At 38.4% G+C, this 72089-nt stretch overlaps 4 pseudogenes; 2 read left to right on the top strand and 2 right to left on the bottom strand.

Annotated features, from left to right (window-relative positions):
• Positions 1-17413: 17413 nt before the first annotated feature.
• Positions 17414-46507, bottom strand: LOC101680490 (annotated as a pseudogene).
• Positions 46508-51783: 5276 nt separating this feature from the next.
• LOC123390447 lies at positions 51784-51941 on the top strand (annotated as a pseudogene).
• A 3635-nt stretch (positions 51942-55576) lies between these two features.
• On the top strand, positions 55577-56785 carry LOC101680183 (annotated as a pseudogene).
• Positions 56786-67017: 10232 nt separating this feature from the next.
• On the bottom strand, positions 67018-67170 carry LOC123390455 (annotated as a pseudogene).
• Between the last annotated feature and the right edge of the window lie 4919 nt (positions 67171-72089).

The raw sequence follows: 72089 nt of genomic DNA, 5'->3' as shown, positions 1-72089 counted from the left end.
ATAAAGTAGAAGAGGTCATAAATTATTACATCATTATTGAAACCAATTAACCTAAAAGAAAAGAAAGATCACTGTGCTTCCTGCATGAGGCAGGAAAGAGAGAATAAAAGAGAAGGACACGTCCTGGGCTTTATAATCCTGGCTGGCACTCAGAATCCCCTGAGAACATTATCAATAAATGGATTTCACAGTCACAGGACTCAAGCCTGGTCTTCTGAGGAAGCAGAAATTTGGAATAACATACAGAATTGATTGAATTAGCAGGTCATCATTATTAAGCAGCAGAGATACAAAAACCGTACTCGCACTTTTGGTCACGTATTTATAGGAACGGGAAAAAGAAAAGAAGAGAATAAAGGGAGAGAAGTTCATCACAAATAATTCCTGACTAGAATTTATATACTATGAAATGGTAATACTGATAGGGGAAATGGATTCAAAACTACTTCCCCCTCTGTCTTTCCTTAGCCCATCGCAGGCTTCCTGCAGGAAGCTGTCGGCATCTGACCCGTTCAGCACACACAGGCAGGTCACTCTCCGGTGATGCGTTAGGATGCCACCACTTTAGTGCTCATACCAGGTCCTCACACCCATTTTGAAATCTTAATATAGTTGCTCAAGAATAAAACATCTTTTGTCAGAATTCAGATTGAACTTGAAAGAGCTATTTCTTCCTAGGCTAATGAGCTCAACAATCACCTGCGGTAGTTATAAAAGGGATTCTAAACATGAACTCAACTTCTTGCCTCCCCATCCCCAAATGTGAAATTTGGCTGATTTCAAAACAAATTAAGCCAAATAATTTCCTTTTGCAGTTTTGGGATGATTGGTTATACTGCCTTCTTGTCATGTGTCTGTTTCTAAAAACTCCTTTTCCTTTTCTACCAAACTTAGTTTACTTTAATATAAAGGTCTTGCTTCTGTTATTTATTTTCTAGAAGCCACTTCCTTATTTCTTGAAATTAGCCTCTGTATGTATGCCAGACAGGATTATGTGTTTTATCTTCCTAACATCAACAGAGATGACTAGAAACTCTTACATGGCTATGAATTCTACCTCTATCACAGGCCCCAAAAATCAATTGCCCATAAATCAGGACAGGTTTGTGTAATACACAATAAGTTGTGACAGAGGTCCTGGCAGAGATTTTGGTCAAAGCATAAAACTAACATTTATGTTGCCTTGTTTATTCCAAACAGCTTCATCTATACCATCAAAATTTTTGGTTAGTTAGTTTTTACTTTTGTCCTTCTTTTTGCAACCTTTTCTGTTATTTTCCACCACATTTGACCATTTGAACTATAATTACTAGAAGGTCATCAGTAATAACTCATTGCTATAAGTGTCACATTCATCTGTGAATTCAACTGTGTGGCAGTTGGCAATCTCAACTCACTTGAGAGAGTTCCCATAATATCACAAAAAGTTTGCCTTTAAATAACTTTCTTCCATCTACTTTAGATACCAATGGTAAAGAGGCTTCAAATTAATTTTGATAGTTGTAGTCAAGAATGTTAATTAACTTGTTTATATCATACTTGCCTCCCAAACCTGAATGTGAAAATATACAGTATAATTATTCTTTAGAATCTATCCCTGTGTCTCCACATAAATTTTTCACCTGTCCCAGATCTTTCTTTGGAGCTTTGTGATCTGTTAGCAATATTAGACAGCTACCTGTTGGAATTAAAGAAGCAGTGGGACCATTCTATGGGATTCCCGTGGTTTGTCTGAGCACAGCTCTTCTCCTGAAAGCACTAAGACAAACAGATCTATAAGATAAAATGTAGCATTTGCATACACTTCCCATTGCTGTTTGGCACAATCATTTATTGAGTTCTTTTGCAGACTAAGGAATGTAATAGGTCCATGGAGTTATGAATGAGCTAGTCTCCTCAAACCTCAAGGAGCTTATAGTACAAAATGAAAATATGTAGGGTCACGACACAATCTTTTCCCTTGAGTGCCAACTTCAGGCAAGACGTTATTCAGGGAAGGGGTGAAATAAACATGGAACCTGTCTTCCAGGAGAGAGGAGAGAGGAGGTGAAAATAGGAGGGTCCAATAGGAGAGAGGAGGGGAAAAGAAAGCTGAAAATGGCAAGTATCATCAGTGAGGCATAAAGTGCACTGAGGCTTGAAAGGAGGCTAGCAAGACGAGCAGGAATGCTCAGAGCTGAGCGGGTGCTATTTTAATAATAATTATAAGAGGTTCTCTGAGAAATTTCTTTTTATGAGAAGGAGTCATGTAGAAAAACTCTATAAATGGATATTAAAATTATTTTTCTGTGTGTATCAAAATAACAGGATACGGTGTACTGGATGGTGTATGCTAAATAGAAACACATTTGCATAGCATCTGATCTGCAGTTTTTCAAATGCTTTTGTTGGAAGTTGACAGAAGCCTCCCAGGTGTCAGTGTTTTTGCCGAGAGACATTTTCCATTCCCACATCTCCACACACAGTGAGCATTATATTATATGCTAAAAGGACATTGTCAAATTTTAATCTAAAAAGAATCCTGTGATCTGCCAAATAATTTTTAACTCCAGATATAACTTCCATCAGCAAATGTAACATGAAAAATAAATATGCAACTGGCTCTTAGGGCCATGTGTTGAGCATTTGGAAAAATTAAGCTTCTAGAGTGTGCCATATTAGTGTTCTTCTGTGACTAAACCAGGCACATTGTACTCTAAAATATTCAATGTGGTATCTTTCTAAGGGACAGAAGGTAGTAAGTAATTAAATCACAGTATTAAAAAGGGAGAGGTGTTACATGGTAAAACCAAACCCTCTAATGCAATTTGTGTTTCATACCTTGCCTTTGTGGCCTTATGTATGTATAGATTTTATTTTCTCTGTGTTTTTGCTTTATCCAACAAGACTCCCAAATCCCTTAAACGTTAGTACTGCATTGTCTCTGACTTCTCTACTGAAAGAAGGTCTACTTCCCCCATCTTTTTACCTACTAAGTCCTACTTAGTACTAAAGAGAAATGAAACCCAGAGGGACATAGGGTCAACATTAAGTATTTTATGAGCAAAAGGTGGATGCAGGCTATTATCTGAAGAAATGACTTGTGTATTAAAAGCTGCCCATCGCTCTTAATACCGGGAAAGCCTGTCAACAAGGAAGTTCAAAAGCTGTCATCCCGGGAGGTATTCAAAATTGGAAACAGGAAAAACACACAGGTATCTGGAGATAAGAAGGAAGGTTCAGACCTCAGACAGCTCAACGCATTCTGCCAAATACGTCCACCTCACCCAGGGCTGTTTTCCATGAGTCACTGGAATGATCATCTGCTTTCACTCCGTGACGTCACAAAGGTGCCATTCCACCTTGTACCCGCCTCATCCTTTAAGGCTTTACTCAGAATCTGCCTCCACCCTGTTTCCCTACTTTGAATCCCCAATAATCTTTTCCAACTTCCTGTACCGTTTTCAGATCTGTCCTCCACAATTGAAATGAGTGTCTGATCACTGGTACTGTCAGATGAACATGAAACAACAGTTTATAAAAAGAACAACCGTTTTTTAAAAAAGAAGATGAAAACCAGGCCCATTTGGGGCGCCTGGGTGGCTCAGTGGGCTAAAGCCTCTGCCTTTGGCTCAGGTCATGATCTCAGGGTCCTGGGATCGAGCCCCACATCGGGCTTTCTGCTCAGCGGGGAGCCTGCTTCCTCCTCTCTCTCTGCCTGCTGCTCTGCCTACTTGTGACCTCTGTCAAATAAATAAATAAAATCTGAAAGAAAGAAAGAAAATAAAAGAAAAGAAAACCAGGCACAGAAAACCTGGGCAAGGCTGGGGCAGAAAATAAGTCAGTCCAGCGAGTGGGTCAGCCCTCAGAGAAATTCACATACAGGTGATCACAAGGTGGAGCCCAGAACTAACGAAGCATTCTACAAAGGAAACATTTTCTGAGTACCTGCGCCAAAATATAAGGTCAAAGTGGTAGTTCAGAACCACACATTGGAAACAAGTGCCAGGAGGGCAGGAAAGTAGTGAATATGACGGCAGGCGGCAGACCTCGGAACCCAGAGAGATTCTAAGAAGCCAATTTTCAGGTGTGCGGGGAAGCATAAATGACAGTGTATATCTAAAGGAGCTCTCCATTCTCCTCCCCGCCGGCACCGCTCTTTCCAGTCTCTCCCAGGGATCTTGGCCACGTGACCTCATCTTAAAGAGATCTATTTAAAGCAACTCATGTCTGATTTGAGGCCCTAGAAGGGCACATAACCTTGCCTATGATGGGGGAAATAAGCCCCGAAAGGCAGGGATCATAGCAGAGTACTTTGATTTTTCCGCTCCTTATTCCTAAGCCTGATCTAGGAAAAAAAAAAAAAAATGTGAAAAAATAGAGGATTTTTGCACATATTTAAAGTTAGGTTATTTTTAATGTCCTATTAAGGTATTCTTTGGACATACTGCTTATAAAAGAAGAAATATCTCCATTTTTTAAAAATTCTGTGTTCTTATGCCCTTCCTATACTTTGTGGTATTTGATTGCCTTTATTGTGCTTTATAGTTGCTGCCCTACCAGAGCCCCCTGCAGAGTTATCACATAACTGTTTCTGAAGAATTAAATAAGTTATAAAAGTATGTTTCACAGATTCCACGCTGGTCCTCCACCTGCAGCCACTAGCTGGCATTTCTTTCTGCTTTGAAATAGCAATTTCTGATCCCCAGAGGCTTATCAGAGTGAAACACACTTTTCTTGCTAGTGTATCCAGAGGGCTAAATCAGCAATACCTGGGCTTAAAAAAGAAAGAAAGAAAGAAAAAGAAAGTTGCTGAAATCTCTCCAAAGCCCTATAAAAAACTCTTAATGGTCATATAAAAGTAAAATAACATTGAATTTGAACTTTTGATTGCCTTTTAGTGAATCAGATATACAAAATGTTCAACAACAAAAACAAATTAAAAATATGTAAAAACATGTAAAAAATAAAATGAATGAGTGAATTAAAATTGTGAACACATAGGGGCACCTGGGTGGCTCAGTGGTTTGGGCTGCTGCCTTCGGCTCGGGTCATGATCTCAGGGTCCTGGGATCGAGCCCCGCATCGGGCTCTCTGCTCCGCGGGAAGCCTGCTTCCCTCTTTCTCTCTCTCTCTCTGTGCCTGCCTCTCTGCCTACTTGTGATCTCTGTCTGTCAAATAAATAAATAAAATCTAAAAAAAAAAAAAATTGTGAACACATAAATGAATAAAACCTCAAACGTGGTCGATACTGGAGGGAGAGAAGAACACAAACCATGTTAAATCTTTTAGGAGGTGATGTTCCCACTAGAAGAAAGCCTCCTAATGAGCCCCTGAAACCACAAGTTACTGTCCTTCTTCTTTCTCTTAATGTTATGATACCAAAAGTTATGGAGCAAGATACGTGGTCACAAAGCTAGAGAGTGCATTAGTCAGCCTCCCTTGCAGCTACATATGGTCACATGACTGAGTTTTAGCCAATGAGATATGACTCTAAGTAGTATGTGGCAAATCCATTTTTTAGCCTTAAACCTTTGGCGCCCTTTCTCCATTCCTTACAGGTTGGACCATAATCATGTTACTGGTCGCCATGTAAATAAGACAAGGACAACTGACACAACTGACCTTAAGTAAAACACTTCAGCTATTACTATGGGTATATAAAAAAAGAGAGAAACGTTAATCTTCTTTAAGCTATTATTGTATTTGAAGGGTCTTTTGTTTCAGCAGCTTAGCCTTTGCCCTACGCATTACATCCCTCCATCTATATCCAGGCCTCATTCAAAACTGTCTCCTCCTGCCTTTCCTTAGCTTCAACCTGACTGTTTGAAGAGTGACCAAACACTCCTTTCTACAGAAGATGGAAAACTAACTCCAACTATCTTAACAGTAAAGAAACAGATACAGTTCTCCCTGTACCTATGACTAGGAGCTTAAGTTCCTAGGACCGTAAGAAACCATCAGCTCTCAATCACAAATCAGATATTGTTCTAATTAGGACTCTTCTCATTGTAAAACAAACAAACAAACAAAAAACACACAGTAAGAGTCACGTGTGGGCTATCAAACAGGGGAGCTTTAAACAATGGAGCAGATCCATGGAATACCAGCAGGGTCCATGGGAACTGAAGTCAAAGAACTAAAACAACTCATTTTAACTCTCAAGATTCACATAGCTTCCAGTTTCTGCTTCTCTTTGCTGCACAATTCACATACTTCTAGTTTCTGCTTCTTTCTGCACAATTCCTCTGTCCTCTTTCTTCCTTTTCTTTGCAGACCAGCTCTCTGCTACGGTGGGGGGTAGGCAGTGTAGCGTGGTCACCAGACACTTGGGGTGTCCATTACCAGTGCTACATAGAGACGGGTCTCAAAGAAAGGGGTTAGAGCAGAGATGTTCCAAAGTATGTCCATCAAAGATGCTAAATTCTTAAATCTCTTCTCCTTGTCTTTACCAGGACTCTCCTTTGCTACCCGGCGTCCACCACTATGAAAATCCTATTTCTTACAGAGAGACCTTCTTTCTAGATCTCTTGGTTCTTTTCATCCCTGATTCTGAGAAGTCACAAAGCATTCAAGCTTCTTTCCCAAGGCCCTGAGCTAATACACTCACCATTCCCCAAAACTGTCTCAGCCCTTCCCCAAAATTCTACCCCTGTTTCTTCTTATCCTCCTGTGATCTCCCTCATCTTCATCCAACTAATGTTTCGGTTACTGATTTTATCAACATGTGACACCATTGCACCATGGTATGTATCATGGGGAAGCTGAAAGGTCACTACTCACCCTGGGTCTCACTCTGTAAGGCCTCAAAATAAACTTCTAATCATCTCTCTGAATTATTTTATACCTATTGCCTCTGGCATACTTAAGATCTTATTCATCAAAAACCTTAATAGCCTATTAATAGATACCTACAGTATATCACAAATTACACTGATTGATTTTTAGAGAGAGAGAGAGAGCTTGCATGAGTAGAGAGGGGCAGAGGGAGAGGAAGAGAGAGAATCTTAAGTGGGCTCTACACTCAGCATGGAGCCCAATATGGGTCTCGATCACACAACACTGAGATCATGACCTGAGCAAAATCTCGAGTCAGATGCTTAGCCACCTGAACCACAAATTTGTGAGGTACCCCTCACAAATTACTTTTAAATAAAACCCCAATGCTTTTATAAATAGAATTATTACATTATAATTTATGTATTAAAACTAGCATTTTTACACGATAAAATTAAAATTTCATTTTAGTTTTTAAAATACATCTTAAGCAAAGGAAAGAAGGTAGCTCAGAGAGGTGGAGAGAGGGAAGGAAAGAGCTTTGCTCAACCTCTGACGGGCCCTGGCCCTGGCCAGCTCTCAGCTGCCCCCTTGGATTTTTATCCCCCAAACATTCAAACATGTCCCAATGAAGTTTGTGGTTGCAGAGAAGTAAGGAAGAAAGAACAAGGAAGTGGACCACGCTGGGAAGATTGGTCAGAGGGAGAGGAGGGAGACTTCTTTCAAATGGAAAGGTCGGAAGAAGACATGGCATTGGACTTCAGAATCAACTTTGTCTAAAGTGAATAATGTGAACATAAGAGAAAGGGACAAAAGCGGGAAAACATAGGGAAAGTAAGAGAAGAGAAGAAGAAAGTCATTTTACGAGTCTAGGTTCAGTTGAAAAAACATGGCATTCTGTGAACAGACAAGGCCGCTTCTCCATAGCGTTCTACTGTCTCGTATATGCCACGAATTACACCATTCTACTTTTCGAGATTCATTTTTGGGGCACTAAGCAGAATCCTCAATAGGGTCATATATTAGGTCTGTGCCAGTTATCAGAAACTCCCTATGCATTGCCTCACATGACTGAGAAGGGAACTAATAAGTTACAGAAAAAGCAGGCGAGTGTTGATGGGTGATGTGGGAAGATCCACAGTGGAGGTCCTGTGTGCAAGGACAGCCTCAGGGCACCTGGATGGAGCTTGAGGTGGGCCTTACAGACTCTGGACATACACACAGGGGAGACGAGGATAAAATGCCCAATTTTGCCTATATTACTATTTTCCCCAGAGCCATTCTGGAAAGAAAGCAAATGATAAAAAAAGGGAATCAAGGCTGCCCAGTGCATCAACAGAAGACCCACAAAGGCAAGGTCTTTGTGTAATTTGTCTCTGCTTGATCCCAGAGCCTACGACAGTGACTGGCACTCAAATATGTGGAGGATATGTAAACAAACATCTACCCCTTTTCAAGTCCTTTGCTCGGTACTTCACCTACATGAGCTCAAGTAAGTCTCACCCATAAACACAGATGAGGAAATTGAGGTCCTCAGAGAATCAGAGCCTCGCCTGAGGTCATACAGCCCGTGAATGGCAGTGCCAGAATTCAAATCATCGTCTCATTGACTAAGGCCAGTGTTATTAAGTACCGTGAAACACTTCTTCACCAGACAGGAAACCAGACCATGACTACAGCACACAGTAATCTCAGTTTGGCACAACCAACTCTGATGATAGCATCCTTCAGATGGAAACTGGAGGAGCCAGTCTGAGGGAAGGTTGAGGGGGTGTGGAATGTAAAGTGAAGCTGACTGCGTTTTATGGTCTCAAATTTGATCCGCCCAAAGTTTAACTGGAACCAGAATTAGTGCAAAGCACCAGTGAGGGGCATATGGGTGGCTCAGTGGGTTAAAGCCTCTGCCTTCAGCACGGATCAGGATCCCAGGGTCCTGGGATGGAGCCCCACATCGGGTTGTCTGCTTCATGGGGAACCTGCTCTCTCCTCTCTCTGCCTGCCTCTCTGCCTACTTGTGACCTCTGTCTGTCAAATAAATTAATAAAATATTTTTTAAAAAATAAGAAGCACCAGTGAGAAGTTATTTTTATCTCTGCCTCTCTCTTTGCTTTGAAATTTGATAGAAGAAAAACAAAAACTGGTCTTTCTTTAAGCCAGTGGCGTCAGAAACTATCACATCAGTGTTGAAAAGTACCAGGTAATTTCTTAGTTTCAGAAACCTGAGGTTGCCACCAGCAAAATCCCAAGAAGGCTGTGATCACCAGTTACTTAGAAATATTTTGATGATTCTTTGGGAGATTCAAACGAGATTCATTCTATATATAATAATTTCTATTAATCATCACAAGCCCAAAGATGTTTATTTTACCCTGGGACTCTATAAAATAATAAATGGCAGAAGAATGAAAAGACAGGAGGAATAAGGGGGAGGAAATATATATAAAACAGTGCCATTCATTTTGTATTCTTTACTCATGGACTTTGTCAGGTGACATTGTGCATTCAGGCTGAGTCTGCTTCTGAACGTCTGTACCGAGTGCCAGAGAAGTGTGATGCAACATTCACTAAGCTCGCGGCCAGCCTTGTGCTAGCTAGTAAAGAACGGAAATGAGTCATGCGTTTTCACCCACACTCTTGAAACTAAACCTGAAAGGGAAAAAGTCTAATACAAAAATACAGCCCCATCTTGTTTATTGCCCTGTCCACATCTGCAAGGACAGTGCCTGACCTGAAGGTTTATGGCATAGATGTTTAACAAATATTCGTGAAGGGAATAAATAAGTGAATGTTTGGTTTGTTGTTTTTTTTTTTTTTTTTTTTCATTCTTCCCCCAGTCCAGGACAAGAGAGCAAGGCTGATGGCCACAGAACTCTTGGGTTTGCTGAGACTCAGACGGACTTGTATCACAGTCCACGTAGACCTCTAACAGACATTGTTAACTCACCATGTGTAAAACAGAGCTCTCAGTTTCTTCCCGTATAAACCCATGCCCCCACCCACAACCTTCTCTCAGTACATGTGCTTCCACCTAGCCAGCTGCTCAGGGGAAAATCTTAGGAGGGGTATTTGATTTGTCTCTGCTCCTCATTCCCAGTATCCAAACACTTAGCAAGTGAGCACTGCTCCCCAAAAATATATCCTGAATCTCTCCAACTTTATCTTCTACCACACCACCCCTCCTGCCCTTGCTATACTGGTTTGCCTGCTTCTGTTTGAACATTTCCATGGAGAGGACTTTGCAATGGCTCTTTGTCTATACAGAACCCCCTTCCTCTGGATCTTCATGTGGCTGATTCCTTCTCATTCTGGCTTTGGCACGAATGTTTCCTTATCTGGAGTGCCTTCCCAGAGTGATGTTGACGCTCTCCATAATACCCACACACCAGGCATATTCTACCACAGCACTCTGTTTTGTTTCCTCTACGGAATTTAAAACTCTCTGAAGTGACATTATGAATATATATGCTTACTTGATTATTGTATGTTCCCCGACTAGGATGTAATTTGATAAAAGTAGGGAACTTATTAGACCTGTTCATCATCCTATCTCTTAAACTTGAAAAAGATGTTTCTGGAAGCGTTTGAGCCATTTTTGTGCCTATATTTGGTACTTTTGTTGAGTAAGTGGTCATTAGTTTACAGAGAGTCTGCAAGCAGGAGAGAAACCGTGATTGAGACCAAGTCCTTTAACACTGGTTTTAGAGCAGAATCCGATAGCCCTCTCTTCACTTTTTTTTTTTTTTTAAGATTTTATTTATTTATTTGACAGAGAGAAATCACAAGTAGTCGGAGAGGCAGGCAGAGAGAGAGAGAGGGAAGAAGGCTCCCTGCTGAGCAGAGAGCCCGATGCGGGACTCGATCCCAGGACCCTGAGATCATGACCTGAGCCGAAGGCAGCGGCTTAACCCACTGAGCCACCCAAGCGTCCCCCTCTCTTCACTTGTAAACTGCCGGTGTATCACAGAGCTTATTCTGACACATCTATATAAAATTAATTTCCTCAATTCTATGTGTGTAGCTTTCAATTTTTTTCCTAAATGTTATGCACATCCAGCCTGGCCGTTATAGCTAAATGATTCTTTTAATCACGTATTTCCAGCTGCCTCTCTGCCTCACCCCCCTCATTTTTTACTTACATTGATAATTTCCTAAATGTAAGCAGTTTCATTTTAAATGCTGGCAGAAAAAAAAATTCTTCTCTGCAGTGGCAGAGATAGCTGTTGTGACCTAGCCAAGTGCTGCTTTCGTAGCTAAGTTCTCATTAGAAAGCTAACTTTCCAGAGTAGTTCCGAGGTGCCATTTAGAATGATTTCACGTTACTGAGCTGGTGTGCCCTGTCATGACACCCCGAGGCTACTTGCCCTGGAGTGTCACAAAATGACACCTGTCCTAATCATCATCACCTAAATAATCTGAACCCATAAGCCTGATCTTCAAAGTCTAAGAGTACTTTCTGCTTCTACATGAGGAGAGATTTGATTTTTTAAAATCATTTTTAATGATTTTTTTAGCTTATTGCAATTACTGACCCTTCATATTTAAATTAGTTGCATTAGTTGTCATTGCAAACAAAGCTGCATTTATATTTTTAGGTTTATTTCACAGTACTCATCATTTGCCCATCTGTCTATCTACTTGTACTCAAATTACAATACAATTCTAATGGGATATGCATTTTTTTTTTAATGTCTGCGTTAGAGAGAATGGCAACAACACAAACTGAAAAGGCAAATCCTAGAGAAGGAAAATTAATGCATATCTCTAAGAGGCATAGATAACCAAAGAAATAAATAATAAATGTAAAAGGGAATCAGAGCTACTCAAGTAACAATTGTCCATATTTTTGTTTTTTTTTAACAAGAATTTTTTTTTATTGAAACTTGCACTGAATGGTGAGTTTCCACCTTTACATTAAACAAATACAGAAATGATAATTCACACTGAAACAAAACACCAGAAAAAGACATATTTCTGACACTTGTTTAAGTTTGTTTTTTTGGTGACAAAAAACAGAAATCTACCTCTACAATGGCTCAAAGTAGGCCATCTTTAAAAAAAAATAGTCAATGATTTACAAAATACAGCATGTAACTGGTTGATACAAATCTAATATTTGTTAAAATAGTCACATCTTAAGATGCATCTACAGTGTTCTTGTATAAAATACTACATGAAGAAAAGAATATTTTATTAATATCTAAAAAAGTGAGTTTGTTCCTAGACTAAGTTACCATAAAAAGTGTTTCCTAAGACATTAAACAAATGCACCACGATTCTTCCTGAAACTCTTCAACTCAAAACTTTCCACTCAATGAAATAGCTGAGGATCTGCAACTGAGAAAATATATTTGAGTACAAGCAATCTGTGAAACACGATACTTTTTCTTTTCTTTCTTCATCATCCAAAGGTATTACTGCTCTTATCAACAACTTGCCTGCCCAGTATATAACTCAGATGTCAGAAACAGCTCTCCACAGGATCCTATAGTGTCTTCGGTGCTATTTCAGAGCTACACTTACAATTGTCCAGTGCAGGCAAAGAGGGATTTTTTTTTTTTGTAGTAATTTAATCTTCCTATTTGCCAAGGAGGTAACTAGCCCCCATAGATCATAGGATGGGGATTTCTTCCTCATGTTTTTATTTTGATGTTTAAAAGTCCTGTTGCAACATTCTAAAACAAAGTGCTCAAGGAACTGATGAAGGGAAAAGTTCTATCTATGCCTCATGATTTGATGCACAGGTACAGTCTTTAAAAAATTAATAAATAATACTATAAAAGCAACAACGGATGTGACATCATGGAAAACATGACTATTTGTATTATTTCTTCATTTTCCAGTTCTGTTCAAATGTAGGATTTTGCAGTAACTTACTAATATTAAGAGCGAATGGATGTTAAAATTATACAGAATGCTGTATTTATTAGTTCCTAGTTAGAGGAGTTTTAAATAGGCCTATTGCTTAGCAGTAGGAACAGCAAAATACGGGAGACATTATAACAGCCATTAGGAACTTTTACATTTATTTTAGAAAAATAAATATAAAGTCACCTAGGCTAAGCGACAAATGAATGGTATTAGGCACCTACTTTTCAGAGAGCCAGAATAATAAGCTTTAAATTACTTTTCCAATTTAAAATATCATTTAACAAAAAAATATGAAAGGAACTTGGTCAATTACTATTAAAATTAATATCTATAAAAATTAAAAACAGCAGCTCTGCCTTTTGGAATTTATTCTATTGAAATACATATCAGTATACAAAGACATATGTAAAAAAAATGTTGATTGCTGTAAATGTTCATTGGTGAAAAGAATGGAAATGAGTTTCATGTCTTATAATAGGGTTCCCAACACACAAAATAAATCCTAGCCTCCTAATGTAATACTGTATCATAATTTAAAAACTGAGTTAGAATTTTAACTCACTGTCATGAAATCATAGGTAAGATACTAAGTGAACAAGTAATTCACCAAAATGTGTCTGTAACATGCTAATCCAAAGATATATAAATAGTTGTTTATATATAACAAATCATGAACTTTTGCTTATGTTATTGTCAAAGTATGGATATTACTGGAAGACTATTAATTATATAGAAATTAATATCAGTTGCCTCTAAGAGGAAGCTATGGGACAAGGAGACAGGGAACAGAAAGTTAATTTCATTATACTAACTTCTTTGAATAATTAAAATTTTTGATCAAGCACATACATTTTTTTATCAAAAAATACCTGTAAAATATAAAGAAAGGAAAATTTTAAAATATTACCCATAGTCAACTGGAGCTCCAATTTCAAAATGATCCAAACTAGGTAATGGGACAACTTTTCATTAAAAATGGAAATTTATTTTACTGGCTCTCTAAAATGTACTGAATTTTTTAAAAGGTAATTATACAAAACCTCTTACTGCACAGTACCTCTGTATAAACATACTCAGTTTTATTGAATTTTGTATATACAGATGTTAAGATCTCATGGGATTTATTTCATTTTGAAAAAAAAAATTGAGATAAGATAATGGTTTGCAATGTCTTAACATTAATTGATTTTTTTTCTTGCAGTTTCTAACCACATCCTCTACCAAAACACTCTTCTATAGTTTCTGTATCTTTTCAGTTTCTTTGTAAGTAACAATGATCTTCAAACACTCAAATATTATTTTTAATGATCAAAATAGTTATAAATTAAGGATATACAAAATAACACAAAGTAGTAGTAATTATTCTTATACATTGAACAATATTTCTTCATGTTATTATAGCTGAGTTCTGATACTTAAGAACACAGCTGCAGCTGCTTTTTTCAGATGTTCTATAAACACACACCATAAATTGTATCTCCTATTAGTGAATGTACTATCTTCTTCTGGCACTGATAACCACAAAGGTTTATGTGCTAATAGTAGGCATTATGTGCATATAGTAGGCATTATGAGAAACTTATAAAAAGATTGAGAACAATAATTTTTCACCAATCTGAGACTCAAGGTGAGCAACTGTGATCACTTCATTTTTAATAGAAGAAATTTAAATTTAAATATTTAAATATAAAATATTTATTGGAATAAAATGGAAAAATATTGAAACTAGTTATTTAAATGGAAAATGTCTACAGAAAAATGTAGTCCTTATGTATTAAATTCAGAGTTCAGTGGATGAAGTGGTTAAAAGGAAAAATCATTGAAAAATATTCTATTTTGTTATTTGGGACAAAAAGTAAATACTGTATTTATTTCTAAGCATCTAAATAAAAGAAAAACTAAAGGGGAAAACTATAAAATTTGAACCACCCTAGGCAACTGACATCCAGAAGAATATGTAAGAATATTTTCACAACTTTTTCCAAGGCTATACCTAATTAAAATACAATAAAAAATTCCCACATAATTCAGGTATTTTTAAAATCCCACCTCTTTTTGAATAGAATGTTAGGTGTTTGAGCTTGGTCACAGGATATAGTCCACATTTTACATTACCTCACAGAGACAAAGAAAAAGCCGGCAGGCAGCCATAAAATGCTCAGTTCCAAGCTATTAATTCTTTAAAGTTTGAACCGGCTAATAACACAAAGTGGGACATCTCATGAGGAGATAGTCCTGTTTAAGTATAACTACTCTTGAACTTCTGCCCAAAAGAGTGGATGTGGACACTAAAAATTCTCAATCTAGTAAATCAAAGATATTTGACAATTAATCCCTCTGGGTGAGTATATCGGGTCAAACTCTGATTTCTGTGCTTGGCTTAAGCTCCTATTAAGGTCAGACAGGTGTAGAATTGAGTTGAAGGATCAAAATCAAAATCAAAAATAGAAACTTTTCTAAGCACCCTAATTAGACAGGGAGCAAACATACATTTTCTGGAAATTGGAGGGTTCTATTTTGTATCATTATCACCTGAATTCTTATACTACAAGAAGATGAGGAGAACTGTTTAATATTTATATCTATTTTGGAAGGGAGGAAAGAAGGAAAAGAAGGAGGAAGGGAAGGGGAAGGAAGGTGGGGAGGGCTGGACGAAGTTCACATGCTTCACAGTTTCTCCAGGATGCAGCTGCACTTATCCTATAGTTCTCAGATAGGATAACTATTATCAGAATCTTCATAAAAACAGCCTGATCTAGGCAACACTGCTGTCACAAATTTATTTTCAAGGAGTCTTTGCCACCGATTCTATATGCACTTCATCAGTGACTGCTCTCCTACTGGTGTCTCTTTTCCTATAAAGTATGTTTTCTCCCAGAAGTTAACTACGATGATAAAGAAAATGTTCATTAATATGTCTTGATGGTTACTTAGGCACTGGCATTTCACTCTCGGTCATTTGAAGACTGAAATGACCTACAGATCCAAGGGAAGGAAGCGTAAGTCCCTCATTACTCATGCCCTCTTTGGAGCAGACATTATCTATTCCCTGTTCCTTGTTGCTCAACAATCACCATTATACAGCCTACAGTTTGTTTCTACAAATACCTTGTCTGAGGGTTTTCTCTGCATGATCAGAAGGAAGGTAATAGAGAATGGATGCCCTCAGCAGCAGCCCTCAACCAGTAAGAATGGGGGTTCTACATCATCTCTCAGATGCCAATAGAATATTGAGCCCCAGTGGTTCACAGTGGTCACTTGCTCACTAATATACACTTTTTGAGAACACTCCCCCTTCTTTTGTCTTCACTTTTCTACTGAGACTTCTTGAGACCTTCCAAATAAACTACTTGCACTTGAATCTGCTTCTGCTGGGGAACCCAACCTAAAATACTCATTCATTCTTTATATAAGAAAATGTATTTAGTATATTCTAGGGACTAAGAAGTGTGACCAGCAATAGGAATCAAATATAAATCCTAAGGAAAAATAAGTGAATATTTTCAAGCAGGGAGCTATGGTATGCACTTCTGCAAATTCCTATCATAACAGTTCGCCTTCTATAATCAGCTTTGCTTGTCATTGTTCATCCTTTTCTTCAGTCAAGACCAGGCAGTGATTACCTGGTATTCTGGCAATTTTTTTTCTTTATCAAGTCATGTTTGGTTTCGTCATCTCTCTCAGCACTTTTAACACTTCAACCTACTCATTCGATTTGAACATCTTCATTCTTATTTCCTCTCCTGACTTTACAACATTCTATTGGCTATTCTTTATGACACAGCAAAATATCACATCACTGTAGCCAATAAGACTATATCCCTGTTCTCATTTCCAAAATCTTAGATTGTAACTCACTTGGGTATGTTCCCCAATGGGATGAAAGCAATTTCCCAATATGCAGCCATCTTTAAATGTCTCATCCTAGTTCCAGTAAATCATTCCAATGACAAACCACTTACAAATATACTTTTACATTTAATCCACAAGTAGTTCCAAGACAGGAATCATTATATGTATTTCATAGATTAGAAAACTATGACTTTCTGTCTTGAAGGTTTTAATATTTCCACATATTCTACTGTACTCACCCCCACAATCATATACAAAGAATTTAAATACATTTTTCACTTGTTCTTTGTAATCATTCATGAGAACCTATAAAATGGTCAATGCTCAAATGAGCCTTCTGGCATTTCAAGAATCATAAGCTTATATTTTATTCTCACTGACCAGTTGTTAAGATAATCTTCAAATAATTTCATTAGTAATGAGCTATATTCCTTGTGTGTCATCATTTATTAATGATGTGTTGTCTCTGAATTCAGGAAATAGTTCTAAAACAAAATAACTAGGGGGCACCTGGGTGGCTCAGATGGTTAAGCATCTGCCTTCTGCTCAGGCCATGATCCTGGGATCGAGTCCAGTATGGGGCTCCATGCCCAGTGGGGAGCCTGCTTCTTCCTGTGCCTCTCTCTCTCTCATGAATAAATAAATAAATACTTTAAAAAAATACATCTAGGAAATTTTCCAATGGCACATATACCAGTTAACATCTCAATTTTCCGCCACTAGAATTTCCTTTAAAATGTTTGAGCTCTTGGTCCTGGCAAGGCCACCTCCTCCATCAGTCAGTTCATGTGTGTCACACCGGTATCTAGGGAAATGGTTAGGTAGTAATTTTTCCTTGAGAAAACTATGCTTTTATTTATTATTGCTATTTTATTTTCTCTCTTGGAAATTTTACCAGTTGGCAGGCAGTCCCCACTGCTGAGGGAGCCACAAGCTCTCACTGCTTCTGGTTGCCATTGATGGGGAGGTTCAGGGCCTCAGGAAGACCTTGAGCTTGGGCCAGGAGCTAAGGTATGCCAAGCAGGCAGAGAGCAGGGGAAAGGAATTGGGGGTGGGATGGGGGACAAAGTGTGGGATCCAGGGCCTGGTGAATCAGCAGCAAGTCCCACAGGTTGTAGTATCTGCAAGGAGATCTGGTTGCCCGTGATAAAGGCCTGCCTACCCTGGTTCTGGGACAGCAGCATCTCAGAAGGCTTCAGGTGCCCTGGTAGTGACTGCACGTACTCCTCCTTGCCTGCCTCATAATTGGTGTAGATGAGAATGATGTATTTGCAGCAGAAGTTCTCCACACCATCATTCCCCACACCCACCAGAGCTGTCTCCCTGGCAGTCCTTCCCATCCAGCCCCTGGGAGCGGCCCAGGTGCCTCAGAATGGCACTGGATTGATACAGGGCAAAGTCTCCATCCGGGAGCTTGGGAAGCTGCCCATATACCCAGGGGGTCTTGAGTGAGCCCTGCAGCCAGGTTTCCATGGTCACCACCTTCTCTTTCCAGCTCCGCCCCTGGTCTGCGGCAGCCTACACAGGGCCTGGCCGCACTCTCCAGCAAGAAGTAGACAATGGCACGAGGCGTCATGGTTGCAGTACAGGTGACTGGGCGGGTGTCGGGGTGACGGTGGTGGTGGGAGAGGTTCCCGCAAAGGCTCTGCTCTTAGACTGCGTTTTTGCAGGCTGTTCACTTTTGGAGAACCCCCAAAATAGTACATACTTTCATCTTTCTGCTTGAATGGGTGTTCCTCACTGGAAAGGAAAAAGACGTGGGCATGTGCTGAGCCTGTCAGGTGTAGGACATCCAACACATTCCAAGGAGAGCATGTTATGTGACATCTTGTCTCGGTTCCAGATCTTCTCCCTTTTAAGTGGTGTATGCAGGTCAGAATGATCACTTGGAAATATTCCAGTTCCAACCACCTGTTTACACGGACCCGTGGATTTTGTTTCCGCAGTATGAAGACTTGGAGGCAGGTTTGGAAAAGCAAATGGCCGAAGTTAAAACTTAGGAGGGGAATGGAAGGAACATAAAAGCATTAAAGTCTTTCTCTTCATCATTTTGTTCCTACAAATCCGAAAGGTCCTCAGATAATAAAGAGCTGGATTTATTTGTTCTTTCATTTGGTGTTCAAAATGACTGGAAGGGGGAGCATCTGTCTGTGTCAGTGGTTCCATACTGAAAGAAGAGGCTTCCTTTAGAAATGATCACTCAGAACGATTCAGAAAAGAATGGGATATTTTTAGTAAGTCATTTTCTCAAAAAACCTCCGTGGGACTGCTGGAGGAGCAAATCTGAATTTATTCTCAGAGGATATAGTTAAATATTCTGACCGAAATAAGGACTATGCCATTTGAAACTACATATAAAAACAAGATCAAGGGATAAAATAAGAGCACATATTTGTGCTTTACAAATAAAAACCACCCAGAGGAAGATCAGGAATGAACAGTAAATATGAGACGTAGGGGAAAATGGACAGCTGGCTTCTGCATACTGTCACCAACCTTCCCAAGGAAGAGTCTCTGTTATTGCTATCTGAATAGAAACATGACCTTTATATTTTTATTACCAAACTTAGAGGAAAGACTAGTTAGGAAATAGACATTATAGCCCATCATCAATTTTTCCTTTCTTCATGTACCATTGTAGCAAGTTGCCAAGATATTTTGAAGGTGCATTTTAAAGGTTTTTCTTAGGGGCATAGGGTTATTTAAAATAATGGCCACTGTTGTTTTCATGAAGTAGAGTACCCTCCATAAAACCAAGAGGTATCCACACAAGTAAATGCTATTTTAATGTGAAATAAACTGAGGAAATGAGAAGATAGTGAGATATTCTAAAAATCATTTTTCAGAGGAGAGACATGTCTATAGGTAACAGTAACTACTTCTTATGCCCCTAGAACTCTGATAAAATGCTAAGACCAATGGGATAATTTTGGAAGTTAATAAATCTCCAATTACAAAAAATAGCATATATAACTTGGAAAAGGTAAACAAAAATCTTTTAAAGAATTTACAATTCAGTAATAGTCACCATTCCTATTTTGAAGAATGTTTAGGTTTGTTTCCAGCATATTTTTTAAAACTGAGATATAGTTAACATGTAACATCATATTAGTTTCAGGTGTATAATATAATGGTTTGATATTTGTATATATTGTGAAATGATTGCCACATTAAGTCTAGTTGAGTCACATGGTTGCAGAAATTTTGTTCCAGGTAAGGAGAAGCTTTAAGATCTATTCTCTCAGCAATTTTCAAATATGCAATACAGCATTATTAACTTTAGTCACCATTATGTATATTATGTCCCCAGAACTTATTTATTTTATACCTGGACATTGGTGCGTTTTGAACTCCTTCACCCTTTTTGCCTACCTTCCTACCCCTGCCTCTGAGAACCACCAGTTTTTCTTTCTATCTTTTGTTTTGTTTTTCTGTTTTTAGATTCTACATTAATGTGAGGTCATATTTGCCTTGCTCTGTTTAACTTCTTTCACTTAGCAGAATTCCCTCAAGGCCCGTTCATGTTGTCACAAATGGCAAGATTTCCGTTTTCTTTACGGCTGAATGATATTCCATTGTGTATATATGCCACCTTTTCTTTATTCATTTATCCACTGATGGACACTTAGGTTGCTTCCAAGTGCTGGCTGTTGGCAATAATGCTGCAATGAGTATGGGGGGCATATACATTTTTACGTTAGTGTTCTCATTTTCTTTGAATAAATACCTAGAAGTGGAATTGCTGGATTGTAGAGTAGTTCTATTTTCAATTTTTTGAGAAACCCTCATATTATTTTCCATAGCCGCTGCACCAAAGTGTACTCCTACAAACAGTGTACAAGGCTTCCCTCTTCCTCCACATCCTCAACACTTGTTTTTACTTGTCTTTTGGATACTAGCCATTCTAACAGTATCTCAGTGTGGTTTTGATTCACATTTACCTGATCATGAGTAATGCTGAGCACTTTTTCATGTGCGTGAGGTCCGCGTGTAGCTCTTCCTTGGGAAAATGTGTATTCACATCTTCTGTCCATTTTTTAAGGGATTGTTTGGTCTTTTTTGCACTTAACTTGTTGGAGTTCTTTATGTGTTTTGATTACGAACCCCGTATCAGGTAGATAATCTGCAAATGTTTTCTCCCATTTAGTAGGTTGCTTTTTCACTTCGTTGATGGTTTCCTTTGCCATGCAGAATCTTTTTCATTTGATGCAGTCCCACTTGTTTATTTTTGCTCCTGTTGCCTTTGTTTTTGGTATCAAAATCCAAAAAATCATCACCAAGACCAATGTAAAAAAGGCTAAAAAGCTGTGTTTTCTTCTAGGAATTATAGGTTTAGGTCTTATATTCAAGTCTTCAATCCATTTTAAGTTAATTTTTGTATATGGTATAAGAGAATGGTCCAGCTTTATTCTTTTGCATGTGGAAGTCTAGTTACCCCAACACCATTTATTAAATAGACTGCCCTTTCCCATTATGTATGTATTCTTGGCTCCTTTGTCACATATTAATTGCCTATATAATGCATGGGTTTATTTCTGGACTCCTACCTCATTCTACTGATCCATGTGTCTGTTTTCATGCCAATACCATGTTGTTGAAATTGCTTTTAGCTTTAAGATACAGTTTTAAGTCAAGAAACATGATGTCCCTGTCATTGTTCTTTCTCAAGAGTGCTTGGGCTATTTGGAACCTTTTGTGTTTCCGTACAAATTTTAGTATTGTTGGTTCTATTTCTATGAAAAGGGCCATTGGAATTTTAATAGCAACTGTACTGAATCTTAGATTGCTTTGAGTAATATGGATATTTTTAACAATATTAATTTCTCCAATCCATGAGAATGGAACGCCTTTCTATTTATTTGTGTCATCTTCAATTTATTTCATCAGTGTCTTACAGTTTTCAGTGTATAGGTCTTTTACCTCCTTGGTTAAAAGTACTTCAGTACTTTGTCTAATAAAAGTGGTGAGAGTGGCCATCCTTGTCTTTTTCCTGATCTTAGAGGAAAAGCTTTTACCTTTTCACCATTGAGTGCGATGTTAGCTATGGGTTTAATGTATATGACCTTTATTCTGTTGAGGAACATTTCTGGTATACCCACTTTGCTCAAAGTTTTTATCAAAAAGGGATGTTGAATTTTGTCAAATGCTTTTTCCTCTCTCTCTGCCTGCTTGTGATCTCTGTCTGTCAAATGAATAAATAAAATCTTAAAAAAAAAAGGGGGGGGTGTCACGGGGTGGCTCAGTGGGTTAGGCCTCTGCCTTCAGCTCGGGTTGTGATCCCAGGGTCTTGGGATCAAGCCCCGCATCGGGCTCTCTGCTCCGATGAGATGACCTGGACTCAGTTCCAGGGAGATGACCATATGATTTTTATCCTTCATTTTGTTAATGTGGTGTATCACATTGACTGATTTATAGATGTTGAACCATTCTTGCATTCCTGGAATAAATCCCACTCGATCATGGTGGATGATCTTTTTAATGTATTATTGAATTCAGTTTGCTAATATTTTGTTGAGAATTTTTACAACTGTATTCATCAGAAATATTGGTCTGTAATTTTCTTTTCCTTCTTGTGGCATTCTTGCCTGATTCTGGTATCAGGTCAATGCCTGCTTCAAGACAAAAAAAAAAAAAAAAAAAGAAGGATTTAGAAGTGATTCTCCTCTTCTATTTTCTGTGAAGAGTTTGAAAAGAATTGGTATCCATTTTTCTTTAAATGTTTGGTAGAAATCACCAGTGAATCCATCTGGTTCTAGACTTTTATTTGTTAGGGGGCTTCTGATTATTGATTCAATCTCTTACTAGTAATCAGTGTACTCAGATTTTCTATTCATAATTCAGTTTTGGTAGGTTGTGTGTTTTTAGGAATTCATTTATTTGTCTAGGTAGTCCAAATTTTTGGAGTCTAATTTTTCATAGTACTCTCTTATGATTGTTTATATTTCTGTGTTATCAGTTACAATATCTCCTCTTTCAATTCTATTTTTATTTATTTGAGTCCTCTTTTGCTCTCAGTGAATCTGGCTAAATGTTTGTCAATTTGGGGGGCACCTGGGTGGCTCAGTGGGTTAAGCCACTGCCTTCGGCTCAGGTCATGATCTCAGGGTCCTGGGATCAAGTCCCGCATTGGGCTCTCTGCTCAGCAGGGAGTCTGCTTCCCTCTCTCTCTCTCTGCCTGCCTCTCTGCCTACTTGTGATTTCTCTCTTTGTCAAAAAAAAAAAAAAAAGTTTGTCAATTTTGTTTATATTTTAAAAAACAGCTCAATTTCGTTGATCTTTTTTTTTTCCCTTTTAGTCTCCATGTGACTTATTTCAGCTCTGATCTTTGTTATTTCCTTCCCTTTGCCAACTTTCAGCTTCATTGTCCTTGAGCATTTTTTAGTATCATAATTGCAATCTTATTTAAGCATCGTTTGGTAACCTGCTTTTCACAACTTTGATACTAATGTTTTATCATACTTCTGTAAACTTTAATGACAGTGCAATATTCTATTGAACAGAGATACCATGTTTTTTTTAACCAATCTTTTATTGATTTTTTTCTAAGTTTTTGAATTTGAGATAGTATTGTGATAAGCCTATTTTTCCAGGAAGCCTTTGTAAATGTCTGATTTGTTTTAGATTAGCTTCCAGCATTGCAAATGCCAGTTAAAACACTATGAACAATTTGAAACATCTAAAAACGTAAAACTGAATTGCTTTCAGATATGTTTTCTAATTTACATCCCCACCAGCTGTGCATGTAAATTCACAAACTTTTCAAAGAGATCTAGGCCCACTCCACACTAATTCAAAATAAACTATTATAAGGGAAAAAGAATGACATTTGCCACTAAATGTTTTTTAATGCTTGATAATGCTTTCAAGTTTACTTCAAGTATATAATTATAGAATTTTATTTAAGTGATTCTGCTGTTATGTTTTCAAAGAAGATGAAATCCATTTTAGAAGATTTAGCAAAATTAATAAATATCAAATTTAATATTCAGTAGTTATGTTTACTTCACATTACATTAAATTACAAATATATCTAGAACATGTATATATGTCTTACAGAACTTAGAGAATACTATATTACTTATATCCATTTATAATTGTCATGTCTTTGCTTTCCCCATGTGTTCAAAACTACAATTTCCTTGGTATTTTTCTTTTTTTTTTTTATTAAAGATTTTACTTATTTGAGAAAGAGAGAGAGAGAGTGCATGCAGAAGCAGGGAGAGGGTCAGAGAGAAGCAGACTCCCCCCCACTGACCAGGGAACCCTACATCAGCCTCGATACCAGTATTCTGGGATCATGACCTGAGCCAAAGGCAGACATTTAATTGACTGAGCTACCCAGGCACCCTTACCTGATACAATTCTTTTTTACTCTACAATCCCAAATTACATCATTCCTGTGGAGAAAATTCCCCCTGTTCGAATAATCTTCTATTATAGTCATTTCCACAAAGACTCTGTGGCAAATGTAAAGTCCTCTTGAATGCTTGAATGCTTGAATGAGAGAAATTTCATGATGCTATAACCCACCTCGTTGCTGTATTCACTTAATAGTTACTGGGTCCCTTCACGGTGGAGGTGCGGTAGACAAATACGGAACTACATTGATCTAGTGTGGAGGTGGACAAGTTGCTATAAAGTATGTCTTGGGAGCACAGGAGGCCCATTTGAGTTCACCTAGAGACAAGTTATTATTTGAGCTAAGACTCGGAGGTTGAGAAGTTGGTTAGAGAATATAGGGGAAACATTAGGGGCAGTAAAAATAACATATGCAAAGAAATACAGACATTTTTTTAAAAGCCCACCACATTGTAGGAGCTCTAGGTAATAAATCTTAGTGAGTAAAACAAGGGTTGAGCTTGGGAGGTTGAAAACAGACACAGAGGAGACCGAGTATGCAGGACCTACATCACAAACATTTGCTATTGTATTGTGAAGGGAGTTTGGATTTTATTCTGTAGATAATGGTAAACTATTGAAGCAATTTGCATGAAAAGTTTTTAATTATAATTATATAATAATTATAACTCTGGAGTCAATGTAATAAATATTTTGGAAGTAGAGAAAGTCTGTATGTGAGCACATGTGGGAAGTTACTATATGAGCACAGAAGAGACATTAGTGTTTGTGTTAAGGTAATGAAAATTGGAAGGGAAAATAAGGTAAAAAAAAAAATCTGTATTTTATGATAAAGGTAGCAAAAGCAATAAGACTTAAGAATTGATTGAATTTGGAAGATGTTGTCCTAAAGCCAATTTTGTAAAAATTATCTCAGTGATGGATTATTCAGTAGGATCTCGTTAGCTCATTACAACTGAGGGAAAAGGTTAATTTGATTTGTTTCAAGTCTGAATTACAGAATGTTTGTAAGAGAAGATTTTTAATATACTTAAGCACAGAAAGTTTTTCAGTCACATTTTGGTGGTATTAAAAAAAAAAAAGAAGGGGAATTTTGGCAGAAGAAAAGATTCATATGAGAAATCCTTGCTCCCTCATACAATATTATTACCAAATTTAAGATGTTATATTAGTTTGCTAGGACTGCCATAACCATGGACTCAGTACCACAGACTGAGTAGTTTAAACAACAGAAATCTATTTCTCACAATTTTGGAGGCTAGAAGTTCAAGACCACGTTGTCAGCAGTGTTGATTTCCTCTGAAACCTCTTTGGCTTGTAGATGGCAGTTTTTTGCTGGTGTCTTCACATTGTCTTTCTTCTCTCTGTGTCTCCGACCTGATCTGTTCTTGTAAGGGTCCCAGCTATATTCTATTAGGGCTGACTTTAGTGGCCTAATTTCACCTTAATTATGTCTTGTAGATCCTGTCTCCAAATACAGTCACATTCTGATGAACTGAGTAGGATTTCAACATGGAAATTTCAGAGGGATTTCAGAAGCCATAATAGATATGGACTGGAGTAAAGATCTCAAAAGGTATTTTCATTTCCAGAGCGTTAAGTAAAAAGTTAAGAATGACTATCATAAGAAGAACATTACATAAATTAAGAAATTTTTAGCAAAACGGTTTTCTAAAATTGAATCAACTAAGTTCAATATCCATTCCCAGTTAATGAATGAGAGAATGTCTTCGTAATACTGACTAATGTGGTTTACTAGCGAGGCCTAGTAACAACAGTAAAGAAGTTGTGGAGATATGTCTTATATTCAACAACGTTTATCAAAATACTGGTCAAGTTCATCGTATAATTTATGTTTACTTGTGAGAAAATTGGAATATTATGTATGCAGCACTGGGAAACTAACCGGAGGGGTTTTCGTAGTTGTTCAGCTGACTTTACATCCAAAATTATAAGGAAGCACACTTTTTAAAAATCAAGATTTGTAACGACCAAAGCTGCTCACTAATCAGAGAATGTGTCTATATTGTGCTAAAGCAGCTGATACTGACATTAAATGAAACTTCACTTTGGAATTTAGGATCGAAGAGGGCTTGTGTCAGGTGTTAGGTTTTAATAGATCTGGGGGCCTGCTTAATTGCTGTTTTCTAAAAAAAATTTCTGTGTTGGAGCATAGCATACGATATACTAAGAAATTTTAGCAGCCTAAAATTTCATGAGATTTTTTTAATTCAAAAACCAAAATGTCAAACCATCTCTCTGGATACTTACATAAAATAGGTGATGAGACATTTTGAGCAGAGAACACGATCTAGTAATGTTTATCATAGCACCATGGGAAGCAAGAATTCCAGGTCCTACTCCCACCTGTTCATTTCCTGTCTGCAGCCTCAAATTTAACTACTTTGTAGTCCTCCCCCTCCCTTTGTAAGACAACTGTACAAAAAGGTAGCTATTTGTTTCACATTTTGCTAACATGGTGGGATGGGGTCAGAGGAGGGAATGGGTAGGGCATGTAGCATCTGATGAGAATTCTGAGACACTTAGAACTGTATCTCTTCATAAAATTTCATTACAGGCATGAAATCAGCAAGTATCCAGTTGCTAGACTGTGACAACAACAGCGAACAATAACAACAAAAAGACCTAGGGGAGGGTGTGGGACTGGAAAGTAGTATTTATTATATTCCTACTCTGAGTCAAATAGTGTATTAGATTATCTGTGTGCTCTGTATAATTTACTTTAGAGATATTAAGAAAAGAAGGCTCTGAGAGGTTAAATGATTTTCACAGTTTAATATGGACAGCCAACAATGGAATTGGTATTTTAAAATAAATCTGGACACCCAAGTCATGCTTACATCTCCCCAATGTGCCCAAGATGGCCAGGGTGGTCAGTTCTGCACAAAAGGGGTCAGAACAATCAAAGAGAGCCAAAGAAGTCATACTTGTTTGGATTAAACAACTCAATCTGCAAACTATTTCACTTTAACATAAGGTGGGAAATGGGATTTCCAAAGGAAAGAAGAAGAACAAGAACACAAAACTGAGTTTCAGCAAAGAGGGCAAGTGAGCGATTAAAAATAAATCTTTCATGATTTGCTCCTGCAGGCAAGAAGAATGTTTTTCAATCCTGCTTAACCCAAACTAATCTGAGTTATTTAAAGTATTATAACCAGTGGTGACAAAGCAGAAAGTTTATTATATCCTTCCACAGGCAATGACTTCTCCAAAGCAGGAAGCACGCGTAGAAGGGGACCACAGTATCCACGGTACAGTGAGCAGCTTTCTGTTACAGGGAGCCACATGTGCGCTGGGAGGGCTGCCCCCCCCCCCCCAACCAGACCAGGCAGCTTGTTTTCCATTCCAGCTGGGAAGCAAGAATACTTTCAGTCCTGGTGCGCACTCAAGTCACAGGGCCAAAGAGAAATCTGCACCCCATCCAGGCCCGTGCTCACCAATGGGAGTTGATGTCTTTAGGCACACCAGTAGTTAACAGCAGAATCCCTGTTTAGAAAGCTCAAGATTTCTGAAATATATTCCTCCAAAATAAATGCATAGTTTCATTTGCAAAGTAGGACATCATTACCTAAAGATAACAGCATCTGCAGAAATACTTACTTAGCAACTAAATCACAAGGTCTTCCTTAGAGCTTCCTTTAGGCTAGAAATAGTCCCTGCTTAGCCAGCTGGCCTGGAAAACTAGTGACAAACATAAAAACCAAAAGAATTACGGAGCTCATCCTATGCCTTCATCTACGGCTCAGACAAGCATCTGTAGCACACTGTTTTTGAGATCGAGGGCTACAGAGTCAGTGGAAGGAGGAAATGTCTAGATTTTCTTCTGTTGTGCCATGTTTTCAGGCCCAGAAATGTCTATCTCTCCAGGTAATGAAATGTACAACTTTTTATGCAACTCTTGTGTAAATTTAAGGCTGGCGGGATTTGCAAAGACCGTGATAGCCATGACTTTTTCAGTGGACTCAGCCCTGTTGCCAGTGGGCCCAGGAAGACCACAGACGTTAGGATGTGTCAGGAGAACCGGTTATTAGAGAATCTGGATCCCTGGGAGCACTGATTAACACTGATTTACAGACAGCCTAAGAAGTCTTCAAGGACATCTTCATGTCCTGCTTTTAAAAACATGTTTCAGAAGCTTCTGTTGCTGCTGTCCTAATTTTGTTATGTTGTTTTCCGAATCTATTTGTGGAGAAAGAAAATACTTCCATATTAAGGCTATACTGATGATAAAGAAAAAAATAAGCTTAAGTCAGACTCATCCCTCTAATTTACATGCTGCATTTTAAATTCACACATGAGTCAGGGAAAGAGACAGCAATCCCTCGGTAAAGTATCTGTGAATGCATTATTTCTTCTTTCCTTTCCTAAACAAAGAGGCGGAAAGACTCTTCTAACAAAGCTTTCCTGAATCACCCATATCATCATATTTATTTTAGGATGGGCATGAAACTTTCTTTTTTTTTTTTTAAGATTTTATTTATTTATTTATTTATTTATTTATTTATTCGACAGAGGAGAGAGGGAGAGCGAACGAGCACAAGCATGGGGAGAAGCAGAGGGACAGAGAGAAGGAGGCTCTCTGGAGCAGGGAGCTGGATGTGGGTTCCATCCCAGGACCCTGGGATCATGACCTGAGCCAAAGGCAGATGCTTAACGAACTGAGCCACCCAGGTGCCTCAGGCATGCAACTTTGTACATGTTCAAGAGAAAGTTGTAAAGACAAAAATCTGTCTCTGTGTGTGGCACGTTGCAGGATATCCTAAAGATAACTTTATTAACATAACAGTCATTGACCTCAGAGATTCCACCCCTAAGTCATTCCCGTCAACTACAGAGAGAGAGAAACGTCAGTGTACCATTCATTCTTTTATTTCCAAACAGTGCTTGGTTCCAGAAAATTATGAATCAGGCTAGATGAATGGTAGGCAATACCAGTTTCATTTTCCCTCACCCAAATATCTCTTAAATAGCGTCTCGGAAACTGGTTTTAAACAGTGTGCTTATAAATGTTCTGTATTTATTTGCAAAGTTGCCCTGGAACACTTCTCTGATCATGGCCATTTCTAGCAATTACCATTTTAAATTGTGTTTTAATGACTAAATGACTCCAGGAGCAAAGAAAAGGTCATATATAAAAATTTCACGGTGTGACACTTTGTGTGAACTGCACAGAAGGCAAAGGGTTGCAATAAATAAAATGGCTTTTGTTTCTAGCAAACTCACTCAAAGACACACATACATATCTACAAAAACTCAGAGACAGTTCCACATTTCCTGATGAACACTGGCCTTTCTTGAAACATACGCTTAGCCATGGAATCTAGAAAAAGATCTCTCTGTGTTTTATAAGCATCTTTATCAGAACAATGGCATGCAAGGAATGACAAATATCTCTACTGGGGATTTATGTTCCTTAAGAACTCAGAAAACACAGAATTTGCACCTGCTACAGGATAATATTGGGCTTGCAAAGCAAAACAAAGATTTCAGCACAAAGCTAAAGATATTTACACGGGTTGGGAGATTTGCTGAACTGAGTCATGAGAAAATGACAACGAAATAAGTGCTTATAAGGCACCCAAAGTCCCGAATATTAAGACACTATTTGAAACAAAGAATTTAGATTTGTGCCAGAAAACAATAGGAAAGATACTATGGATCAGATTTCAAAGGAAGGAGGGGTGGAACAGGCCCTGCCAGTTCTTACTATTCATTCTGCCCACATACACATCGTGAGCTCTTTTCTATTTTTAATTCCTGCAGAAAATGCCTCAGATTCTACACTCTAGTAGTTCTGCTATGAATAACATCGAGACCCTCAAGGATGACAAAGAGAACCTAAGAGGCTTTTTTCGGTCTTCATCTTTAGCATGCTATGTATGACATGGTCCATGCCGTCCCCAAATAATAACATAAGGCTTTCCACCTCCCCCGTGCACCTGAGGCCCACCTGTCAGCTTTATGACTTGAGAAAGAGGCATACAGGAATCCTCAGGGCTGCCAAGTGCAGCTCACAGAAGGTCAGTGTGTATATATATCCCTGCTTCCGTGCTCTTGCCATTTCCAAGAATAACACCTTGAATTTAAACAGTAGCTTTCCTCCAAGGAACACAGAAGGTTCTCACCTATCTGAGACCTACATAGGTAAATAGATCTACAAACAAAGGAAGCAAGGATTTGTTGATTCTATTTTAAATGAGAGAACCAAAACACAGTAAGTTAATAGGAAACCAAACAATGCCAGAGCACGCATGGTCTTCTAACCTAGATTTTTAATTCAAAATCCCATCTTCTGTGGCTAAATTATCATTATGCAAAACTTATCTCATGCAGGTGGTATTTGGTTATTTGGTTTTTTCCTTGGTTATTTGGAAAAACCTTCCCGATTTCAAGTTTGAAAGCAAATAATCTCCACTGAGATATAACTAGTCTAGTGTTTCCAACATTGTCACTCTAATATCACGTTTCTTAGTGTAAGACATAATATTTGGCAATTCAAAGATTATTTAAATGAGTTGCTATCCTCTATCTAGTAACTTTCAGTTTTTCATTTTCCAGTTTTCATGACTAAGGAGTCAACTTAAAGAAGATCTCAGATTTTCTTAAACCCTGAGCAAGTTATTACAGGCAGATAAAAAATACAGTCATATTCATGGTTAGTGTGTTATTCCACAGCTCAAAAAATACTACTTGACATGATTACTGAAGAACCAAAGCTGTCTTCAGACAGGCATGAAGGTGTCGAAATGGAAGCAAAAAGGGGAACAGGAGATGCTGTGCAGGAAAGAGAGTAGGGAGTGGGCCCAGCTGGCTCAGTCAGTAGAGCATGCGAGTCTTGATCTTGAAGCTGTGAGTTCAAGCCCCAGGTTGGGTGTAGTTTTTTACTTCGAAAAAAGGCGGGGGGCAGAAATATGGCCTTGTGGCTCCTAACAGCAAACATTAGAAGAGAGAGGAGAGACGGAGGTTTATGACGTAACATATGACATGGACAGAACGTATTACATTTGGGAATAGGCAAGAAAAGTTTATCTTAAAAGAAAAGGCCGTGACCCCTGTGTTTCAGATCCAAAGAGATCCTTTATAGGAAAACCCTATACAAAGACCAATTTAGTTTGTGATTACTGCAACAGGCATTGTGCTAAGTCTTTCCAGATTACCTCACTTGATTCTTACTAGTCTTGACGTAGGTCCTATTATGCCCAGTTTACAGCTGAGAAATTAGGTTAAGAGATGTCACCTGACTTGCCACAGGTCCCAAAGCTCTTAATTGATAGAGTCAGAATAAGAGCCTAGAGTGATCTACCTCCAAAGCTTTCTCTTAACCACTCTGCCCCCCTGACTCATTTTGAGGGGGGAAAAAATGATTAAGCCTTTGAGAAAAAACCGACGATGACTTTTTCTCAAGGATTTTCTCTCTCACACCAGTTCTTCTAATGCTTCTCTTTTTCTTTCGAACTAAAGTACTCCCCCATTTACTGAAGAAGGGTTGGGTCAGAGATGCGTTCACATATTATAGCTATTACTCATGTCTCGCAGGAACCTGAAGGGCAACTCTGTGTGTGTAATTGTCAGCAGAGGCGTAATTAAGAATTTCTAGTACCCGAGTGAGCTCCAAGATTTAGACTCCACCCCAGCCCACTTTTCTTTATACCAATTATAGAACCGAATATCACTGTATGCACACATACCAATCCCCGGTTAAGTCGAAACCACTCGCAGCAGACGCTAGCCGGCTCTGCACCCTACTTGATTTTGTCCCTGTTGGATTCAGCTGTTCCTGCCCTATCACTAGTGTCATTTGCCATCAGTGGAGAGAAATAGAACATTCCCCTCCGTCCGCAACTGGCCAACAGAGTAACTAGTTGCTAAAAATTAACTCTATTATTAACATCTCTAATAGTCTCTAAATCGCAAAGTCCAGCACACACAGCCAATCACAGCCTTGCTTTCTTCCCTACCTTAACTTCCCACTTCTCTTTTCTCACCCCATCCTGACAAGTGAAATTACATGGCCCACTTTCATGAGGCTGGGCCTCCGAAAGTGCTGTTCTTTCTTCCTGGGTGACTTCTCCTCTCGAGCCAGTGGGCAAATGCTCACCATCTTTCAAGATTCAGCTCAAAGTCTAGAAATCCTCCTGTTTTCCATACTGCCTTCCCCCTCTGGACTCTCCTGGATCTGGAGAATGCCTGTGTTTTAGTGCCTGTGGTACCACACACAGAAGTTTCATCTCCATCTCCCAGAGAATGTGTGAGTCCCAGCAAGCAGAGCCCAACACGTAGTAAACCTCTGGTCATGGCTGGACAGTCTGTGAGTGAATGAAGGAACAACCATTAAAAACCAAGGCTTTTCCTCAAGTGCCTTAGAATTTTAGTTCCGACTTGAAAGTGTATGCACGTACTCTGGGGTTGCTGACCTAATCCTTCTGCATGAATTTAAATAAAAGCTGTAAACATTGATACTTACTCAAGAGGAAAAAAGAACAACAAAACTCTCCTTGAGGTCAGTGGGACTGGAGAGCAGGTGAGCTCACAGCACCACAAAGAGGTGGAAGAGTAGGAAGGAAGTGAGTAAGAAGGGCAGCGACTAACTGGTTAGCTGGTATCACCACACATACCAGCGTTAGCTCTGATTGACATGAAGTCGCCTCAGTGGTAGGAACAGCCTTGATTCCTTGGCCGGCTTCCTCTTAGGTGGCAGCACTCAACTCTCTGGCCCTTGACAGGAGTAGTGAGACCTTCTGCTGAGTCATCTGTCATGCTTCTCTCTGGCATCATTCCTCCACGGAGAGTGCACTTCCTCTTCCTCTTTATCAACATTGTTTTCTTGATGAATTCCGCTGCTACCGTCCTGACAGTGTGTAAGTTCCCTTTGCCCTTAGAAAGTACATACTGTGGTGATGAACACTTTGTCTAAAGTATTTTCCCGTTACATTCTCTGATATAACCTCAAAATATTATCTTAAGAATAAAGAAAGGGGTGGGGCCCCTGGGTGGCTCAGTCAGCTGAGGGTCAGCCTTCGGCTCAGGTCATGATCCCAGGGTCCTGGGATCGAGCCCTGCATCAGGCTCTCTGCTCTGCCTGCCTGTCTGCCTACTTGTGATCTCTGTCAAATAAATAAAAATAAAAATATTTTTTAAAAAATAAATAAATAAAAATAAAAATCAAGATTTCAACATTTTATTATTCAACATTGAGCAGAACTTAGTGGGAGTAAAAATAGAGTAATAAAGAATTCTTTTTTTAAATTAACATATAATATATTATTTGTTTCAGGGGTACAGGTCTGTGATTCATCAGACTTACACAATTCACAGCATAGAGTAATAGAGAATTCTTACTAAGGATATTTCAATGATTTCTTGACCAACGGTAGCCTGGCACTCTACTGAATATCTGTAACAAAGTCAAAGAAATTTCCTAACTTCTAATTGTCCATCATCTACAGGAAATGCTCAGCTCATACTGCAAAGTAGTAAGAGAGAGAATAGAGATAATCTATGTAATGGGTATAAACCTCATCTTACAAAATAATATGTACAAGAAATGTATGTATTATTTTCTATAATTATGCTTAATTATTTTTTACACCAGGTACCCATCTTCCAAGATAGTGGAGAATTTGACCTTGGTAAATCTTAGTTCCTTCTATCCAGTCCTCTTACCTATGTCATTGGAATAGGGGAGGAAGGAGGGTAGAGCGCCTGCCTCTGGTTATTGTTCATTGTTTTCCCTGACAGTAGGACTCCCTGGGCCCTGGGGTGCTTGCCAACCTCTGTGTCCTGCAAGAGAAACAAGACATTTTTACAGGGCTTCAGATGGCTTCCTCTACCTAAGTTCCTCAGGCAACTGGTTTGGTGGTCTCCCAGCAGGGAGGCAGAATCACGAATTGTTTAAGAAGGCCAGCTTTGGCATCACATAGATTCAGATCCTGGGCTTGCCGTATCTCATGACCTCAGACCATTTTTTTCAATTTCCTAACCTTCAGATTCCCACGTGCAAAGTAAGGGTGTGCATGTTACATACCTCACAGAGCTGTGAGGGCAAACTGAGGTAATCAGAGTAAAGTGACCATGCCTGGCTCATGGTGAGTGTTCAGCGACAGTTAGCTGCTGTTGTGACCGGTGCTATGATTGTTGTTATTCTTCATACTGACACCATCATGCTCCGGGCACTGTCAGAATGAGGACGGACGTGGTCCTCTCTGCTCCAGACCCACAGATCTCTTTCTCCCCCTCCCTTCCCCAGGCTGGTGAAATCCTTCTCATCTGGGGAGAAGGCCTGTGTTCTCTCTGCTTTCTGCTGGATTCTCCTTCCGTGGTGGCATACCACTTTATCTTGTTATCTTTCCTAGGGTCATCTATTCAAATGTCCTCAATAGCTTGATGTGTGTGTTTTTTTGGTTGGGTTTGTTTTTGTTGTTGTTGTTATTGTTGTTGTCTTGGTGGGCAGAAGGGGGGTTTCCTGTCCAAAAACTATCCTGGGTAAAGAATAGGGAGGAGGAAAAGAGGCGGGACTACAGAAAGAAGAAAAGCATTAATTGGATCTCAAAATATTACTTAACTTCACTATTGCAAAGTAGTATGAAAGCACTAAAAAGGAAGAATTCAACTCCCCTGAGAAAAGCAGAGGAAAGCATAAGGGATCAAAACTCCCCCCGGGGCGCCCGGGTGGCTCAGGGTCCTGGGATCGAGTCCCGCATCGGGCTCTCTGCTCAGAGGGGAGCCTGCTTCCCTCTCTCTCTCTCTCTCTCTCTCTCTCTGCCTGCTTGTGATCTCTGTCTGTCAAATGAATAAATAAAATCTTAAAAAAAAAAAAAATTAGAGACTCCCTGCCCTCCCCTCTTTAAAAAAAAAAAAAAAACTCCCCCCTAAAAATACTGCATGTTCCCTGTGGCAAAGAAGGGTAGAGAAGTTACATTCCTCCCCGTCCTGAAAGCTCTCTGAGGCATAGACAAATTTTATTTTGTTCTTCAGTGTGTCTCTTATCTTTCTGGGCACCTGACACAGCACAGGCATTTCATACATTTTTGTAGAACAAATTAAGTAAATTTCTGTAAAAAAAAATAACATGCACAAAACCACAAGCCTGGAAGAAGTTGAGATGTTCAGAGGAGTAATGGGTATAGAGAACACTAGCTTTAGAAGGTCAGCAGTGGGCAGAGAGAGAGAAAGGGAGGGAGACAACACAAATAACAGAAATGAAACGTGTTATACATCTATCCAGGATGTAGTCATTGTTTTTACTAAAACTGTTAATTTTTTCCTGAAATGGAACTATTGACTTGATTGAGCAGAGGGATGACCAAATATCAGGTCTTAATACTGAGGCCATGGAGCAAGGCTAGGCACAAAAGAAAGAGTAGCTAGGTAGTCTGTGGTGGTCCAGGAAAGAAGATTGAGTTATTGGACAAAAGCACTGTTCCTCACTTGTAGAATTATACATCCACACCCGTACCACAACTTTGTGGAGAAGAGGGCTAAGTGAACGTCCCCATCCCTTAACACTGCGTTTGTCCGTCTATCTTCCTTTGACCGATGACCCAAGCATCAGGTTGAAGGTGTTCATGCACTTAAGTGGCCCTCTGAACTCTGGGGATCCTCCCTGAGAAGAACACACCTTAGCAGCCTCTCTAGCCTAGGCTCCCAAACAAGAGAGCTATAGCAGGCCTGTATCCAACTTGTAGCCTGTAGCTCAGGGCCAAACTTGAGTCCAACCTTCCCCAACGGAGACTCCTGAAAATAAAAAATTGTTGTTCTGAGGCAGCTGTTGAATTTTAGAGTAGTAGGGTACTCTGGATTCTAAAACTTGAGATTTTTTTTTTAAAGTTGCTGGCCTTCTCCTCACACTGCTGTCTCTGCTGTTGACAATCCCTATAAGACCCCTAAGGTGCTACTTTCAAAGTTTACAAACAAGTCCTGCATTCTTGGGTGGAGTACTTGAGGAAGCCTGTTGCTTTGTTCCTAGGGAAACACAGAGGAGTACCCACTCCTTGTTTGGAAGAACACCCTGAACTCAATGAAAAAACTCCAAAGTTAGTGTTTCAGAATGGGAATTTAATGTTTAATGGTGTAAACTGGGGAATTTTTTTAAAAAAGAGCTTTGATGGGTGTTTTCTAGAAAATGTTTCTTTTGACAAAGTAGATTTGAGCCATACCCTATGTATGCATATATGCAGAGTCGTCTGTCCCATCTGAGGATCTAAAATGTGAAGCAAGGATAGAGAGGTGGTGAAGGGTTCTTAGTGGCCCGATTCCTGTTCTACTCCATTCTACTAAAAAGCTGGACTTGTGGGGCGCCTGGTGGCTCAGCGGGTTGGGCCGCTGCCTTCTGCTCGGGTCATGATCTCAGGGTCCTGGGATTGAGTCCCGCATCGGGCTCTATGTTCAGCGGGGGGCCTGCTTCCCTTCCTCTCTCTCTGCCTGCTTCTCTGCCTACTTGTGATCTCTGTCTGTCAAATAAATAAATAAAATCTTAAAAAAAAAAAAAAAAAGCTGGACTTGTTAAGGCCAACCCATGCCCACTCGGATGATTGCGTTCAACTAAGGCATCACTAAAGGCAGAAAACCGCCACTGAGCTATGATGTTACAAGTTTCTGAGGCAAGATCCTAGCTTTGTGGTAAGGTTTCCTTGAAGAGAGTGTATCTTCCCAGTGTCAGTCATCCTTGGTGAGTTCCAATATGATGCCAGAAATGAGGATTGGGGCCTTGGATTGGGGTGAATGACACCTTCACTTGAGGCCTCGGAATGTGGACAGGGCTGAGTCGTGCATAGGCTGGGACGTACCTGGTGAGCTGTCAGCCTGCCTGAAGCTGGACCAGTAAGAGATCTAAGGTCCTGTCTGCTCTCAGAGTAGCCACTTATGGAACAAAAGTGAGTAACCATTTTTTAAAAGATTTTATTTATTTATTTGAGAGAGAGAACATGAGAGGGGAGAAGTTCAGAGGGAGAAGCAGACTCCCCGTAGAGCTGGGAGCCCAATGTGGGACTCGATTCTGGGACTCCAGGATCATGACCTGAGCTGAAGGCAGCCACTCAACCAACTAAGCCACCCAGGTGCCCATGAGTTATCATTTTTGTTGCACTTTCCTTCCATGATGCTGCAACCTTTCATAAAGCCTAGTTATCATTTTAACCCAGTCTCCACTGTATCATGAGGAATTAGGGAGACATTTATCTCCTATTTCAGAGGGAGAACAGGCATCAGGCTTGTGTGGGACCAGAAAGGTTGGGGTGGTAGCTGTCAGTCTTGGAGGACAGGAGAGCTGAGCCATATGTTTAGTGGTCTCTCGAGCAGGGCAAACAGCAAAGACAGCAGCGTAATGAGGAGGCCACCTGCTTCTGAGCAGATGTGAGGCAGGACTTGGGAAAATCTCTCGCAAGTAAAGAAATCTTAATTCCAGTGATCAGGTTGGTAGGTGCTCAAGCTACAAGCACTAGGGAATTAAAAGAAAGCATGATCTTATCTTATAGTCACTAGCTAGTAAAATCTGGACCATTAGATTACAGCAGTCATTCATTTTATCACAAAATAATATCTTTCCAATTTCTAAAAAGCTTTTTCCTTAAAATGGAAAAGTAAGGCAATCCTGTAAGAAAAATGAAGAGTGCAATCCAAATTCTAAATTCTCAAAGATAAACATATTTCTTACATTAAAAAATTTCTGGCTTTGTAAATAAAAGCCGACTCGTATAGTAAATAAGCATTGAATTGACAGAGACATACGGAAAGAATGTAGATAAATGGGAGTTCTGTGGAGGACATTAGTAAGAAGTTATTTAAATAAGATGTGTTTTTCAATGCCAAGAACATATTAATGAGAGAGAGGAAATCATATCTTTAGCTTTTTAAAGATGCATTTGGCTTCTCCCTTTAAAGATTACTCTCCTGAAATTAAAGCTAGTGCTTTGGGGAGAAAAAAAAAATGTGTACCTTCAAAAATATAGAACATTGTTTTTGGTTAATTATTTATAATGGTTTAAAACAGTTTGATTTCTGGAGCCAAGTTAATTTAAGAACCAGATTGAAAAAAAAAAAAAGAAAAGAAAAGCTTTGTCTCCCTCTCCTTAAAAACAAGATTTGCCTGCTGCTTTTGAGTGACATTTAGGCTTTAATTGATAATATTTAATATTATTGAAAATACTTAAATTTAAGGATAGCTTTTTAACAAATGCTTGACATTTTACTTATTCCTAACATTTATAAAATAGAAAACCTAACAAAGCTGATTTTTTTTTTTTGTATGTGCATAATCCTATTACACCGCTTGAATCCTTATGTGAGTTAAATAGCAGTTCCAGCATCACGCATGGCAAGGAGAGTGTATCCCCTTCTATGAAGTCTTTAAGATGAAAGGCATTGATCTGATACTCAGGCCAGTGTACTTTAACATATCTCCCTTGGGTGGATATTCTATATTCCGGACTATCTTCAATATTTTCAATAAGAGAATGATTCTGTAGTATATAAAATAAAATAAGAAAATTTGGGTGGCTCAGTGGGTTAAACCTCTGCCTTCGGCTCAGGCCGTGATCCTGGGGTCCTGGGATCGAACCCCGCATTAGGCTCACTGCTCTGCACCCCACCCCTGCCTGCCTCTCTGCCTACTTATAATCTCTGTCTGTCAAATAAATAAATAAATAATCTTTTTAAAAAATTCTGTAATTAATCTAATTTTCTGATACACATACCTGAGCTTCACAGGAAAGATAATACAGACTTTAAGAAAAAGTCAATTAATTTTTAAATGTGCTTTAGATCATTCTGTAAGTACTCTGAGCTCTCAACATGCAAAATAGGACTGTTTTGGGTAAGAGGGCAAAAGGAGATACTTTTGCTTCTCATAAAATGGACAAACAACTGTTCATTTGAATTTTAAATCTTAAAGCTCTTACTCTATTTTCTCCTGAGAGTCAGTATTACTTTCTTGCTTTCATTCACAATTATAGCCCAAGGCTCCTTCTTATTCATATTTACTCACTCTTTATTTGCGGAGCATAGGAATCTGTGCTGGGTTAGCACTGCACAGTTGTAGGGCCTGGTCCAAGCTCTAAGTGACAGAACACAGAGGACATAACTCCTTGAGAGAGCCAGTGCTCTTCTATTGAGAGCAACCTACATGTACTACAAAATGAAATTTACTGAAAATCTATTATTTGGTTTTCAGAAGCTGCATAAAGACTAAAGATACCTCCTAATACAGAATTTATTAAAACCTTCCTTTCTCGTTTCTTAAAAAATATATTGTTTCAAAGCACAGTGGTATCATTATAAATAGAAGCAGCTCGGGAAGAATATCAGCAAATGCCAGCAGAAAGGACTTTAGTGCATAAAAATGAAGTGTGTTAAAACTAGAGACTTTTCTATTATTAATGAAACGGAGTGCCATGAGGAAATGCAAGGAGACAAGAGTAATAGCAAAGTCATGAATTAAATAATAACTTAAAAGTGAGAGTTACTAGTTTCCGAGCACATGACATCTTCCTACTAAAGTTTATTAAGTGGGGAATCATGAAATAGTAAGTACTAAGGCTTCAAATAAATACATCTACTGTATGGAAAAATCACTTCAATATCAAGATGTCGGGGTGAGTGACAACAAGGACCTATTGCAGTTACTTGAACAGCTTCGACACCAAAAAAGTCTCATGCCTTCCTCTGCTCTGCCCGTTTATGGGCTTTCTGTGATATAGATCTTCCTTCAACCAAAACAAAAATCAAACCTGCAGTTTATCTTGTCTGAACTTGCAACACTAGAGATGAGTTTTGCAACTGTTATACGTTATAAAAATATTCTTGCAGAAAGGAAAGTCTCAGAATGTAGAGGAGGTTAATTCATACAAATCCATCACCACCAAAAACACCAGGAACCACACACAGATTTGGATAAAATCTCCACCAGGTCCTTGAACTACTCCCATGACAGTCACTCAGAAAAGCTCACAAGGAAGGTAAAGTAGTTCTTCCTATATCTTTGTAACAGAAAGGGAAAGTGCCTTTACCTTTAATGAAATTCATTTTCAGAGCCCATCAATCTTTGCTTAAGGACCTTGAGAAAAATGAAATGTGTCTTATTCATTAGAATTCCTCAGTGCCTAACTATCATGACATCTATTATTTAATTAGTTCTCATAAAAGCTTGTTGAGTAGAAGAATAAATGAAATAAGTATAAATGTCTACGATATTTTTATCTCCATATCCCCTTATCTATAATGTATGATAAACACAGTAGCAAGCCTTCACTGAATGATCCACCAGAATTGTGAGTCAAGTGACCAAAAGCAACAGGGTATAATTTATCCCCTTTGAGTCTGTGCTTTTGAAGAAAATGAACACTACTCAATGCACCATAAGAATCAGAGAAAATAAAAGATCAGTACATTATATCCTCTTGGAGACCTTTAGTAATTCTTCCTGATAGTTTTGGACTGTGATCCTATGAAGCTTGACAGGGTTTTTGTAACTCAACTAATATATGTAGAATAGAATTCTTTGTTCGGGATGGGCAGTATCACCTTTAGATAAGTAATGGCTTGTAGGTTTTCTTGGTAACTTATCAGGAAACAAAAACAAAAAAAACAAAAACAAAAAACAAAAAAACACTGAGTGTCCTGGGATAGGCATAGTTAATGTTGGGATAAGATAATAAAAAATAATTAAGGGACACCTGGGTGGCTCAGTGGGTTAAAGCCTCTGCCTTCGGCCCAGGTCATGATCCCAGGGTCCTGGGATCGAGCCCCACATCTGGCTCTCTGATCAGCGGGGAGTCTGCTTCCCTTCCTCTCTTTCTGCCTGCCTCTCTGCCTACTTGTGACCTCTGTCTGTCAAATAAATAAAGAAAATCTTTAAAAATAATAAATAATAAATAAATAAATAAATAACACGGCTCAGTGTCACTCACCAACTGATCCCTGCACATTCTGAGCCCATTTATTTTTAGAGGTATTCAAGTTTTACCTCTCTTCTTTTCACTGATTCCTTCAGTCCAAGTGTACTTCAACCTCTGGAACTACTTTTCAAGCTATCAGCTATCTTCAAACAGAAAACTGCTTTCTTGTGTGTGCACAACCTACCTGTCTTTCCCCACCTACCCCAACATGCACATACTCCCCAGGAAAAGCAGTAGTAATGATAATAAAAAATAATAAAATATTGAAAAGAAATAGATGAGACACTTAAAAGAATGTAATGTGGAGAAGTTTTATTTACAAAAAGATTATCCCAGAAGGAGTGGGTGGGGCATATATTGAAACCACAAAAGATTATCAGGAATCCCAGGGCTAATAGCGGCCAGTCAGCCACCACCATAGACTTAAAAGGATGAAGGAAGGAAGTCACTGGAAGACAAAAGAAGAGAAGAGTGTACCACAGAGCAGGCCACTGTGAGAAGACTACAGACTTTCCATGGAGGAACACGCCCAGCCTGAGAAAGCCTCAGAGGAAAAAGGCTGGGGAGTTGGAAACCATTGATGTAATGGAAACAAGGCAGCCCTGGTGTAAGAGAGAGAAGGGATGGGTGAAGGACAGAGAGTTGGATTTGTAGGAGACAAAGTTGTGTGGGATGGCCTAAGCATGGAAGAAAAAGTCACTCATTTGCAACAATAAATGCTTATCTCCCCCTGGCAGATGAGTATGGGTGTAAATGACCCTGGAGATAATGGGATTCTGCGCCCAGGGAATTCAACAAATATTCATTGATCAGCAGCTACTGTGTGTCAGGAATTATTCTAAACACCGGGGATTAGGATATGAATAAACCATGAAAGCTGTTCTGCAGAAGCTCATAGTCTGGGAAGAGATGTAGGCCCCTTAACAGGTAATTACAACAAAATATAAAAAAGTGCAGTCAATGAAACTATGATTTCCTTAAGGGCAGGAACTCAATCATATTCTTTTTTGTATAACCAGCTCCTAGCAAAATGGCTGGCACATAGTGGGACTAAAAAAATGTTAAATAAGTAAAAGGTAGAGTATAAGGATTACCCAGAGGTAACCTTGGGAAAAGCTAGTTTTATTCTCTCGTAAGTCCTCAGCAAACCTAAAATGGGAAAACTTTGCAATTCACGGGTATCATTTCATTTGCACAATTTTTTATTGTTTATTCTCCAAAAAATATTTAGAGTTTCCTCTTATTTCCGGGATGCCAGTGAAGAACTACCCCTATATAGACTGCCTTTTTTCTACTTTCATTTAAAACTTACCTGATTTTTTTAGGTCCCTGCTTTTATCTCTCTCTCTCTCTCTCTTTCTCTCTCTCACACACACACACACACACACACACACACCTCACACACATATATTTTTAAACGTATAATGTATATTTTCAAATTATTCAATGTGTAACCTAGATGACAAAGAAGGCATATAGAATCATTGGGCAAAAAATGGTCTATTCAAATGCAGTGGAGCAATTAGCAATTTGGGATGAAGGTAAATTTGTAATAAATTCATGCCTCATATTACAATAATTTGAGGTTAAGATTTTAAAATGGAAAATGAAATAATAAAAATATAGGAAGAAAATTAGTACTATTTATGTTTATCTTGAGGTAAGGAAATTTTACTACAGAAAAGAATTGCTGTAAACAAAGGAGAAAAATAAATGACAATGAGAAGATATTTGCAACATTTGCAATATATGACAAAATGTGAAACAGGGAAGGGGGCATTGTAACTAGGCTTGAAAGGTACCTGGAAAAATAAATGTTTACCTGTAATACAAATAATCCACATGTCCATATTGTTTCTCTCCAGTGTTCCAGTTTAGTAAATAAATAAAAAACAAGGTAAAATTATGGCAGTATGAACAATCTGAGGACATCTACAGGCTTGTGAAGAATTCTTTTTTTTTTTTTTTAAAGATTTTATTTATTTATTTGACAGACAGAGATCACAAGTAGGCAGAGAGGCAGGCAGAGAGAGAGAGAGAGAGAGAGAGAGAGAGAAGGAAGCAGGCTCCCCGCTGAGTAGAGAGCCCAATGGGAGGCTCAATCCCAGGACCCTGGGATCATGACCTGAGCCCAAGGCAGAGGCTTTAACCCACTGAGCCACCCAGGCGCCCCCTTGTGAAGAATTCTTACAAACCAGTGAGAAAAAACAAAACTTCAATAGGAATGAAGCAAAAGCATGAATAAGCAATTCATAAAAGCATAAGTGGATAATAAACATATGGACAAAATGCTTACATTTTTAATCTAACAAATTGACAATGATTACAAGAATGGTAAGATCCGGGGCACCTGAGTGGCATAGTCAGTTAAGCATCTGACTCTTGGTTTCCACTCGGGTCATGATCTCAGGGTGGTGAGATCCAACCCTGCCTTAGGCTCTGCACCCAGGGTGGAGTCTGCTTGAGATTCTTTCTCCCTTTCCCTCCTGCTTTGCTCCTCCCCTCTGTTTCTCCCCCTTTACCCCTCTCCCAGCTGGCACACACACACACACACACACACACACACTCTCTCTCTCTCTCTCTCTCTCTCTCTTTCTAAAATCAATTAATCAATTAATTTAAAAATCTTAAAAAAGAAAAGAATGATAAGCTCCCATTTCAGGTGAAATATTGGGAAATGAGTACTCACATACTTAGTTTTGTCAATACAAATTAGGTCACCATTTCTATGCAATAGACTCTTTTATTGTGAATAAAGGATAACCATGATATTGTCAAAAGTAGCCAGATTAAAAAACAATTATAATGTGGCTCCTTGAAGATCATGAAGAAACTGTGGTTACTTTGTTAGTGATTGATATTGTTTTGTTTTGTGCAAGAGTTCTTATCTTCTAAAGTTAAATATTGAAGTGTTTATGGATGAAATGATAGATCATCTGGATTTGCTTTAAAATAATTCAAGACTACAAATAACAGAAGGTAGAGATAAAGCAAGATGGCCATATCTTGATAACTGTCAATGGCACATGGCTATTCATTATACAGTCTTTCTCCTTTTTGCATATATAAAAAAAACCATACCAGAAGTGTTTTAAGCTGTTTGCATACTAACATCCATATTTTGTAAGAAATAAGATTATATATGGATTATACATTAAAAAAAGAACAGATGAAAGGATACCAGAAGTTAACAGTGGTTATCTCAGGGGAAAACTTTAGTTTTCTCCCCTTTGTTTCTCCACATAGCCTGAAATTTTTACAATGAACATAAATTACTACGACTGCTAGTAAAATCATTTTTTAAGAAATGCATTCATTTTTTAAAAAATGAATGCATTTTAAAAAATGCATTCAGTGCAGTCACTTTAATCTTAGAAAATGGGAGCCGTGAAAGACATATTAATATTTTTTTTCCTAGGGAACCACATCTTTTACAATTTTTATAGTCTTTTCCTTCTCTTCACCTGCTTTCAATTCAGGGATATCAAGCATACTCTGCTGTTTGGCTTAGAAATAAATTTTCTTTCATATTTTACTTTCTCCCTAATTTCTTTTCTGTTCTCTACTTGGTGTATCTTGATATTAGGCTTTCATTTTAACTAACCACAATTACACGTTATTAACTAAAGCCAACATTTTGTCCCATTATGCTTTCATCTGAAACCAATGAGAACTCATTGATCATATAAGGTGTAAGCAACATAGAGATAAGAAATATGCCTTAAGATATTTAGCTAGGCAGGCAGACACCATTGTAACTGAGACTGTAAGCACTAATGTTAGAGTCAACCAAAGTAAAACTGTGCTTGAAGTGAATTTTTAAAATAGCAATGAACTATTTTTGTCCCTTGCATTTCGCAGAGCTGAGTATTATGAGAACAAAGAGAAAAGTGAGTTTTACAATAAAATGTTTGAAGGGACATAGCTGGGTGTTTGGCCGCCTCCTCCTTCCCCCACCCTTTAAATCCGCAGAATACTTGTTTATAAAAATAAGAAGAATCTGGTTATTTTCAGTATCAGATCACAACACTGTGCTAACCAAATTCCACTTAAGATCACTGATCCTCATAACCACATCCACAGACTTATATTTGTGTAATCTAATTATATTATACAGTGGAAGACACTGAGACTCAGAAAATGATTGAGTGTGTAGTTCAAGGTCACATAGCCTGGATTCAAATATTATTTCTATCATATGCCAAAGCTCATTCTCTTTTGATTCCAGCACACTGCATTTATAGACAGAGCACAGTAAGTGGACTGATGCAGAATGAAATGGGAAAATAGTGGGGCAGGAGAGTATGAGATATAACAACATTAAAGGGAGAATAAATACTCATTTCAGCTGCGATGGTTATTCTTATTCCATGTTTTCAGCCGTAAATGTGCACTATCACAACATTTTGAATTTACAAAGGCATGCCTCTTGCCATTTGCTGCATACCTATGCATTCTAGGATGATTTATGAATTCCAAGGCTATTAAAACTAGAAGGAACAATAGAGATCATCTAATAAAATCTTTCCCTTCTTAAAAAAAATAGTTGTAAGAAAATACTGTGAAGTGTTCCTTTATCTATAAGCTCAATTGCTATTGATGTTCATGACAAAAAAAAAACACAAAAAACAAAAAAACAATTGGACGTGAATTTGATTTTGTTTGAAAACTTCTCCAGTAGCATCCATATCTATACTTTAAGTGCAGTGAATGTCACATATATTTGAACAAACAGGTAACAGTGGACAAGGGGAACTAGAAGCCTGGCGCTTTAGTTTACTAGTGTTGCTAACAAGTTGTATGATTTTGATCACTTAAACTGGTCAGATTACTCATAAATAAATAGACCTGGACTGCATTCTTATCTCTTGGAGTCTTTTAAGGCAAAGAACTGTAGAGTTCTAGTATTGTGGATGCGGTTCCTTTGCTGACACACAAAGGGATGTTGTGGTTAGACTTGGAAATCACCTGACCAAATAACGTTTTCTCAAAACACAAGTAAATCTACAGATACCTCTTCTACCTTTCTGACGTTCTGAACTGGTAAATGAATAGAACACACAAAGGAAAACTACAGCAACGGTAGAGCAGAAAATGAACAGTGGGAGGTTATCCACAGTCTTTTTATATAAATAGACATTTGTTAACTCAGTTGAGGCCGTGTAAACTTGACCAAGGAGAAGAGAGAACAGGGTGAGCAAGAAACTGACGTCTTGGGATGTGAGGCAATCAATACTCAGAGCTGTGGGCAGAGTCATAAACATCGATTTGTTTAATTGGTTAAAGTAAAAGAAAAGATGTCTACGTAATATTTTCTGTATGTCCTCACTCAGAGATTGAAAAAAATTAACCTCATTTATTGTTTTACCTCCATATTTGGTTCCATCTATAAATAAGTGATATAACTTTCATTATTAACATTCTGTACCTACTTTTTAAACAATCTAATTCAAATCAGTCCGAAAGTTCCTAAGTAAATAACTCTCCAAACACCTGATCCATGTCCTACCTGGGGGATGATGGCATTAGCTATGCTTCCAAAGTCTTTTAGGTAAACGGCCTCAATATAAACATGAAAGGCTGTTTTTACAGGGGCGTCACAAGTGGCCAGCACCTTTGGAATCTGGAAACCTACCTCTGCCAGATCTGTGACAGTTGTGTTATTTGACCGTTCTCACCCATCGGTGGTGTTCGAACATGCCCTGGGCTAAGCCTCCAATCACCAGAGACTGTAACACAGCAGACAGGGAAAAATCAGCCATGGCTACACCTGCTAGATTGTGACAGAGCTGGTTTTGTGGACAGGAAAAGGCACTATATTAAGGCCTGTTTCCTCTAGAACGTTTCCTTTTTCTTTTATTTTGAATCCTTTCTACTTTAAACACTATTCCCCATGCTTTCTTTGTGTATTTACCAAATCGAACTCTCAGATGTGTCGTAGCTGGATCCTGACTAGAAGTCATGAGAACCACTTTATCCACCTTATCTACTGATTAGTAATTATTAGTAATTATTCATTAGTAATTATTCATCAGATGAATAATTGGAAGGGCTTATTTTTCAGAGAAATATTGGAAGGGCTTATTTTTCAGAGTTTGAAATCAGTGTTCAGAGTGATCCTCTGAAAATAAAGTCAAACTCTGAGAAATGTTCTTTAGAGCAAATAAAGACAAGTAAATTAAAATGTGGCTATAGCTGCTTGTGTCATAGATAAATAAGCCTTTTGATGTGCCCAGTGAATTGGAGAGCCTGGCAGTTCCGTAGTCCATTTTGCTATAATGTAATATACTTAAATATGCTAATTTACTAATATCTAAATACAATAATATATGCTAACAGAGAACCAAGCGGTGTTGGAAATGTCACTGTGTGACATTTATAGATAGAACATCTGCAGTTTCCAAACTGGAAGAAAACATGTCTATCTACCTTCCCCCTTCCAAAGACATACACCGCAGACACTGGGCACCACTGTAGACAGCAAGGAATGAGAGTGGAGGAAACAAGGGGGAGGGTAGACAGGTATGGCGGAAACAGGAAAAAGTAGGCATACGGGTAGCAAAAAGTACAGAAAAGGAATTTAAAATAATAAAGCATGTTAGTGAGACGTTTCATGTCTGTTTTATAATACTTGGCCATACTTATTTTCTTATACTTAAAATTGACCTGCAGTCTTTCATCATAAAATCAACTCATATTAATGATTTATGTGACATATTTGGAAAAATGGTACTTTTGACAGTCGATGTTGTTGTTTTGGTATCATCACTCCCACTGAAAGAAATAGACACATGAGGATTAAACTAAGCATCACTCAAGAATTTTTTATAAATTGTCTCCTGGTTCAACACAAAAATGTCTCATGGTGAGCAGCTACTAGCATCCTTTAAATGTAGTAATATATAAAATAATTATAAAATGAGTTATATATTAATACTTACAGAAATAATTCCTATAAAAATACTTTCTTAACATAAAAGCCTTTTTTTTGTAAAGTGACTAATAATCCCTGGATTATATATTTTTTATATCTCTATGCTCATTTACTACATTTGCCAAAATTGCGGTAAAAAGGGAGACTACATTTTGCTTTTGTTTTCTTTATGACATTCCAAAGCTTGTTGGTTTTTAAATTAGTTCATGCCATAAATAGGCTCAACTGATATGTTCAATTTTCCTACATATCAATTAGTATCTATTGATTAGATATTAATTATATTAATATGTTTAGTCCCTTTCTTCTGTCTGTACCCCCAATGAATAGTGCTCAGGGTAATATGAAAACAAACCTTTAATTAAACATAAAAACATTCTAAAGGACTATTCAACATAGTCCTGACAGATGTTCATTGGATTATTTTGTTTTCTAATAGTTAAAATGCAATTGCCCAAAAAGAGAAAAGCAGATTTCTTATCCCTTCTGTGCTGTAACTGGTAACATTTTAATTGCCCAAACCTTTGTTCATATCCTTTCATGGTTGATCTTTGCATAGATGTTCAGTCTGCAATTGAAAACTAGGGATAGATATTCTTTCCTCCTAGAGGATCCCTTCATGTCACTAGCCTCTTCAGATTATTTTTTGTTAAAATCTTGGATGAATAAAATACAAAACTTTGAAATGTGTTATTTATCAAAACATATTTGATACAGCAATATCTCTACTGAGATTTCTGTATGTTCCTAATATTCTAAAGAAAATATTCTGTTGATTTTTATGGCATGTACCTCTTAAGTCAAATGCAGAAACTGCTTAGACATACAAGAAATTTTATGAATTGAAGTTTGGATAAAATCATCTGCCCCCAAATCCCAGGATTAGTTATTTAAAGGAAGAAAAATAGAATATCTGCAGTTTCCAAACTGGAAGAAAACGCGTCTATCTACTTTCCTCCTTCCAAAGACGCACAGCTTTTTTATGCTGTCCCCAGAGCTGTCACTGCTCCTGGATTGGCCCTGTTGATCAGTTCTGTACCGCCAAGAATTTAATTATGTTACATGGATCTTAAGAGTTTGTTTGGAGTTTTCAGCCAGGAAATCCAGGTCCTCCCATTTCGAGAGAACCCTCTGTTATCTAGGAAGTCGGTCTTTTCTGCCGGGGTATGCAGCTGACAAGAAAACATAGACAGCAGGGAGGTAGCAAGAGCATAGAGGCCAAGTTATTATCAGTTTGGAAACAGATCACTTTTTGTTTTATTCCATATTCAATCAAGTTCTTTCTTAGTATTAAAAATCTAGGATTTGCAAGCATAAGAAACAGAAAAGAGTGAACATAATTTGGGGCAGAGAATCTTTAAGATTATTTTGTATACCACCCATGTGAACAGCTAGCTGCTTCTCACCTCCCACCTCCACCCAGTCAATAACTCAGATTAGCAAAAGAAACAGAATAGGGTTATCATTGTTATTGCTGAGAGAATGTTTCAGGAGATTGATTTTTTCTGTAACTATGTAATTCCACAAACGATATTCACATTGGGACTTGGCGGCTGTCTTCATATCTATAAGCTTGCAAATTGGCATTAATTCCACTTTTATAATAAATAGGCAGGTGACCTGGCTTCTTTTAGGCCTGTAATATGTGAGTCCAAGTGACTTTTTCTTGTCTTTGCTCTGAAAAATTCTTTGCTTCAGGAAATAGTGATTGACAAGCCTGAATAAGACACGTTCCCTCACCTTGTATGCTTAAAAAATTTCATGGGGAGGGGCATCTGGGTGGCTCAGTGGGTTAAGCCTCTGCCTTTGGCTCAGGTCATGATCTCAGGGTCCTGGGATCAAGCCCCACATGGGGAATCTCTGCTCAGTGGGGAGCCTGTTTCCCCCCGCACCACCGCCTGCCTCTCTGCCTACTTCCAATCTCTCTCTCTCTCTGTTAAATAAATAAATAAAATCTTTTTTTTTTTTTTTTTAATTTCATAGGGAAAACAAAGGTGTAAACCAAATCAGGCAAATAATCTCTCTTGAGCCTGGATCAAATAAATGGAGGAAAAACAAATGCACTGGGCTAGGACCCATGTGGTACTTGGGCTCTCTCAGATCATTCCAGGGAAAACAGAGTTACCTTTTTGGTGATCATGTCTACACCAAGGCTGAATCCACAGGCCTTACCACATTTTCTGAACTAGCTCATGACCAAGAAGGCAAGAATATCATTAATTTTCCTTCTGTCTGTGTAATACCTCAGACCATATCTCTAGGTGCCAGTTCATTTTTACTCATAATTGCCAAGTGTGCTATTATGTTGACCCAAATCACAGACCTCTTAACATTTTTTTAATTTATTAAGACTTTATTTCTTAAGGGCACTTTTAGGTTCACAGCACAATGTATAGATATATATGTATACCCCTGCCTACACACACGCATAGCCTATCTCCCATTATCAGCAACCCCCACAGAGTGATACATTTGTTACCATTGGTAAACCTACCTTTTGAAACATGATAATCACCCAGAGTCCATAGTTTACATTAGGAGTCACTCCTGGTGTTTTATATTGTATGGGCTTGAACAAATATATAATAATGTGTATCAAAAACAACAAAAAATCCCAAACATGTATTCATCACATAGAGTAGTTTCACTGTCCTAAAAATCCTCTTCATTCTACCTGTTCATCCCTACTACCACCCCTACCCCTGGACACCAGTGAAATTTTTACTGGATTCATAGTTTTGGCTTTTCCAGAAGGTCATATAGTTAGAGTCATACAGAATCCAGCTTTTTCGGATTGGCTTTTTTCACTTAGTAATAAACATTTACCTCTCCTCCACATCTTTTCATGGCTTGAAGGTTTATTTCTTTTTAGTGCTGAATAGTTTCCACTGTCTGGATGCTCCAGAGTCTTTTTTCCAAACTTTGGAAATTATGAGTAAAGCTGCTATAACCTTCTATGTGCGGATTTTTGAATGGACATAAGGTTTCAGTTCATTTGGGAAAATATCAAGAAGCATGATTGCTGGGTCATATGACAAAAGTATGTTTAGTTTTATAAGAAGCCACCAACCTGTCTTTCAAGTGGCCATATCATTGTATATTCTACCAACAGTGAATGAGATTTCTTGTTGCTCCCCATCCTCACCAGCATTTGGTGGTATCAGTGTTCCGGATTTTGGCCATTCTCATAGATGGTTAGTGGTATCTAGTTGTTTTAATTTGCATTTCCCTGATGACATAATGTGGAGCCTCTTCTCATATGCTTATTTGCCATCTGATCTCTTCTTTGGTGAGGTGTCTCTTAGGGTCTTTGGCCTATTGCTCAGTTGGGTGATTTTTTTCTCGCATTCATTTATAAAATATTTATAAAATATCAAATCACTGTGATTTACACCTGAAACTAAAAGGATATTTATGTCAGTTGGAATTTAATGGGAAAAAAAAAAGATCATTCTATGGTCAACTATTATTCAGGCAGAATAAATATTTGATTTTTTATTAGTTGTCAGAGTAATGAGTTGATTTCTTAGAAAACTCCATTGAGAATCAGTATGTTGGGGCTAGTGTGTTTTGTTTGGTATTGTTGTTCTATTTTAATTTTTTGTCTCACCATGGACTCATAATTTTCTTATATACCCTGTTTAAATCTTTTTTTAAGAGGTTATTTATTTTTTTTATTATGTTCAGTTAGTCAACATATAGTACCTCGTTAGTTTTTTTTTTCCTTTCTTGTTTCCTTTTTTCTCTTTTCCTTTCTTTTGCATATTATTATTATTTTTGTATGTTCAGTTAGCCAACATATTAAATCTTTTTGATGTTTGAGTTGCCTTATCTGCCCTATCTGGTCAGTGGGACCTCCTGCAAGCTGTGCCATATATCCTTTTAATATGAGCACATCAAAATTTGATAGCTTTCCTGCTTTCTGGGGCAAGACGTCCCAGGCTAATCTTAAAATTTTTCTGTTTCAGATTTAGAATCAGCCATATCTCCAAGGAGCTTTTGTTCCTTTTAGTGAAAAATAGTATTGTGGGGTACTCATTTCTGCTAGATTGTCATTGTTTCTTTTATAAGATTAGGGAAATTAATAGAATCTTTTATTTGGTTATTGCTTCTCGGCCTTTTGGCTAAGATCAAGTGTAGAATCTTTTATTTGGTTAGATGAATGGGTAGACTCACAAGTGCTCACTGATATTTCTAGCTCATTTAAAATCACAAAGTGTTTTAATATCTTATATTTGTTTTCCTCTCTATGGAAACTTTTATTCCTAAACCATTAACTTATTTACTTAATATTTTATCCTATAACGTACCCTAAATAACTTCAAAATAACAATACATCTAACAGTAAAAACTGGATCACAATTTTAAATGCCCATTCTCTTGAACATTCCTCTTTGAGGAATAAAATTTTGAAGTAATGCCCAAGATTCACATATACACAGTAATTAGGCATGCCTTTAACTTCTCTTTACTAAATTATGGCAGCTGAAATATCCTTCTTCTATAGATCCTCCTAGAAAAACCTAAAACCCATATCTATGATAAAATAAAATTAGCCAATTATTAAAAATTATTAGTAGCTTACTATTTGTCAGATATTATCTAGGGTTCTGTGAATACACTGCTGTCATGAACCATCAGTACAGACTAGATTCAATAGAATTTAAATGTGGGTATGTACCTGGCAGCCAGCTTCTACAGTGGCACCTAATGATTCCCACCTCACAGTATTAACACCCTTGTGTGATCCCCTCCCAAATTATACTAGAGTTGGTCTCTTGGTGTGACCAGTAGAATATGTCAGAAGAATTAGTATGTTCCGTTATAAAAAACACTGCAGCTAGGGGCGCCTGGATGGCCGAGTGTGTTAAAACCTCTGTCTTCAGTTCAGGTCATGATCCCAGGGTCCTGGGACACCAAGCCCCGCATTGGGCTCTCTGCTTAGCAGAGAACCTACTTCCCCCTCTCTCTCTGCCTGCCTCTCTGCCTACTTGTGATCTCTGTCTGTCAAATAAATAAATAAAATCTTTAAAAAAATAAAAATAAAAATAAAAAACACTGCAGCTACCATCTTGGTGGTGCCTCTCAGATCACTTGGTCTGGGGGATGCCAGATCCATGTTGTTTATAACAAACATGTTTACACACTGAACTTAGTTAAGTAACCATGAACCTTGGATCTTAAAAAATATATGAGGATACAAGACAAGTTCTTGGCCTGCGTAATGTAGGAAATTAAATGATACTGGTACAGAAAACTGATACTTGAAGGTGCTTGTAAAAGAAGGGACACAAACAATTTATTCACCAAATGTGCCTTTATTCTGGTTTAGAGTTTGCATTCAAATGAACTGCAAAGTCCAGGAAAACCCAAAGAAAAAACTAAGTAGAGGAAGAAAAAAAGAAAGAGAGAGAGAAAGAAAGAAAGAAAGGCAGGAAGGAAGGAGAGAGGGAGAGAGGAAGGAAGGAAGGAAGTTAGTCGTTGACCTGGATTATTGGCTCTGATCAATATTACTTCTAAATATCTGTGCATAGGAGCACCTAGGTGACTTGGTCGTTAAGTCTGCCTTCAGCTCTTGTCATGATTCCAGGGTCCTGGGATCGAGACCTGCATCAGGCTCCCTGCTCAGTGGGAAGCCTGATTCTCTCACCCCCACTCCCCCTGCTTGTGTTTTCTGTGTGTGTGTGTGTGTGTGTGTGTGTGTGTGTCTCTCTCTCGCTATCCTCTCTGTCAAATAAATAAGTAAACTATAAATAAATAAATAAATATTAGTGTATAAGTCTTAAAGTTAGTTTAGATTTAACAGAAAAAATAGAAAAGGAGGAAACTCTACCAAACTCATTTACAAATCCAGCATTATGCTGTTACCAAAACCAACAAAGTTGTCATGAGAAAAGAAAATTAAAAGCCAATAACCCTGGTGACATAGATTCAAAAACCCCAAATGTTAGCAAATCATATTCAATAATACATTAAAAGGATTATATGCCATGATCAAGTGGGATTTATTCCAGGGACACAAGAATGGTTCAACATTTGCAAATGAGTCAATGTGATATACCACATTAACAAAATGGACAATAAAAATTATATGACCATCTCAATAAATGCAGAAAAAGCATTCAACAAAATTCAACATCTGTTTATGATAAAAACTCTCAACAAAGCTAGTATAGAGAAAATATATCTCAACATATTAAAGGCCATTTATGACAGGCCTACAGTTTACATCACATTCAACATTGGATCAGGCATAAGACAAGGATGCCCACTCTTACCATTTTATTCAACATCGTAGTGAGAGTCCTAGCCACAGCAATTAGGAAAAAAAGAAAAAGGAAGAAAGAAAGAAAGAAAAGACATCAAAATTGGAAAAGAAAAAGTAAAATTGTCACTATTTGCAGACAACATGATACTATATATAGAAAACCTAAACATTCCATCAAAACCTTGTTAAAACTAAAAAATTTAGTAAAATTTCAGGATACAAAACCAACACATGAAAAGTTGGTTTTTTTCTACAAGCTAACAACAACTTATCAGAAAAAGACATTAAGAAAACCCATTTACAATCTCATCAGAAAGAATAAAATACCTAGGAATAAATTTAACCAAGGAGATGAAAGGCCTATACACTGAAAACTATAAAACATTGATGAAAGAAATTGCAAATGACAAAAACGAATAGAAAGGTATTCCATTCTCATGGATTGGAAGAATTAATATTGTTAAAAACATTCATACTACCCAAAGAGGTCTACAATTCAGTGCAATTGCTACCAAAATTCCAAAGACCTTTTTCACAGAAAAAGAAAAAACAATCCTAAAAGTTTGTATGGAACCACAAAAAACTCCAAACAGCCAAAGCAATCTTAAGAAGGGCACAGCTGAAGGCATCATGCTTCCTGGTTTCAAACTATATTAAAAAGATGTAGTAATCAAAACAGTACGGTATTGGCATAAAAATAGACATATTGAAAAAAGAATACAGAGTCCAGAAATAAATCCACACAGAAATAGTTCATTAACCTACGATGGAGAAGCCAAGAATATGCAATGGGGAAGGACAGTCTCTTCAATAAATGGTGTTGGGGATATTGGACATCCACATGCAAAAGAATGAAATTGGGCCACTATCAACAACATACACAAAAGTGAACTCAAAATGGATTGAAAACTTGAATGTAAGACCTAAGACCATAAAACTCCTTGAAGAAAACACAGGTGGTAAGAAACTGACATAGATCTTGGGGATGATTTTTTTAATCTGACACCAAAAACAAAGCAACAGAAGCAAAAATAAACAAGAGAGACTACATCAAACTATAAAGATTTTGCACAACAAAAGAAACCATCAACAAAATGAAGAGGACCTACTGAATGGGAGAAAATATTTGCAAATCATATATCTGTGAAGAGGCTTATATCCAAAATATAGAGAGAACACATACAACTCAATAGCAAAAAAAAGTCCAGTTAAAAACGAGAAGAACTGAACAGACATTTTTCTAAAGAAGCCATACCGATGGACAACAGGTACATGAAAAGATGCTCTATGTCCTTAAACAGAGAAATGCAGATCGAAACCACAGTGAAGTATCACCAGACACCTGTTTGAATGGCCTTTATCCAAAAGACTAGACGTAATAATTGTTGGTGATGATATGGAGAAAAGGGAAGCCTTAATGCACTGTTGGTGGGAATGCAAAGTGGTTCAGCCACTGTGGAAAACAATATGGAGGTTCCTCAAAACTTGTGATCAGCATAGAACTACCATGTGATCAACAATTCCACTTCTGGATATTCATCTAAAGAAAACAAGAACATTAGTCTGAAAAAAAAAAAAAAAATGAAGAGATCAAAATAGTTTTTCCTCTGGAAGCCAGTGAGCTTGAGAGGAGCATGGCTTTCTCTCCCTGCCATGGCATGTGCCTGCCCACTGGTATCAGTGTACTTCAAAAAGAGGGAATCTTCTGGCAAAAATGTCACTTTGCCTGCTGTGTTCAAGACTCCCAATTGACCAGGTATTGTAAACTTTGTTCACACCAACATGTGCAAAAACAATAGACTATCAATGAATTAGCATGACAATAGACTAACAGTGAATTCACTGTGCTATCAGTGAATTAGCATGTCAGCAAACGAATCCTGAGTCTTGGGGCTCAGATTTCTAGAGTTCGAGTCAGTGAGACTCACAGTTCTTGCCAGGGTGGTTTTGAAAATATGTGTCAAGGGGCTGCATGTTTGCACCGACCAAGACCCGACACCATAGGCAACGCATAGTGAACACAACAACAGAAGCGATAGGCCACGTGCTCCGCCCAGGCCACCTTTGGCCTTACCAGCGCTGGGCATGTCTAAAGGTCAGCAAATTGAGAAAATGCCTGAACTTGTTTTGGTGGTCAGAGATAAAACTCAAAGCTACAAAGCTACAAGAAGGCCAAGGAGCCTGATTTGCTTCTTAGGAAACTGAACGCTTGGAGTGGTATCAAGAAGGTCTATGCCTCTCAGCAAATCTGAGAGCTGGCAAGGGCCAAATGTGTCCTATACAGCACAGGAGAGACCCTGCCTCCTTTATAATGAGGACAACAGTACCGTGAAGGCCTTCAGAAACATCCTTGGAATGACTCTCCTTAATGGAAGCAAACTGAACACTTGAAAACTTGGCCCCTGGAGAGCATGTGGGACGTTTTTGCCTTCGGACCAAAAAGTGCTTCCCGCAGGTGAGATGATCTGTGGAAAAGCTCAGAGATCCAAAGAGCCCTCTGAGCACCACACATGGTAGAGTCCTAAAGTGGAATCCATACAAAACCCCGTGAATAGTATTGAAGCTAAACCCATATGCCAAGACCAGGAGCCGGAATAACCATTCTTTCCTGGAGCAAGAATTATAAACTCCAGATGGATAAGGCAGCAGCAGCACTGGAAGCCAACTCAGATGAGAAGGGTTCCAGGCAAGAAGCCTGTGATAGGGAAGACAGGAAAGGAGGCTGTTGGTGTGAAGGAGCAGAAGAAGCCTCTGGTGGGAAAAAAAAAATGCAGCTACTGAGAAGAGAAGCCTGCAGAAAAGAAACCCACCACAGAAGAAAAGAAGACTGCTGCCTAAACTTAAATGTTTGTTCCATAAATGTCTAATCATCTTGGACACCTAATTCTGACCAAAGGCAGTGAGGGGGAAGAATAGATCAAAACAGTATGGTTTTTGTGTATTACACCTCTGTGTCCATTGCAGCATTACTTATCACGGCCAAAATGCGGAAATAACCTAAGCATTCATCCATGGATAGATAAAGAAATTGTAGTATATATATACAATATTATTCAGCCATCAAAAAGAACGAAACCTTGCCATTTGGGACAACATGGGTAGACCTGAAAGTCATTACGCTAAGTGAAATAAATCAGAAAAAGACAAATACCATATGGTCTCTCTTATACATGGAAGTTTAAACAAACAAACAAACACCAAGCTCATAGATCTAGAGAACAGATTGATGGTTGCCAGAGATGGAGGGTGGGAAATGGGAGAAATGGGTGAATATTTTCTTAGTCTAAATAAATTGAATTAAAAACAAATCACTCAAATTTAGCAATTAAAATCCAAAAGCAGATTTAAAAATAATATATCAGCACCATAATAGGGAGATTTCACAAAATCAAAGATGGTTGAATATTAGAAAAGCAGTGAATAAAACCTATAACATTATAAAATTTAAGAAGTATCATATGATCATCTTCACTGATATCAAAAAGGCTTTTGATAAAGTCACAGCAATCCTTGCTCAGATCATTCAGATGAATTTTTCTGAACATCATCAGGCATAAATAGAGTATATGCATATACATGTATCTCATCATATATATACAGATATACATATATTTATACACATAGATCGGTATATAAATATGCACATATGTATTTAAATATATACATATGTGTAGGTGTATATATGCATATATACCTATACATATGTGTCTATAAAGATGAGTAAAAAATTAGCAATAACACTAAATATTGCTTAGAGACATATATATGTAGTAAACATGTAAAGATACAAATGGGAATGAAAAATACAAATTCAGGAGGAAAAGAGGCAAAAGAGACTGGCAAATATAATTAGGGGTCCAACTTATTTATAATTTTCTCTTCCTTAAATTGACAGATGGGTACCTAGATTCTCATTTTCCTCTGTACAGTTTTTGTATGTCTGAAATAGATCAGGAAAAACGGCGATAAAAAGAGAAGAGAACACAAGCTTTTTGAAATCAAGACAAAACTCAGTTCCAACCTCATCTATGCAATTTCCTGGCTGTAGGCTCTTGATTAGGTCCTTTAACTTCCCTGAGCTTCGGTTTCCTCAACTGTAAAATGAGGGTAGTAACAACTTATCTACTTCCTGAAAGTATGTTTTAGCATTTAGCAAAGTAATAAACACCTAGTGTGCACTTAACGTATTTGATACTTCTCCTGACTTGTTTCAATAAGGCGGACATTAAGTGTGTGTTTTTGCATTCCAAATGTGTGCATGTGGGGGTGTTTACAGGGCATATGCATTTCAATTTCTTGGTGCTCAGCCCTTGGGTTCTTAGGATTTTACCATCCTTTTTCACATATGACCTTTTTATTTTGCACTTCCTGTTTTAATTTTAAACATAGAAGGGACAATTTTCTAGACAATCAGCAGAACAGCTGCTAGGGGAAAAAAATAGAAATGAAAGAGCTGAATGATTGAAGGTTGACACTTAAAAGAATAGTTTTGCAGTTAACAGCTGTGTATTCCAGAAATATCTGACAAATACATGATAACAAAAAGCAAAAATTGCTACTAATATTGAGAACTCATAGCTGGAGAGCTGAGAACTACGGAAATACAATGACAAAATTTCAGTGTTGACCTTAAGTTTCTAAATGAGTTATAGTTACATGACAAGAAACGAAGAAAATAATGATAAATCTCCTCACAAAATCTAAATTTTATGGCAGTTAAGGCATAAACAAGCACTGTGAAATACACTTTAGATATCATTTTGGCCTTTTAAAACGTGTTTTGAATACTGAACAACAAATGTAGGTCATTGTCAATGACGACGTTCTCCTGTAATTCTAACGATTTGTCTCTGTTCTTCTCCTCCTCGTCTGCCGACAGACATCACACTTTGAGTCCCACCACCACACACACACCCCGGTTGCTTGTCTTTCTGCTTCTCTGTGGGGGTAATCCTTGGTCTTCTCTCTCTGTGAAGATAGTTAATGAAATTAGAAAGCCTAGATACCCCAATGTGAAGTCACGTTTGCTGAATGTAACACATTGGACAAGATTTTGCCTCTCTGAGCTTTAGTTTTATTACAAAATAGGGACTAAAGCAAGCCAACATACAGCACAGGCCTTTAAGAAAAAATCTAGAAGCATCATTCAAATGCAAGATATGATTAATCTCAGGAAATACTGTAAACTGGGTAGTAAAAGGGACCAGTTTCTAGGTGGTTCTTCTCCCAGGAAACAAAACAAACCCTTAATCTATTTGGTTTCCTGTTTCGGTATCTCCCAACAACAGCAAAAGCAGATATATATGAAAATTTCTCTGTTGTTTTCCTTAGCCCAACGTGCTTTGCAGTTCATGTGGATTACATAACTTTTGTTTATTTATTTAACAAATCCTAATTGGGAACCTTTTTACCGTTTACCTGTGGATGCTATACTAGGTGGTTTGGACACATCCCATGAAGAAAAAAAAAGAAAAAGACACCAAAGATATGGGCGCCTAGATGGCTCAGTCAGTTAAGTGTCTGTCTTTGGGTCAGGTCATGATCCTGGAGCTCGGAAATCAAGTCCCACATGGGGCTCCCTGCTCGGCAGCAGGGAGTCTGCTTCTCCCTCTGCCTCTCCCCCTGTTCATGTTCTCTCTTTCTCTCTTCCCCCGCCTCAAATAATTAAAATCTTTTTTTTTTTAAGATTTTATTTATTTATCAGAGAGAGAGAGCGGGAGAGAGAGAGCACAGGCAGACAGAATGGCAGGCAGAGGCAGAGGGAGAAGCAGGCTCCCTGCTGAGCAAGGAGCCCGATGTGGGACTCGATCCCAGGACGCCGGGATCATGACCTGAGTCGAAGGCAGCTGCTTAACCAACTGAGCCACCCAGGCATCTCTCAAATAAAGAGAATCTTTAAAAAATTATATGTATATGTATATCTATAGATATATATCTCCCCCCAAAATCCTTACCCTCTTGGAGTTCCGCATTCTCTCTGAGTGAGTCTGGGTGGAAGAAGGAAGAGATAATAAATAATAAATATTGAAAAAAAACCTAGTATTCACAGCATGTTAGAAGATGATCAATTCTATGGGAAAAAAGGGGTGGAGCAGGGAAAAGGAATGGGAAGAGTTTTCAGGAAGGGCTTGTCAGCTGGGTGGAAGGAGAGGCTGCTAGATACAGTGTCTAATTGGGTAGGTCTCCATGAGGAAGCTGCTTTTTTTTTTTTTTAAAGATTTTATTTATTTATTTGATAGCCAGGGATCACAAGTAGGCAGAGAGGCAGGCAGAAAGAGAGGAGGAAGCAGGGTCCCCACTGAGCAGAGAGCCCGACATGGGGCTCAATCCCAGGACCCTGGAATCATGACCTGAGCCGAAGGCAGAGGCTTTAATCCACTGAGCCACCCAGGCACCCCAAGGAAGCTACTTTTGAGAAAAGGCTTGAAGGGTGAGGAAATTACTCAAGAGAACATCTAGAAAAGAACATTCCATTAAAGGGAATATCCACTGCCAAAGCCCTATGGTGTCACTTTCTTGTCATGTGTGAGAGAACAACCAGGTCCTTGTGTCTGGCGAGGAATGAGTCTGGGGAGAGTACCAGGAAAGGAAGCTAAACGATAACATTTTATGTAAAAATACCTTACTTAAGGGTGCCTGGGTGGCTCAGTGGGTTAATGCCTCTGCCTTCGGCTCAGGTCATGATCCCAGGGTCCTGGGATCAAGCCCCTCATCGGGCTCTTTGCTCAGCCAGGAGCCTGCTTCCTCCTCTCTCCGCCTGCCTCTCCGCTTACTTATGATCTCTCTCTGTCAAATAAATAAATAAAATCTTTAAAAAGAAAACTTAAAAAAATTAAATATAAATAAATAAATAAATAAATAAATAAAAATACCTTACTTAAAACTTGGGAGCCTTACTAAAACTTTCAAAAAAAAAAAAAAAGCAAAAACAAAAAAAGCTTCTTTCTATAAATTTTAAAAGCAAGAAGACCTCAGTTTTTGTTCTGATGCCTGATTGTTTCAATGAATATTTTATTATTTCTTATATGTTACATTTTATTGGTAGAAAGATACACTTAGTATTCATTTTTTCCTATTCTCTTTCAACATTTCCCATCATTTATGACTATAATCAGCTTTGAAAAGCATGAGGCCCCCTCACACTTACCCTACATTTGTTTTAAGAGCTGCTCCCAGTAGGTTGGAGCTTGCTGTCCAGGTTTTAACCCTGCTCCCCAACAAAGTTCCTCTACATTGTTATCCCACAGGGAAAACTGTCTCATTGTCTTTATGCCATCCACCCAGCTGCCCAAAGAAAACAACTGCCTACAAGAGTGAAAAGCGAATGCATCCCCATTTCTATTTCATTACAAGGAAGAGGAAACCAGGGTAAACCCAAGTCATGGATGACATAATTTAGAAATCAACTTCATGTTTCCCATTTTGAAGTAAAAAAAATGGAGGTGCACTCTGGAAAAACAGCATGGGGTTTCGTCAAAAAGTTGAAAATAGAGCTACCCTACAAAACAGCAATTGCACTACTGGATATTTACCCTAAAGATACAAATGTAGTGATCCGAAGGGGCACGTGCACCTGAATGTTTATAGTAGCAATGTCCACAATAGCCAAACTATGGAAAGAACCTAGATGTCCATCAACAGATGAATGGATAAAGAAGAAGTGCTATATATACACAATGGAATACTATGCAGCCATCAAAAGAAATGAAATCTTGCCATTTGCGACTACGTGGATGGAACTAGAGTGTATCATGCTTAGCGAAATAAGTCAATCGGAGAAAGACAACTATAATATGATCTCCCTGATATGAGGAAGTGGAGATGCAATGTGGGGGGCTTGGGGGGTAGGAGAAGAATAAATGAAACAAGACGGGCTCGGGAGGAACACAAACCATAAGAGACTCTTAATGTCACAAAACAAACTGAGGGTTGATGGGGGGGGGCGTTGGGAGAAGGGGTGGTAGGGTTACGGACATTGGGGAGGGTATGTGCTGTGGTGAGTGCTGTGAAGTGTGTAAACCTGGCGATTCACAGACCTGTACCCCTGGGGCTAATAATACATTATATGTTTATAAAAAATTTTTTAAAAATTATTTTTAAAAAATGGAGGTGCAAGGATATTCACTGCTTTTCCTTCCTCACTAATTATGATGAGGTGTGGTATTATGTTACTGTTTATCCCAGGCAGGAAGGGAAATCTTACAATATCACCCTCTACGACAGAAGAGAAATTATGCTTTCCTCCATCAAATTTTCTTCCTCAGCTCAGACTTTGCTTCACTGAATTAAATTTATATTTATCAGATAAAGCTATTTAGTATTTTGCCAGGTTTGCACTAGGAAGGATTTAAGTTTTTTTTTTTCTGAGAAATTTTAATAAAACATAAACTCATTCCACCAAGATTTTTTTTTGAAATTCAGACTATCTGATCTTTAGGGCAGGATTTTTTTCAACAGTATGTAATTATTTTCTAACACCTTCTGTAATACATCATTCTGCTGTTTTACAGCACATTTGGGTAATAAATTTTTTATTCATTTTATCTAAATTCTGACATCCTATAGATCTGGCGTTAAATTATTTTGTTTAGGTTTCTACTAGTAAGTAGCTGAACGTCAAAACAACTTAAAAGGTTGTTTTAAGGAGAATGAACAAAGAGAAAACAACCCTCCTTTAGTTCGGCAGGTTTCGATGGATGCACTTCTGTGTATAATAGAAGATCATGTCACTGTGGAATCTAGGACAAAGAGGGCTTTTTAGAGAGCATGCATTCTTCGCTAAGTAGGGGCCATTAATTCATACAGTTCAAAGAAAGAACCCTGAAACATATTGTATTTTTCTATGTTCTTACTTCTCCTCTACCACCAATTTCCTTCATTTATATTTATGCACTCCTGCTCTTACTGGCCTATGTACGTACACTCACTTTACTGGAAATGCTATATTCTCTGATGGCAGTTGATAGAACCATCATCACTTCCCACACTTCTGCGCAGCAGAACGACATTTTTTTTTTCTGATGCCTTTTCCTCAGAGGAGATCACTCTTATTGTTTGGAAAACTCAAGGCTTACCCTGTGTATGGGCCATCCCTCAGGCTCCCTTGAGAAGAGTAAATGAAACGGACAAACACAAACTCTGGAAAGTTTTCTTCTGCCAGTTTTCAAGATTGTTATAGTTGTTACAGTTCTTTGATCAAAATGATCATATTAACCCATCAACCAGTAACAAAGAAGAGAGGAAAGTAAAAAGTGGGGTATCTTGAAAATCATCGAAAGAAAATCATGAGATATTATTAACAAGTATTAACATACTTGACTGTATAATGAATTTGTCTTGATGAAATTAAGTACATTTCCATATATCACAAAACTATTATAAATACAGGTAGTATGACCCTGGAAAGAAATACAAGAAGTGCCTCATTGGCTGTCTCCACTGATGGGAATGGAGAGATTAATTTTAAAGAGAACAGTCTGTACCCTGACAGTAGCAGAGTGAGATGGGCACTCTCATAGATTGCTGGTGATGTCTACATGAAGCATTCTGTCAAGAAAGCAATTTGCAATATTGATCAAGGACCAGTAAAATTTTTCATGCCTTTAACCTTAGTAATTCCATTTTGAGGAATTTATTCTAAGGATATCAGCTAAAGTGTAGAAGACAGTTTGGGGGTTTTGGGGGGGTGGTTTTGTTTTGCATTTGCAAAATATATTACTGAAGTATTTTTTACAGAAGTGAAAATGAAGGAAAACTTAAAAGCCCCAAATTGGGTAGGATTAGGTAATCCTTTTTCTGTTTCCCAATTATTTTGTACATACATTTTATTCATTTGACAGAGAGCACAAGTCGGCACAGAGGCAGGCAGAGAGAGAGGGAGAAGCAGACTCCCTGCCGAGCAGAGAGCCCGATGCGGGGCTCGATCCCAGGACCCTGGGATAATGACCTGAGCCAAAGGCAGAGGCTTTAGCCTACTGAGCCACCCAGGTGCCCCCCATACATTTTATTCAAACAGCCAGCATTGTGGGTTCTTTGCATTTGCATGGATACCTTCTTGAGTAACTGAGTTCTCAGAGTGAGACAAAGAATTTTCATCTCTGTGATCCCAGAGCCTACTATAAAAACTGGGGCCCCATAGACTCTCAGTTAATAACTTGTAAATTAGTAAAATTTCACTTTATTTGTCATGCAATCCATAATGACCACTAAGATTATTATTTCCCCCCAACTCTCAATGCCTACACACCCATAAACATGAGACTAATTCATTCCATTTTTGCAGTTTAGCAAATTAGACTGTTTAAAACAAACTGAATTTAGCTTTATCTGTTTGTACATATAGATAGAGCTATTGGCACGGTCATAAACAAACTCAATTCCAAATCAGTATATTAACCATAACAGGTATTAATATAAAGATAAGCAGTAAGATAAGAGATAATATTTCAAGTCACTTTTAAGACTTTACATGAAATTTTTGATGTTTGAGAAAACCAAACGATTCAATGTCAGATGGATCCCAGAGGATACGTGAGACTGATACAATGTGGAATAAAAATTACAGAGTTTGGAAAATCAATGTCATATATGTATATATGAAGATTGAGGCCATTTTCTGTATCTTAAAAGTAATTTTAAGCTGCTTTAAGAGGCAGTCTTTTGAGTGTAAGCCTCCTCACTCAGCTCAATTACATCCCAGCACAATGAGAAAAATTGCGAGTGAGTTCACAAAACACTGTGGGAAAACTATTTTAGACTGTTATTGGGAAGTTGTCTGTACATAGACGTGTAATAGCTGCACTTCAGTCCAATTCTGGTCTTTGCAATTTACTTTAAGATGTGCCAATCCTCAGTAAATTATGTGAGAAGGGGACAATGAAATCATTATATACCTGAATTGTAATACATTCCTATCTTACTCCAGGAGTAGAATTAAATAAATCAATAAATGGAAGGGTTCATGTGTAGAAGATTGAAGCGCCCACACATGCAACTTTTATTCCGGGTTTGAGGGTGAGAGGAGGTAGAAAATGATTTCAGCAATAACAAATCAGAAAACTAGTGGAACTTTTTAAAAGCATGAAGAATGAAATCCACTTAATGTCTGAGTATCTGCTAATGTCATGTAACTCTGGATAACATTTAAAAAATCATATATGAAAAAATAAACAGCTAAATGTTGGACAACAGAGAGAGAAAACTCACCTTAAACAACTCAAGCAATTCCTCTAGAAAGGAGAGGAAAGGGAGAGAGGGAGGTAGGAAGGAAGTAATTTAGAGCTTGTATAGTACCTAAAGAACCCTCTTATAGGGTGTTGACTACCTCCTGGCCAGGTGGGCAGCAGACAAGGTCTTGGCCACCCTGAGGAAGAGACAATATGGCACACCAAAAGTGCCCCAGAGTTTTAAAACTTAGTTTTACCAATACCAGCTAAGACAATCTGATTCAAATAATTTCTTTAAATCATACATCTACATGTGAAAAAAAAAACTTCGTCTGTACCATAATATAAGGTAAAATCATATATTTTCTCCTCAATACATGTTTTCCTAAGTGCTGCTCAGTAAATAGCACCTTTTCTTTTTCTCAGATCTACGGTAGTGGCGGCGTGGGGGGGAGGGTAACATACCAATCAATACTACATCTAGTTGCAAACATTATTTTCTGAACTCTTCAAAGGTTGGTGTTGGTGCTTCGGTAAGGATGTTGGTGGCTCCGAGAATTCTGTGAGTTTTAATTAAGGTCTCTGGGCCCAAGACTCATTGTAGAGAGAGTATAATTGCGCTTTATACCCTAAAAAGCGGTTTGGATATATTTCCTTGAATTCAGGTATTCAAATAAAGTTTGTTAGATAACTGTAGGTTTGAATATTTCAATGAAGATGATAATTTAATATGACAGGAAAAATGAGAACACTTATAATCCGTGTTCCCAGGCCATAGTGGCCTAAAAGAACAAAGCTTTGTGTCAGAGTAAGAGTAGAGATAACGTCGAACAGCAGAATAGATGGAATCCCACCCCACTGGTCATTCCTTCATTTCACTCAACAAGTATTTATTGAGTATCACATAAGAACCAAGCACTCTGCCAGGCACTGGGGGTATGATGGCGAACAAAAGTAGACACGGTCTTTTGTGTACCTTAAAATCTGGGAAAGGCATTGAGTAAATAACAAGGAAGTCTTACCTAGACTTGGGAAAGGGGGCGACTGTCGTTAAGATGGGTGTTCCTTAGGAAGGAATGCTTGGGTTGAGTTATGATATATCGCCTGGAGTTAACCAGGTAAGGGGAGGAGGCACAAAAGGTGAGGAGGAACGTTAAGGACAGATGGTAGACTATTTTCAATGACCCCATTGTCAGAGGGAACCTATCACATCTGGGAATGAAAGAAAATCTAAATCGTTGGGGTGCAGAGAATAGTTGAAGGGGAAGAGGGAGGTTGGTAAAGGTCGGGCTTGACTGTCATCTTGAATGCAGAGAAACCATCGAAGAATTTTAAGCTGGAGAAGTGGTGTGGAGAGAAAAGAGTAATTAGGGTCAGATTTGCCTTTTGAAAACTCCACTGTGCCTAAGGTGTGGAGGACCCATTGTTGGGAGGGAAGGACAAAAGCAGATGAATTAAGAGGCCACTGCCGTAAATGGTGCAAATCTAAGTCTGTGGTAAAAACTTTTGGCCACTTTCCTCCCTGGGAGCCTAGAAAAAATACTTTATTTCCCAGAGAAAACCTTCCCTCTATAGTGGAGGTGGAAGGAAGTCAATTAATGGAACATTTAGAAGGTAAAATTGGCAAGACATAGTAATGGATTGCATATGGTTGCAAGATACAAGGGCTAGTTGAGGGTTTGTACGCCTGGACAGATGAGAATCCCATTCATTTGGGCAACAGCGGAAACTTATCATAAGTGAAATGGATAATGTTTATTGAGCAATGCTATGCCACGGTCATTGTTCTAACTGCCTTGCACACTTTATTTAATTCTTTTTTTAAACAACTCTGTGATCTAGGTGGTACTCCTGTTTTCTCCATCTTATAGATGAAGAACTGAGGCAGAGAAAGATTAAGCAACATGTTCATTTACATATCCATACAAGTCGTGGGTCTAGGTATTGAGTCCAGAGCTATGCTTTTCACCACTTTACCATGCTTCCTCCCTGTTCAATTAGCAATAATCGCGCCTCAGATAAACCTCATTGGCTACGATACTGCCACTGCGCAAAGTTGCTTCCTCCCTGTTCAAGATGTGTTTCCCGTAGTTCAAACAAAAGGGCCTCTTTTTCCTTCCCAGCTCATCTTGTGGTTTTCATTCTCCTTCAGTGCTCACTTCCAATGCTCAAAACAATAGTTTCCTCATAGCTAAGTTGCTATCAATTTTCCACACCGAAAAATATCTTTGTCTTTAGGTTGATATCACCTCATGGAGTCATAATTTATTGTTGTAATTTGAGGTTGAGGGACACAGAGAAGAAGATTCCAATTTGTATTCCTAATGGTCCAATGCAGGTTTATGGACAAATGGATTTTCTTAGAGTGCTCAGACTGCCATAACAAGGTACCATCGACTGGATAGCTTCACTAACAGAAATGAATTGTTTTTACCATTTTGGAGGCTGGAAGTTTAAGATGCCAGTATGGTTGAGTGCTGGGGAGAGTTCGCTTTCTGACCTAGAGATGGCTATCTTTTTTTTTTTTTTTTTTAAGATTTTATTTATTTATTTGACAAAGAGAGATCACAAGTAGGCAGAGAGGCAGGCAGAGAGGAGGAAACAGGCTCCCTGCTGAGCAGAAAGCCCGATGCGATGCAGGGCTCGATCCCAGGACCCTGAGATCATGACCGCAACCGAAGGCAGAGGCTTTAACCCACTGAGCCACCCATTCACCCCATGTCTTCTAACCATATCCTCCTGTGGCCTTGCCTTGATGTTTGCACACTGAAGGAGAGGGAGAGAAGAACAAGGGTAGGGGGAGAGAGAGAGAAAGAGTTAGTTCTCTCTCTTGCTCTTCTTATAAGGCCACCAATTCTATTGAACTAGGACCCCACCCTTACGGATTTGTTTAATTGCCTCCTTGAGACCCTATCTCCAAATACAGTCACACTGGGGGCTAAGGCTTCAACATATGAATTTGGGGGGAAAACAATTCAGTCCATAGCATGGACCCGGTTGTCTTCTTTAAGAAAGATAACACAGGGGTGCCTGGGTGGCTCAGTGGGTTAAGCCGCTGCCTTCGGCTCAGGTCATGATCTCAGGGTCCTGGGATCGAGTCCCGCATGGGGCTCTCTGCTCAGCAGGGAGCCTGCTTCCTCCCCTCTCTCTCTGCCTGCCTCTCTGCCTACTTGTGATCTCTGTCAAATAAATAAATAAATCTTTAAAAAAAAAAAAAAGAAAGAAAGAAAGATAACACAGAATTAGTCCAGAGCTTCTCAAAGGCCCTTGAAATAATACTTCCCCAGCTTCTCAGTAACTTCACCTCGATTAGGAAGTCCTTAGACTTCTATTCAGCTCTAACTTGGGAGTGTTCAGGGAATGGCTCAGGAAATACAGGGAAATGATGAGAGAGTTAGGAAGCAAATCTTAGGTCAGTGAGCATGACAATAAAGCTGGAGGCCATCCCTACAAGCAGTGTTGACCCTGGCTGCTTCAGAAATCCCAGACCCTCAATCACAACGATCACTGATGTCCATGCCCAAAAATAGAGCCCAGGAGCACTTGCCCAATATCACAGATGCAATACCTCCTAGGGACTTTAGAAATAAGTAGAACCAGTTCTGAAGTGAGCAGGGAGGGTTGGGGGAGGGAGGACATCATGTAGCATGTGGGGATATCTATGAGAGAAACCACTAAAACTGTGATTCCCTATATGTGGTGTAGGCTGGTGTAGCCTGAGACACACAAACTACATCATCTTGTGAGCCCACCCAGTTTATCATGGCTCTAATTTTAAGGGTCAAATTTAGGCTACAATACTCTTCTTCCTCTTACATTAAACTCTAAGAGTCATCCCAAAGCACAGTATCCATGCATTTTCATTTTTCAATGGTACAACTCCATCCCCTCTACTCGAATGACCAACCATCATGGTTCACCCAAGACTGAGGGGTTTTCAGGAATGCAGTCTTTTCACTGCTGAAGCCTAGTCAGTTTGAGTAAACCAGGATGTTTGGTTACCCTAAGTGTAACTCCTCCCCTAAGAACATAGGAGACTCCTGCCGGGTAAGACCAGAGAAAGTATTCTCCCCTTGCCCCCAAAACAGAGTGCCTGGCCCCAGCTGGTAATTTTTAATTCTGATTTCAGTCAGAGTCAGAACTTTATTCTTCCTCAGACTCCTGGGAGATAAAGAAAGGCCACTGTTTGGAGCCATTTGGAACTCAGAGACTTTGTGTTCATTACAAAACTGGGTGACTGGCCTATGGCTATAATTTGCTAATTTTATTTCTTACAAAATCACATTAAAATATTATTTATCTTAATTACTGCTTTTGGGGTGCCCTTTACATTTAACTCCCAAGGCTTTATCGGCTTTACCGTAGTCCAGTCTTGTCAGTAGGCATGGAACTCGGGTTCCTGGTGGGCAGTTCCAGCCCCTAGGGCAGTACTCAGTCTCTCCTCAAGTGCATCAAACCCTCCAGCAGACTGGACTGAGGAGCCTCCAGCCTGCCAAGTGTGCCCTGTGATACTCATGTATTCTGTAGGTGAACAGTATTTGACTTAGGTACTGGGACCTTTACCATACCTGGGTTAAAATCATATAATGATGATTTGACTCTTGGAAAATAAATATTTTTGTGTACACCTGTACTCCAGCAAAGGTGTATAATCTGATGCCAAAAATAGCATGGTGTAGGGCACCTGGGTGACTCAGTGGGTTAAGCCTCTGACTTCAGCTCAGGTCATGATCCCAGGGTCCTCGGATGGAGCCCCGCACAGGGCTCTCTGCTCAGCAGGGGGCCTGCTTCCCCCCACCACCACCACCCGCCTTCCCCCATCTGCCTTTCTGCCTATTTGTGATCTCAATCTCTCTCTGTGTCAAATAAATAAAATCTTTTAAGAAAAAAAATAGCATGGTGTTCCAAAGAGCACAACTCTTAAAATCAGATGGGATCTCTGACATTTGTCAGCTACAGTATCTTGGGCAAGTTGATTAACTTTCATGAATCCCAGTTCTAGTAACTATCAAATAAAGATAATAGCTACCTCACAGACTTGTCTGTGAGGATTACATAAATCAACACATATCAAGCATGAATCAGCTACCTGACACAGGGAGCAGGCTGTGATACAGTTCTCTTTCTTCCTTCTTGTTTTCTGCCTGGTCTCCTCACCACTTCTCACCAAATCGCTTTTTTTGAACTGTAATGTCTGTGGATCTAGAATTTTCTTTAGGACACCCTGGACCTATTTTCAAATGGTTTAGAAAGAAAATCGTTATTTTGTCATTGTACTCATAGGTTCAAAGTATAGTTTGTTTTGTATTCCCCTGAGCTGTTTGATGTCTGAAAAGTAAACAATCAGGCTAAAGCTTTCTAAAATCCAATATGATTAAAAAAGTATTTATTGAGATAGCAGTTTTTCTCTCCAGATTCCCTTGATAATATTGGTACTCTACTTCATATTTCTAGATAAAAAAATGTGAAGATTAGAATGCTGCTGTGTTCTGTGCTCTCACACAAGAGCTACCCTTGGGCAGAAGGACTTCCTCTCTCACACTCTCTCCGACCCTGAGCTCACTGCTTCCACAGTTATTTTTCTGCTTTTCTGGAAAAACATAAACTTTTTCCATCATTGTCACCTGGGAGAAAAACACTCACAGAACAATCTCAACTATTTTCCAATTTAAAAAAAAAAAAAAAAACTTGATTTAGAAAGTGCCTGGTAAAAGAAGGTAATAATAAAATGCTGATGACTACTTCCCTAACTACTATTTCATATGGTATATGTGGGTATAGGAACAACTGATTTTTTTTTTTAACCTCTTGTTTCAAGCTTCAGCAATATCTTAAGAATACTAGATCTCAAAGCAGACTACCATCCATTAATAATGTCTACATTTCCCTGGGAAATAGGATACATCCAGAATCTAGTTCTTTGCTTGTGATTCATTTCTTAATGAAATTCTGTTATCTTACAGCAGCTAATGGAATATACCTCAGGGCCCGGTGCCATCCGATGCATTTTAGAAAATAACTATTTTCTATGAGCACTGTTAATGCTTATTTTAATTGATGGTACTCACATTAAATCATCAGAAAACAGATCTTTTAAAGGAACTAGTGGCAATACTCTTTGTACTTTTTTTTTTTCCAAAAAGTTATAACATCATCAACTTTCCAACAACTTTGTGTATGTGTGGGACATGCATAAGAGACTTGGTTTTGTCCTCTGACCTCTGCTTCATCGTAAGAGTTTTAGGGATAGAAGAGATCTTAGAGATCTTCTAATCCAACACTTCATTTTAAAGACAGTAAACATTTTAATGACTTGCCCAAGGCCAAAAAGTTGGGGTGAGGCAAATCCACAGCTAGAGCCCAAGTCCTCTGATTCCAGACCAGTGCTTGTCCCACCCAATTATACTCCACGATCCTTACATTGGCCTCCCTGCCTCTTCCTGTCCACAAATGTATTCACACGATAAGCAGAACTACTCACATCATAGTCCCCTTCAGGAAAAAGTGGAGCTGCACGATAGCTTCAAAGTGGAAGGCTTAAAGAAATGAATTATAATCAAATAGCACAAGGTATAAACATATGTTTATGTAGTAGACAGCACAAGGTATAAACAATTTCAGGCAAGAAAAAGAGCTCCTGTCTCTTTTTGTTGTTCTTTTTAAGAAAGAAAAGAAAAAATTCTAAATGTCTTGAGTTTCAGGAAAAATGCTCTATTAGTGAGTCAGACTCTCAAAATAATGTTAGCAAAGGAAGTGACTGTCAATGCGTGGGTGAGATTTTTTTTTTTTAGAAGTCACATGAAAAAAAAAAAATAGTTCTATGTGCGCAGTTCTGAAACATTCTTCCTCCACTCTTCAGGGCTTCCTTGAATGTCCAGGCTGCCATAAACTAATTTATGTTTATTTTGCTTTCTCAACTTCTATTTTATGGACCCCAACATACGGGCCAAGAACATTATTATTTTCTTCCAGTATTT

This window comes from Mustela putorius, unplaced genomic scaffold (assembly GCF_011764305.1).
Source record: "Mustela putorius furo isolate JIRA1106 unplaced genomic scaffold, ASM1176430v1.1 tig00537350_pilon_pilon_pilon, whole genome shotgun sequence".
NCBI classification, from domain to species: Eukaryota; Metazoa; Chordata; class Mammalia; order Carnivora; family Mustelidae; genus Mustela; species Mustela putorius.
This window is presented reverse-complemented; position numbering and strand designations above follow the sequence as displayed.